The 72,089-nt window shown below is 46.6% G+C and overlaps 1 protein-coding gene across 1 annotated transcript; it reads right to left on the bottom strand.

The window, feature by feature from the left end:
• Positions 1-11,612: 11,612 nt before the first annotated feature.
• LOC147737824 (uncharacterized) lies at positions 11,613-68,252 on the bottom strand. Its single transcript, XM_086924981.1, has 3 exons — positions 66,929-68,252; positions 42,616-42,920; positions 11,613-11,912 (listed from the first exon to the last, which is right to left on the bottom strand). Exons 1-3 carry the CDS (start codon positions 68,250-68,252, stop codon positions 11,613-11,615), a joined length of 1,929 nt encoding a protein of 642 aa, XP_086781107.1.
• Positions 68,253-72,089: the final 3,837 nt, after the last annotated feature.

Below are 72,089 nucleotides of genomic sequence, written 5' to 3'. Positions count from 1 at the left end.
CTACGTGCTCACTGCAGCAGGACTGGGCGCTCTAGGGCAGCAATTAGGTTGCTTGGAATTTATCTACCCTTAGCAAAGCCACGTGACATAGGCAGTAGATCAGAAGTAGCTTTCACTATCGAAAAGGTGAAGTCCCTGGTGTAACACAAACGCAGACATGCGGTTAGGCTCTACCAGGACATGTAGTAAACTATTCATTTATGTATATGTAGGATTAGATTGCATTGCAGGTTAATTCTTATTTCACTATTTTCCGCACACAACATACAACATAGGTTCCTCACATGCATACCCTGATGAAGGGAGAACCCCCAAAATGAATTGGGCAGACTAAATTTGAATTTACTTGAGGAACAGTGGATTTTGAAAGTGATTCTATGAGAATAAATATGCCTTAACTGGAATACAGGTGGATTTGCTTCCAAGGGAAGGAGACATTGATGCCCTTTTACGGGTACAAGCTGTGGAGCAGGAGACACAGACCTGATCTAGTCTGGGCTATATAAACAACTGTAGCCACACACATCTACCGTCTGGCACGCGATGAGTGGATTACATAAACAATACAATAATGAATGAAAAATACACGGCATGCATAGACAAGGTTTGCTATGTAAACTCTGGACTCCTGTAAACCTAAACAAACACCAGTAATCTGACACTAGGGACATCACCTGACGCTCCTAAGATTCTCCTTTTGTTTGGTATCTTGTTTTTGGAAGGTGGGTTTTTAGAATAAGCTATTTTTAGGTGTGTCTTCTTTTATTCCAGGATGGGGATTAGTTTTAGCATGGTCAGCTTCATACTCTGCATACCAAGGCAGTACATAGAATACAGCCTGCATACCACAATCCATGGCTGTATCCCATAAAACATCCTTACCTTTTAACAAAAAAAAAAGGACCCAAGACCTTCTGGACTTTATTCAGTTAACCAGACGCATCTCCCAGTCGATTGACATTAGTTATAGGACTCAGTGTTAAGGAACAGAAATGCCTCACAGTAGCCAACAATCTAGCACCTAAAAAAAGAGCGCAATAAAGGTGTCTGGTCTCTGTCGTAAGGATTGGTAGTTAAATGCCACTCTAGATTTTTACATAGTGACTTTTCCGGGCTCAGCCCTGTAGGATACCAAAGGGCGCGAGTCCTGTGTTGATTATTAGAATGCGTTCTAAAAGAAGGTATGTTATCAAAGGCAGAATTTAAAGCCTTACACTAGTCCGCTAAGGTGTGCTTTATGTCTTGTTCCTTTGAGGTTACAGAGAAATCCAATTTTTCAGCGATAGGAGTAATGCGCTGCCATTGACAAGAGAGTCTTTTGCTCAGGTCTTGTTTCTCAGGCACCCAGCTTTAGGTATTTGAAAGAAGATTAATGAGTGGTCAGTCCACGTCAAAGGCATGGGGTTCACAAGTCAGTGCAGTAGAGGTGGTGAAGAGTAATGAGTGGTCAGTCCACGTCAAAGGCACGGGCTTCACAAGTCAGTGCAGTAGAGGTGGTGAAGAGTAATGAGTGGTCAGTCCACGTCAAAGGCATGGGCTTCACAAGTCAGTGCAGTAGAGGTGGTGAAGAGTAATGAGAGGTCAGTCCACATCAAAGACATGGGCTTCACAAGTCAGTGCAGTAGAGGTGGTGAAGATTAATGAGTGGTCAGTCCACGTCAAAGGCATGGGCTTCACAAGTCAGTGCAGTAGAGGTGGAGAAGATTAATGAGTGGTCAGTCGACGTCAAAGGCATGGGCTTCACAAGTCAGTGCAGTAGAGGTGGTGAAGAGTAATGAGTGGTCAGTCCACGTCAAAGGCATGGGCTTCACAAGTCAGTGCAGTAGAGGTGGTGAAGAGTAATGAGTGGTCAGTCCACGTCAAAGGCATGGGCTTCACAAGTCAGTGCAGGAGACGTGGTGAAGATTAATGAGTGGTAAGTCCATGTCAAAGGCATGGGCTTCACAAGTCAGTGCAGTAGAGGTGGTGAAGAGTAAAGAGTGGTCAGTCCACTTCAAAGGCATGGGCTTCTCAAGTCAGAGCAGTAGAGGTGGTGAAGATTAATGAGTGGTCAGTCCACGTCAAAGGCATGGGCTTCACAAGTCCGTGCAGTAGAGGTGGTGAAGATTAATGAGTGGTCAGTCCACGTCAAAGGCATGGGCTTCACAAGTCAGTGCAGTAGAGGTGGTGAAGATTAATGAGTGGTCAGTCCACGTCAAAGGCATGGGCTTCACAAGTCAGTGCAGTAGAGGTGGTGAAGAGTAATGAGTGGTCAGTCCACGTCAAAGGCATGGGTTTCACAAGTCAGTGCAGTAGAGGTGGTGAAGATTAATGAGTGGTCAGTCCACGTCAAAGGCATGGGCTTCACAAGTCAGTGCAGTAGAGGTGGTGAAGAGTAATGAGTGGTCAGTCCACGTCAAAGGCATGGGCTTCACAAGTCAGTGCAGTAGAGGTGGTGAAGAGTAATGAGTGGTCAGTTCAGGTCAAAGGCATGGGCTTCACAAGTCCGTGCAGTAGAGGTGGTGAAGATTAATGAGTGGTCAGTCCACGTCAAGGCATGGGCTTCACAAGTCCGTGCAGTAGAGGTGGTGAAGATTAATGAGTGGTCAGTCCACGTCAAAGGCATGGGCTTCACAAGTCAGTGCAGTAGAGGTGGTGAAGATTAAGTCCAAGATTGTGGACCGCCGAGTGAGTAGGGCCTGTAATCTTTTGTTGCAGTCCTCAAGTCTTTAAGTCTGATAACAGTTTTGCTACTTCCATATCTAAAAAATCTTCTACACGATAATTAAAATCCCCAAGCAGGAGAAATGTTTGTGATGACTACACATAAGTCGCTAAATAAAATAGTCAGGTTCCAAACAACTAGTCTGCTAATTTGCCCCTACAGCTCTGGATGTGGGGCTTGAAAGACTTACTCTGCTCAATCGGGGAAGTCCTGCTGCAGACCGGGATATCAAAAAGATACAGCACAGTCTATAAAAAAAACATAAAGATGGTATATACAATAAAAACAGAAGCAGCCAAGTTTTTGTCTTTAAAAGTATTAAGAAGTACTAATGCTCTGTTTTCATTTGTCTGCAAGGTCCGCTGTGTATTCCTTATATATTTCTCTGAGAGAAAGCACGAGTGACTGAGCGAAAGGGCTATAGATTTGTTACCACAATTCCTGGAGGGAGACGGGGAAGTCATGTTTGGTGGCTGCCAAAACCATTTTCTACCTTTCTAGGTTCAGGGATGCTTATAGTTTTGTTGCTTGCTGTGGCGTTATTTTTCTGCTTTACTGAGTGTGTTATACTCATTTTTTTCCTGCACTTGTACTTTGAGGAGCTGTTCCTGCCCGGGTGGCCATTTTGTTCGGCCACACTCTCCCTCTGGGAAGCGCTCTAGTCGCTGCAAGCGTCCTGCCTAACCCCTACTCAATGGCCCCAGATCGGACGCGTGCAGCTCGCTTAATCTTCCCAACGGCCCCCAGCGCCGGGATGCCTCCGGGTAGCTGTGCGGTTTACAAATACTGGATTTACTAGTTATTATTTATTTTACGCAATGTTTCTTACTGAAACATGGCTGCACATGAGCTCTGGCCCTGATGTAGCTGCAGCTTTACCTACTGGACCCTATTTTCTCCAGTTTATCCAACATTCAAAGCCCACCGGCTCTTCCCTTATGTTGGTCTGATCACTTTGCGTTCGGCTTGCGTTGCGAGATCTCAGTGGACTCACCTGTAGCCGCACCTAGCATCAGGAAACCAACTATGAACTGGGGAAAACTGGACATTGAAGCTCTCAATAAGATTCTGTCTTCCAACGCTCCTATCACAAAACAAATGTCTGTCACTCTTTCGGGTGTCATCCAAAAGTGGCTTTTACATGCCATTGAATGAATGAATGAATGAATGAAATTGCAAAAACAACAAGTGATGGACCGAATGTGGATCAATGTCACACATTCCCCCAGTCAAAAGATCTGGGCCCAAATCCATCGTTTTTTTGCACTCCACACCACCCTGGGTTAGACAATGGCGATATGCAAATCGGCTCTGACCCTGTTGCCCCATGGGAACAGTCCAGTCCGAACTACAAAAGCCATGTCCTTCCCAGAACGGAATCAAGCATATGTGGAGTGCAAAAAAACGATGGATTTGGGCCCAGATCTTTTGACTGGGGGAATGTGTGACATTGACCCACATTCGGTCCATCACTTGTTGTTTTTGCAATTGCCGCCCTAAGTGCGCTGGGGATGCCCAGACTTGGGTCCCAGGCACTCCACACCACTTGGAGTCAAGCTAGCCGGGCTGATGAGAGGTGTTACCTCGAAACCGGTCCGGTCCTCGGATGCTTGATTCCGTTCTGGGAAGGACATGGCTTTTGTAGTTCGGACTGGACTGTTCCCATGGGGCAACAGGGTCAGAGCTGATTTGCATATCGCCATTGTCTAACCCAGGGTGGTGTGGAGTGGAAAAAAACGATGGATTTGGGCCCAGATCTTTTGACTGGGGGAATGTGTGACATTGATCCACATTCGGTCCATCACTTGTTGTTTTTGCAATTGCCGCCCTAAGTGCGCTGGGGATGCCCAGACGTGGGTCCCAGGCACTCCACACCATTGGAGTCAAGCTAGCCGGGCTGATGAGAGGTGTTACCTCGAAACCGGTCCGGTCCTCGGATGCTTGATTCCGTTCTGGGAAGGACATGGCTTTTGTAGTTCGGACTGGACTGTTCCCATGGGGCAACAGGGTCAGAGCTGATTTGCATATTTGGCCTTGTAGATGTCGATTACTGGGGAAAGTGATCTCCTGGGTGAGGCCCGGAACTCCCTCATGAGCGCTCCTCCTACTCTCCTATGGTTGAGGACCATTTTATCGATGTGATTTGCCCAAGACATCCTGTCAGTGATCCGAATGCCGAGGTAATCGAATTCGGCCACTTTCTCTAGGGGAATCGAGTTTAGGGTAGGTGGGCGGCCCAGTTTCCTAGGAGGGTTTAGGACTAGGTATTTTGTTTTGTCCACATTTATTATTAAACCTTTAGCAGCACAAAAGTCCTGGAAACGCGTTAGCAATTTCTGTAGGCCTTGGGGGGTCTTCGAGATCAGAAGCGTGTCGTCCGCAAAAAGCAAGGTGGGAATACGGACTCCTCCAAGACAGGGGGCGTCAGCTGGTTCTTGTTGTAGATGTTTTACCACCCCATTCACATATAGAGAAAATAGGGTGGGCGCCAAGACGCAACCCTGTCTTACGCCCCTGGACACAGGTATCTTTTCAGTGAGCTCTCCGTTCTTACCCCATCGGACCTGTGCAAAGGTATGGGCATGGAGGCTAATGAGGAGGGACAAGATGTAGGGGGGAAGACCCAACTCATAAAGCACCCTCCAAAGCTCTTCCCGGGGGACTAGGTCAAAGGCAGTCTTCAGGTCTATAAAGGCCAAATAAAGACTACCCTTGCCCAGTTCCACCACCTTCCACCCCAGTAGTGACAACCTAAACACCTGCTCTATTGTCCCCATTCCCGCCCGAAAACCTGCCTGAAAGTCTGATAGGATTTTATTCTCCTCCACCCAGTGGAGAATCCTACCAAGGATAGCTTTACCAGCTATCTTTTGGGAGGAGTCTATCAGACTTATGGGGCGGTAGTTCCCCGGGGTTTCCCTACACCCTTTTTTGTAGATCGGGACCACCGCCGCCCCTTTCCAGGATTCTGGCACTGCCCCTCCTCTCATGATATCGTTTAGGAGAGCGGCAATGACCCTTCCCCACTCCGCTGAGTATGCCCTCATAAGGTCCCCCGGAAGGCCGTCTGGGCCCGCCGCCTTGCGGGGCGCTACCCACCCTATAACCCCTTCAATCTCTGCGGGAGTGAAGAGATCATAGGCGTGAGGTTCAGTTACTAGCGTAGGGACCATCCCAACATTCAGTACCCCATCTGGGGGGAGATATAAAGTCCCGAAATGTTTTACCCAGTTTTGAGGCGGGATATTGCAGGGTCTCATAGATGCGTCGGGTTTATTCCGTGTGCCTATGAGGTTCCAAAAGGCTCTTGAGTCCCTACTTTTACTAGCCTGGAGCAGGTCTTCCCAGAATTTGTCTTCCCACTCCCTCCTAGCAACTTGGAGGGACTTATTATAGGCCTTCCTTGCTTCCTGTATCACACTTCGGGATTTGTGCTTAACTGCCTCAACAACTTTGCCTTAAGAACCCTACATGTTTGGGTATACCAACCAGCAACTGGTTTTTTAAATTCCTTGTTACCCGACTTGTTAGGGTGTGAGGTAAACACGTTGGTTAAGGCTTCTACCAAGGAGACAAATAGTCCACTGACACTACCCACCCCTTCTAGAGATGTTCCCAGGGTTGTTACCGCATGATTTAAGAGGGTTTGAATTTCCCCTACCTTTGCCTCGGAGAGTACCAATTTCGCCCATTTTATACGTCTACCACAAGGGGAGACTTCAGACTCATCGGGGCGTGCGGCTACCGGGTTAGTGTTGTCCTTCCTTGAAGGGCGCCACCACTGGTCCATACTTAAAGAGAAAGTTGTGGTCACTTTCGGTCGTGGGGACCACCTGCATGTCCCTTACATAAGACCATAGGTTTACATCTATTAGGAAATAATCTAACCTAGAGGTATGTCCTGGTCTATTGAACGTGTGGGCACCCCCCCTATCCGAAGGTGTCCTCCCGTTAGCTGCCCTTAAGTTAAATTCGAGGGTTAGGGAATATATCTGGAGCGCCACTTCTGTCCACCTTCTGATCGGTGGGATTTCCAGTACCGGGATCCCCAACTTGGTGTCCTCCTCGTCCTGGTCGAGGGAGACGTCCGAGCCCAAGGGCTCGAACATACAGTTCAAGTCGCCCGCAACCAAAGTACGCTTCTTATATGGGGTGTTATTTAACAAGGACTCGAGGAGAGATATTACAGGAGACTTTCTCCCGCCCTTGGTTCCCCGGGCATAAACATTATAGACATTTAGGACAATTCTTCCCCTTTGATCTATTAGGGTGATATTTTGTATGTCCGGGCAATCTGTGGGAGTCTCCACTACTCTGCAGTCTAAAGAGGCTGCGACCCAAATGAGGAGGCCACCCGAAGGGCGTCCCCTCCCTGTTTCCGAGACTTGCGCAGGGGAGGAATAGGAGGAAAATCCCACCCTATGAACCGGCGCCAAGCTCCATGTCTCTTGGAAGAGGCACAAGGAGTGCTCATCTACACAAGCAGCGAAATCCGGTAGAGCCAATTTTCTTGCAATCCCTGCGACATTCCAGCTGAAAACCTTAATAGCTAGGTCCGTCACAGCTGGAGTGTCGCTGGGCGCCAGAGTGCCCGTATCTTTGGTCCTCCTCGAGGGTATCTGGGGGGAGCAGGGATCTTGGGGGATGTCTATAGGGGCTACTATCCCACTTTCAGGATTTGCTTGGGTGGGTGGCTTTCCTACTGGTTCAGCTCTACTCCCGAGTTCCAGTCAGCAAGGCCCTAGTGCCCACAATTGGTTCTCCCTTGTAATCCCCGTAACCCCGGCCCAGTTTTGACTGAAAACAGGGGTACTTAGGCTACCTCTAGTTGGGCTAGCAATTTGCCTGGGGTAGAAATAAGAAAGATCAACCACTTTAACCCCCGGAGCCCCCATATTTTTAATAGGAGTACAGATCGAGGGCACTACTCTAGGGTCTTGAAAATTTATAATTATACAATCCCCCTCCTGAGTTTTTTTCCCCTGCCCTACCCACCCCACTCTACGGACACTTAGAATGATCCCATCCACACCCAGCGGGATTGGCTTATTTGCCTTCAGCCAGTGGATACACTTATTCTTAAGTGACTGGTGGTTTTCCAACTGTCCTTCCTTTAAAGGGGGCACGTTAACCATGACAGCAACAAAAGGCTGGCAGTCTGGTGGAAGGTTTACAGGAGGAATCCTTCGTGCTGGATTACTAAGGACCGGTAAGGTGGTAGATGGGGCAGTAGGTTGGGATACAGATCTAGGGGCTTTCCCTATCGCTAACCCGTTAGGTTTAATGCGTGTGCCTAGATTTTGGGAGTCTTCCGTTTTGCCACTAACTATCTGTGGCTGCTTTTGTGTGAGAGACTTAGGCTTATTTTTATCAGGCTCTAATTGTGTTGGTAGCACCTTATGTTTTGGCCCTGCTTTGGGACGGGGAGGAGATTTTGGAGCAGGGACTAATGGACTATTAGTAACAACTTTATTTAGACATATTGGGGGTTTAGGGTCTCTCTGGGATGGTGGTTCTTTCCCCTTTGTGCCCAGGTCCTTGTTTTCACTCACTCTAGTTATTTGTTTAATTGTGGTTTTGAGTGAGTGAAACCCATCAAGGGTTGATTGCTCTAGCTTGTCTATCCTCTCACCTAGACCCTTGACCTGTGTTAGCAGCGGTTTCAAGAGACTATATACCTTCTCGAAGATATTTTCAACTGTTACTGAATCAGTTGGCTTAGAGTCCTTGATGATGTTGGCTTCTGAGTGTAGCCCCTTGGGAGAAATCAGCACATCCCCTACTATGTCAGCTTCATTCACTATAGACCTACCCCTTGTGTTTCTCATGCCAGGACCAGAGGGCTTTCTTACTCTTTGGTAAAGGGCGGCCTGTCTCACTAGCCTACCCTTTTTACGTTTTCTAGGCTTTTTACTTAAGGGCCTATTCTCCTGCCTAGATTCGGGAGTTTGGGTGTTAGGGGAAACCCTATCTGGCTCCCCTTCAGATATAACTAAGGAGGGGGTGAGCGGTTTTGAAGGCAGAGGATCACTAGTAACTACATTTGGGAGGTTAGGTGATAGTGGTGAGAACAGGTTAGTAAGGCCACCATCTACTGCAGTGACTATAGGGAGGAGTGCGGCCAGATTTTCCAGCCTATCTATATTTTGTTCTATATCAACCAATTGGGGGGGGTCTGCGGAAACACCAGGGACATTGGGTGGGGTAACAGAGTTGACCCGGACACTCGCCGGTGTAAGCGACTGGGCTGCAGCCCCTAAGGATGAGCGTCTTGAGGGGAGGTAGACCTCGGAAAGACGCCGTTCAGACATAGCAATCTCCTTTTCAATCACCGCCGCCACCCTGGTGATAAAGCGGTCCATAGTTCCTATTACAGGGCTCGCGGCATTGGACCCCCTTTCGCCTTCGCTCCTAAGAAGCTTTCCAGAACGGGTAGACATGATTGTGGGGAGCAGCACGGGTGCTCACACCGGGCATATGTACTCACTGCTTATGAAAAGGATAGGGACGTGGCCCAGCCCAGCCTTGACAGCCCCTGACTGCCACAGACTGCCCGCCCTTTGCCCGGGCTTTGCTCGGCGTCCCGCTCGCGTCCCGCTGAGCGTCAGGCAGTTTGTTAAGTAGTGGGCGTTGTAGGCGGAGGCGTGTCTGAAGGTGGGCGCGTCCGCTCTCAGGCCTGGGGAAGCAGGGACTCCTGGTCTTCTGAGTCCCTGCTTAGCGCCGGCGAGTTGGACCTTCCAGGTGCCTCCCAGGGACAGCGCGCAGCCTTCACCTCTCCCTCTTCCAGCCGCGAAGCGGCAAAAGCAGAACCCAGCAAGAGGTTAGTTTGTAGAACGCGGGTCCAACAGCAACCACCAACCACTTTCAGGTGAGTCCCAGCGTCTATTGCAAACACGCGCCTTTTACTCCTGGACAGGCGGGGGCGTGTCTGAAGGTGGGCGCGCCCGCTCTCAGGCCTGGGGAAGCAGGGACTCCTGGTCTTCTGAGTCCCTGCTTAGCGCCGGCGAGTTGGACCTTCCAGGCGCCTCCCAGGGACAGCGCGCAGCCTTCACCTCTCCCTCTTCCAGCCGCGAAGCGGCACCCGCGGAGCGGGTGCGGCGAGAAGCAGCGGCAAAAGCAGAACCCAGCAAGAGGTCAGTTTGTAGAACGCGGGTCCAACAGCAACCACCAACCACTTTCAGGTGAGTCCCAGCGTCTATTGCAAACACGCGCCTTTTACTCCTGGACAGGCGGGGGCGTGTCTGAAGGTGGGGGCGTCCGCTCTCAGGCCTGGGGAAGCAGGGACTCCTGGTCTTCTGAGTCCGTGCTTAGCGCCGGCGAGTTGGACCTTCCAGGCGCCTCCCAGGGACAGCGCGCAGCCTTCACCTCTCCCTCTCCCAGCCGCGAAGCGGCACCCGCGGAGCGGGTGCGGCGAGAAGCAGCGGCAAAAGCAGAACCCAGCAAGAGGTCAGTTTGTAGAACGCGGGTCCAACAGCAACCACCAACCACTTTCAGGTGAGTCCAAGTTAAAATCCTAGAGCAAGTAGAATTATCTAAAAAGAACATCGAATAATTTTTACAGGACATTTTATCCAATAAAGTGCATCAAGTGCCTCATAGACCGAATCCAGTTAGTTTACATCAAATTACTCATTTCTGCATATAGTTTTTGGTTAAAACCAACCTCGCGCCTTTCTCCTTTTCATACAGGCCCACAAAAAGGTGGCTACCACAGACAAAGGGATCAGGCAGTGATTTAAAGAAGTAACGTGCCACCTGGCATTGTTTAAAATTGTGGCGCTTTAAAATCGAAAGGATAAAGTCTTCTCTTCCTGTCTTATAAAACACACAAAACAAGACTAGGTGCAGGTCAGATTGGGGGAATGGTTGTCGCAGGGGCACAGCATCAAATCTGAGTGTTTGACTCTCCTCTCCGTATAACCTAACATCAAGGGGAGGAGAGTCCGACAAAATCTCAATAGTTCCTATCTAGATCTAGATAGGAATATCCTCCCTCTGGCCCGGGGGAATCAAATTATATGCAAGGACCGTCTTTTTCTGTAATTCCTTTCCCTGCGAAGATAATGAGTCCTCCGCATAAAAATTTCAATTAATTTCTGTTTTGAAATCTTCCTGCATGCCGTTTATCCTTAAATAATTCTGTTTCCACATAACCCAGCCATCTGATATTATTGTAATGGTCCATTTTAAACAATCTTTAAATATGTTTTGTATTAAATTGGTGCTAGTCTAATGGTATGTAACATTAAGGTAACCCCAATTCTATATGTAAGATATCATTTGAATAAGTGGATGGTACGGAAACTAGGGACTTAAAAATGATCTTCAAGTTTTTGGAGACAGTCAGTAGGCGCCATACCCCAGACTCCTGCCCCTTATGTGTCTATTGACTTCATCTTGGCCTGAGAAATGTTTTTAATTGGGTCAAGGGGCTAGTGTCTAACTTTTGGAGAAGTCCTTAATAGCTTTCAGACTCCTTTCCATTCCTAGTGCTCTTGCTGATACCAGGTTCTTCCAAGTTTGATTTTTATCAGATAAGACACCCAGGTATGAGAAGGACTCTACCACTTCTGTTTTCTGGCAATCCATATGGAAGTGTGGGGATTTATCAGCTTTGCCAGACCCTGCTATAATGACAAAAGATTTTGTTTCATTTACTTTAAGGTCCAGCGAAGCCATGAATGATGCATATGTTGTTATGAGCCATTGGAGAGCTTCCCCCGTTCTTGCAATTAACACTGCATCCTTGGCGTAAGCTAACATTGGTAGGGGGTTGGTGTCAAACACGGGCATGTTCGGGGATGAGCCCGAGAGGGCTGCCTCAACCCTGTTCGTATAGCTGGAAAAAAAGAAACGGGGCGAGGACACATCCTAGCTTAACTCCCCTAGCGATCTTAAAGGGGTGGGTTCATTCCCCATTTTTGCCATACGGGACACATGCAGTGGCATTTAGAAAAAGTTGGCGGATAAAGTTAATTATAAGTGAATCAATCCCCGTCTTCTCCATTAAATACCAAAGTTTCTGATGGCTCACGCAGTCAAATGCAGCTGACAAGTCTATAAAAGCCATGTAGATTTTCCCGTCTTTCGATCTGGTATATTTGTCTATACATAGTGACAGGTTTAGACATTGGTCTATAGTGGCTTTTTCCCTCTGGAAGGCATACTGCACCTGCATTAAGATGTTTCTTGGGTCCACTCTTCCAGCCTGAATAAAAGGAACCAACCCATAAGTTTGGCAGTTATGTCCAATAAGGAGATAGGCCTATAGTTCTTTGGGCTTCCCCAGTCCCCTTTTTTGTATATCAGAATAATTACACAATGCTTCCAGGAAGGTAGAGTCCCATCTATAACTACGCTGTTAAAAACATGTGTTAGCAGCGGAGCCCACAAATCTTGGTTTTCCTGAAAAAGATCTATCGGCACCCCATCAGGTCCTGGGGCTTTCCCAGCAACACAGGCTGCCAAGCCTCTCCTGACTTCTAAGAGTGAAAAAGAAACCTGCAATTTAGAATCTGTGTCATTAGAGGGCATCACAGGAGCAGTGTTTGAGGTGAAAATAAATTCTCAGTGTGCCACCCATGCTTCTTCACCTACATATGAGTCCAGTGTCGGATCCTTAGTATTTTTGAAATAGGGAGTGTTTATCACTTTCTAAAAATCTCTGCTATTGCATGTCCTAGCCGCCTGATCGAGGCCTTCCCAGGCCTCCTCCCTCATCTCTTTTCCTTAGAACCGACTTATAGTCACTGCATAGCGATCTCTCTCAAGATTGGTATGTTTGCCAAAACCAAAACCAGTGGAGAGGCCGCTGGTGGAAATTGGAGGACCTGCTGGGGGTAATGATTTAGTCCCACCATAGGGCTATCTGATCTTGCTAACAACCAAGGATCAGCCCTCTCCCCCGTCACGGAACCACCAAAGAATTTGAAATACTTGTCACGGATAATGGTGAGGTTGTTTCTTCCGCTATCGTCTTAGAGTGTACATTAACTTGCGGTAGCAACATACTTGACCGTGTGGGAGGTCCAGGTACAGTACAAAGATTGGAAGGTGAGGCAACGCCAAAATTAGTGTGTGGGAAGAGTTGGTTGAGTTCCATGGCTGGTCGCACAGGCCCAGGGCATGGACGCTCTGTGGGACACACAGTTATTTCACCCTGACCCTCGATACGAGATAGCCACTCTTCAATCTGTGTCAATTTTTGTAGAATAGGGTCCAGGAAGGTAGCCATCATTTTTTCTACACTTTTCCACAAGGCGTCACCAGTTAACCATGGCAAAGGAGTTGTGGACAAAGTGGTCAAAGTCAAAGGTTGAGGTGTACTAATTCCTGTGTTTACCATGTTAGTGGCCCCCTGTGAGACCTCGCACCATTGGTGTGGGTCTCCCTTCCATTTTTGCTGTTGCCTCATGTATTTTTTCTGGTGTTTTGGGCACTGTGCCACTGCTATCCAGTGCCACCGTGCAAGTGCTCCCTATTGTAAATTGATGTACTAATCAGTGGTTCCATGTTTGGCTATTTGGTTTACTTGTCAGACCCTAGTCTAGTGCACTGAGTGTGCCAGGGCGAGTAATCCAAATGCTGCTGGTGGGCCTGCATCACTGGTTGTGCCACCCACAGAAGCAGCCTTGTAAAATGTGTCTAAGGTCTGCCATTGCAGAGCCTGCGTGCAGTCTGGTACTGTCATGCTGACTGGGCAAGTGCACCCGCTTGCCAGTCCCTAAACCTTCCCTTTTCTTCATATTAGTCCCCCCTATGGAAAGCCCAAGGGCAGGGTGCATTGTAAGTATAGGGTAGGACAGGCCCTGGTGTGTGTGGCATGTCCAAATAGTGAATTACAGCCATTTTCGTTTTTCACTATTACAAGGCTACATGTACTCCATAGGCCAGAATGGGCTGTTAGAATTGTTACATTTTATAATCCTAACAGGCTCAGAGAACATGGTGGAAGTTCGAGTTTAGTATGCCTGAACTAAGAATAATAAAATGCATCTTTTAGTAAAGTTTATTTTAATATTCTGTGTTTGCAAATACCACTTTTAGAAAGTAGGTATTTGCTTGTCTAACCATTCAAACCTGCCTCTGCTAGTTTGTGTATTCCTATGTCTGGTTCCTGTGAGTGACAGGGCTGGGGAATTCCAGGAGACTGGCTGAGTCACCCAGTGGTGAATAGAGAGATCTGCATCTTGATGGGAGGGAGGAGTGCACCTGAACTCTGAATAGGGCTGTACCTGCCTTCCACAATGCTGGCTCCACCCCATGGGAAGAGGCTGATGTCTCTGCCCTGCACACTGAAAGAAGAGAAGGAAGACTGTGAACAGAGTACTCCAGAACTGTCATTGCCTTCCACAATGCTGGCTCCACCTCCTGTGGGGCGTCTGATGTGCTTTCCCTGCACTGTGAAAGGAAACGAGAAATCTGGTAAACAGAGTGCTTCCGAACTGCTTTGGACTGGGCAAAGGCCCCTCTCCCCTCAGAGAACAAAGGATTTCTGGGTATAAATATTGGGACCCTGCTCCCGTTAAATTAGATCACTTTGGACTACAAGGAGAAACCTTTACTGAGGAGAGGAACCTGAAGAAACTGAGGAGAGACTATTCCCAAGCTGAAGTGCTACTTGGGGGAATGGCCTGCAGTGGTTGCCTTACTGCCAAAGGAAGGAGAAAGGAACTTTGTACTTTGCTTTCAACTTGTGAAGGATCTCCAAGGGCTTGGAAAAGAGCTTGCCCCCTGCTGAAGTCTCAGTGATCAACAAAAATCAAAATTAGGGAGTGAAGAGGTGGTGCTTATCAGCACCAAGGTGGATGCACCCTCCTCTAGTAAATGGTTCAGATAATCAAAAAGGTCCAACCTCAAGTAGTTAACTGGGAGTCCAGATATTGTTGGCATACACAGTGTTTGTTAAAATACCCCTCACACACCAAAAGGACCCTTGGTGTCATGCTTCATCATAGGGGTCTTCCCGTTCCGCTGCGGGACGGGATCAGACCCCGTCCTGACGAAGAGGCGTTCTGCCTCGAAACGTGTTGACGCCACTAGACGATTAAGCTCATTGTCAGGCCTATCAGTCTCCGCTACACCTTTTTAGGTTTCGCCCTGGCCGTAGCACCTGCGAAGCAGGTGCTCCGCCCAGGGCGAAATCTTATGTCCTACAGTATAGGGCTTAGTCCCGCCTCTGTCTTCCATTGGCTAGCTCCATAAATGGAGGCTAGACATTGGAAGACATCGTTGTCAGTCACTTTTTCCCGGTCAGAACGCGAATCGGGGGCGTTTGACTCTTTTTTAAGTCTCGCCCCTTGTTGCCGTGTGTCCCGGGCCGCGCTGTGATTGGCTGCCGGCCCGGGACACCCCCGTGACATCATTCCCCGGGACGCGCTGTGATTGGCTGCCGGCCCGGGACAAAAAAAAAAATCAGGCTCGAGCTTCCAGGTTTAAATGTTTTTATTCATTACTGCGAAAATAACATCTTCCCAGTGAAACTTAGACAAGCTTGTCATGGCCTACAGTGACAGTCCTGCCATGCACAAAGTGGGTGCTTTTCTGGTCTAATGATTTTCGTCTCAGTGTGGAACCAGAGGCCCAAGTTATAATCCCGGTTCTCTCACTTGATTAACAGTGTTATCCTCTGAAGAGCACATAATCTTCCCGAGTCTTACTTCCGACCCATGCTGAAATGAGTTTTTGAAAGTGGCAAATACACCATGTAAACAGTTTAACTTATACTTATAAAGGAGCTGCCTAATAGATGCGTACTAATCCGTCTAGGAGCCTACTGTTTATTTAATGGAAGAAAACAAGTGTGACTTCACGGTTAAGAGTTAAAGATAGAGAATGGAACGCTGAGCCCTGGTTGGACCACGCTGCTTACAGGAAAGGGGCGTTACTCCTATCCAATTTAAACACGCCCTGCAGCTCCCCTACCCCTCGCATTAACTTCTACTCGCCGAAAACAAAACAAAAACGTATTTCCTGCGTGGTCTGGGCAGGGCACGGCGGGTTTCCTCAAAAAGGCCAGAAAAGGAGGAGCCAAGGAAAGCCTCCCCTCCCTTCCATGCACGATAGTTTAGGAGAGATTAGTTAGATTCCTGTCCACTGAGCACTCCGTGATGGCTTCTCCCAAAGCACCCGCCTTGCACTCGTTTTCAGTAAGGCGCCCCCAGTGAAGCCAAGACATTGACATGGGAGGGTGGGGGTATTTTATACAAAACACGCCCTAAAAGGACAACTTCCTCTGCAGCAGTTTCTTCTACATGTACTAGTTCATTTTACTCACTATTCTCAAAAGACAGAGTGCAACTCTCGGATTTGAGGAAAGGGGAATGTATTATAATTTATGGGAATGTTCTACCCACGGTAGGCTTCAACATTTTGACAGACGGGTTTCTAATTCAGCCTTACGGTTGAGCACCGGCTGCCCATGTTTACAAGTGTCGGAGGGGGCGGGGGGGTTGAGACGTGGAATGCTGTCTCCCACAACTTCTGCCAAATAGCTTCACCCTTCGGGCAGCTGGGAGCCGGACTCGCTGCCAGCCGCGTGAGGCAGTCGTTGCGTGTTGTTACCACGCTCTCTGTGGAGGTTCGAACATTCGCGTGTTGTTGATGGCTCAAAGGACATGCGGGGCCAGACAGGTGGCTCGTCAGCGGGCTGGAGGGCAAGAAACCAATCATCCCCTGCCACATGGCTTCTGGCAAAAATACCAACATTGGGGGCAAGAGGCGTGCTTTAACGTCGCGTAAGAAAAACATCGTGGCAGTAAACAGGGTGCAAATAACGGCGCAGCAAATTACCAGTGTGGTTCGATAATTTAAAATGAAAAGTAGTTAAGTCTTATGAATAATTACAAGTTGAAAAATGTACCTTGACACGAGGTTAGTTAACGTAATACCAACGTTCTAACGCAAATGCTACTTAAATGCCTCCATCAACAATGCACATAATAATAGGTATGGTTGTGAAATGCATACCCAAAATAAGACATCAGTGTTAAGTGTAGCAATAAAGCAAACTCTTAACACATTACCTTCCTGAATAGTACTAAATATTGTAAACACGCGAACCTAACCCGGGTGAAAACCTGCTACTCTCAATTGTAACAAGAAACATGAAATTACCCTTAGAAAGTTGAAGACAATAACCGTAAAATGGCCTACAACGTTCAATTTGAAAGATGAAAGTCGTCAAAAAGTACAATATAAAAACAGAGTGAACAGCATAAGTGAGAAAAATCAGAGCTAGCAAAGGATCCCTCCTCCTGCTGCTCTTGATGGACTATCCACAGAGCCCGCTTCTAGTGAAGGCCCCTTATTTATGATATTTCCCAACCCCTACCAACAAAGCAGAACAGACTTCCATGAAGTGAATGTTTTGTGAAGGGGATTAAGAATTCAAACCATTATACTTGATTCAAAGTTCTGATAGGAGGACTGATATTTGATGCTCTGTTCAATATGAAATGATACTGTTTAGGTTTCGCCTGGCGAACAGCTGCGCAAGCAGCGTTTCGCGCAGGCGAAAACTTTTGTTTACAAGTATGTGGCTTATTCCCGCCTCTGTCTTCCACTGGCTAGCTCCATAAATGGAGGCTAGTCGTTGGAAGAGAGAGGCGTCCGTCATTCTGCGAGGCGACTCGTGGGAGTTCCAGAGATTTTTTTCTCATCCAGCCCCTTTTAGGACATCAGTGCGGCGGTGGGCGGGGTTTATTTTTTGGGTCGTCCATATTTCTTTTGGTCATTCCACGGCCGACCGCCACCAGAGGAAGTCCAGGTCCAGGTGAGTGCTTTTGATTGTGGCCGTTCCCGCCGCCCCCCTCCCGCTGTCCGTGTGCCCGTTCCTGCACCCCCCTCCCGCTGTCCCTGCCTTTCCCGCCACCCCTCCCGCTGTCCGTGCCTTTCCCGCCCCCCTCCCGCTGTCCGTGCCTTTCCCGCTTGTCTTTTACTCGTCTCGTGTATCCCGTCTTATGTCGTCTCCCCTTTGTGTGTCTCGTTGCTGTGCTTGTGCGTGTATCCTGTCTCGTCTATCCCATCTCATGTTGCCTGATCACGGGACCGAAGCTCCCCCCGCCCGGTTCTAGACCCAGCAGACAGCGCCAAGAGTCAGCCAGAACACCCTAACTTCATGCCTCAAGAAGTGCCCACCCAGCCCAACCTCAATGGCCGCCCTGCCCCAGGCCAAAGTGCAGCACAAAAGAGAAACTGCTGCGCGCCCTAAAAGGATGCACTACTCCCCCCCCGCCCGCCCCCTCCCGCTGTCCGTGAGCCCACCCCCCCTCCTGCTGTCCGTGAACCCGTCCCCCCTCCCGCTGTCCTCTGTCAATATGTACGGTATGAGCGTTTCTGTATATTAATAATGACCATTCCTATGGCAGGCAATGCATATGGTTTGTAACTTGACTTTTTGATAAGCATGAAAAGTTATAGTTTCTAGAAAAGATTTGAATTTCTACTTTCCTGTTAAAGGCATCGAGTGAATAATTGACTGAACTATTTTACCAGAACTTGAAATTTCGACCTGTTAAACATGGATCTCTGGGACAAATCTGTGAACCACTCACTATCTTGGCGTACAAAGGTGTGATAATGTGGTGTACACGATCCACTGTTCTGCTGCAGGGAAGTTTGTTCTCTGCTATTTTATGCTGTTTCAAACCTGTGCAAGGGTCTGCGACACGTTATGTAATACCAAAATGCCTCGGGGGGGAAGAGGGGGCACAGTTAATGGGTGAACCCGCTTAGTGCACCCCTTGGGTATTTAGTGTAATGCATCCCCAAATTGGTTCAGTGTTTTAATATGTATAGCCTTGTCGTCTACAGTGGCTTAATGCTCTTCCCTTGAAAAAGACTGCAGTCAGCGGTGACTCGGTGTTCCTCCTTCGGCTCAACCTGTGGTCATGTTGATTCACTGTTTTTAACTTGATTAGCATTTTAGGCTGGGATGGTTCACTGTCATAACTTGAAAACCCCAATGGTCAAGCATGACTCACTGTTCTTCGCTCAGTAAGCAGTATGGTCGAATGGCTCCTTGTTTACTAGAAGGTGATGTGATGGCCGAGGTCCTTGTCTGCCATTCTGTTACGTGCCACAGGGAATGTCTCTAGGTCCCCCCGCTTGGTGCAGTGCTGGCCTCTGTAACACTGTTAACCTGGAGAACTGAGCATACTCAGCAGAAAAGTTGGGCAGGTGTGGAGATGCGGGTGAGGCTGGTGAGATCTTGGGAAGGGAAATATGAGATTGGCCGCAAACAGGGAAGTGATTGGCAAGTTTGGAAAATGATGTGGAAAGGGCAAGTTTAACAAACCTCCATAACAACTGTCTACATCCTCTAATCCTACTTCATTATTACAGAGCAACTTTTTTTTACAGGCGACATAGAAAGAGGGAACGTGTACCGCTTTTGAAAAAAGAAATTTGTCTTGCTGCTGCAAAACTATTTTAAGCACAAAGTTTTGTCATGTCCTTATTTCGGTTAAAAAAATGTAAGCATGGACTAAAAAGAAGTAGGCCACCTTGTCATTTCTAACAACTTCCAGAAATAGCAGTAATCAAAACTTGCTCATGACTGGATGCCTTTCTTGTCTTTTTCAATTCCTACATCTGAATTAGTGGCTTTCATCCCTGCGATTGTCTTTGTTCCACACCTACAGAATTTTGGTTTCATCCTCCTTTTTGATTGGTTGAGTGTCCTCCTACTGCCCGCATTGAGATCTATTTTTCTACTTATGTCTTTCTCTGACATTTGAGCTTTTTGCACGCCACAGGAGTGCAAGTCCTTCTCCCTCGCTCTATACTCTTTGCTCTACTCTCTTCATCTCAGTCACTTTTACTAACAGACGATTTCTCGTATTGCGCATCGGAGTGCAAGTCTACATCTAACTTGGCCAAAATCAAATCCAGCTACAGGAACAGAATACTAACTGAGCCTCCTGTACCTGTGAAAGACATCAGAACACAAGTTAGGCGACCACCTTAGTGGATTCTCGGGAGCCTAGAAACCTGTGGTGTGGCTTTAAGGAAGAATATGTATATGAATTACCTATTGCCGGTCGCCAGTAGGTAGCTATAGTTGGGACCTATTTTCCATAGGAAATCCGCAACATTCTATTCCCAATGTCTTTTGCGCTGATTGATGAATCTTCGTGAAATTTTCAAAACTTGTGGGGTACTCCGGTCTGCTCCTATCCAGAAGCTAATGGCAATGTAAATGACAATGCCATTTATTTATTTGTTTTCAAAACCAACACATAAATACAAATTTTGTCATTTACAATGCCAATAGCTCTAACTTTTCCAAAGGCGAAACCATTGCATTGTAAATGCTTGTTTAACTATACCAGCTTGTGACTAATAAATAGTTGTTTGCTTTCACAAAGCCAGGTATCATTTTAGATTCACTTTTCCAAACACCCCTGACCCTACCTACACTCACTCCAACTCACATAGCACCCACATTATTCAAGGTGCTCCAGCGTAGTCGCTAGTCGTAGCACGCCCGTCCCGCAGCAGAACGGGAAAACCCCTATGATGAAGCATGACACCAAGGGTCCTTTTGGTGTGTGAGGGGTATTTTAACAAACACTGTGTATGCCAACAATATCTGGACTCACAGTTAACTACTTGAGGTTGGACCTTTTGATTATCTGAAGTCTATGAGACAACAGACTTCATCCCCAGTTCCCCAGAGTTCTTTGGAAAGTGCCTGCTGCTGTTTTGGGCCTTCTGAGGAACTGCGTGTCGCAAGGGGCTGGAAGCGCGACTCAACGAGAAGAAGCGTGTCACCGATGCTGTACCTGCCGTCGCAACTCAGGAGAAAGGAGGGTGTCGCCGCTAGAACTGTCGCACTGCACTGCATTGGAGAGAAGCGTGCCGCAACGAAGCGGAAGCGTGTTGCTTCTGCTGCCGTCGCAACTCCGGAGAAAGCAGGGTGTCACCGCTGCAACTGTCGTGAAAGCGCAACGCAACTTAAGGTACATTGACGCAAAGTGTCGCATCTAAGAACTTAACTGAACTAAGCTTAAATCTACTATCTTAAAGTAATCATAGTGTGTATTTTTGTTGTTTATGGTAACTCTATATAAAGTCTACTAATTTTATTTATAAAACCTGTGCGGTGTCATTTGTAGTGATGTCACTGAGTTACTGTATGTGGTCACAACTGCTTAACTTACAACGCCTCTGAAGTAAAGCCTTGCTGCTCGCGCCACGCAACCTAGAGGGAGAGCAGGGGTTATTTTAGGTGTGTTATCCCCCTTAACCTGACTAGAGGAGAGGGTCCCTATTTGTCACAAGTACTTACCTGTGCCAACTAGAGACCCTCAAATCTAACACCCCCCTTGATTTTGTTACTCGAATGGTACTGGCAGACTTTGACTTCTGAATACCACCACCCCTTCACCTCTTAACTGGCGATTCATTATTAAGATCAGGGTGGGTACAAAGGTCGAGCTCCCTAATAGGTGTATCGTTGAGGGCAAGTATAATGGGAAGAATTTCCAAGAGGCTTGGTACCGGGTTCTCAGATGTAGTACTTGCAAGGGCTGAGTGGTAATATTATCGACACTTGTGTCACCTAAGGAGGACTGCATCTGGTAGACAAGAGGCTCCAGTGATAAACGCCGCTCAGTTAATTCAATTTCGTGCATGAGTACACTCGTTGCCCTGGTTCAGAATGCATCAAGCGTGTCTGCAGTTCCTCCACCCAGCCTCTTCTTAGCTCCGACGGGTGTGGACGGGCCTGCCCTTGGCCTGGGCTTCGACCGGGCGCGTACCGCACCGTGGGAACACCTAACGCTTAAATGCGCGACCCCGGCAGCACGGGGGTCGGGAGTTTTAGACCTCCTATGCAGGATTGAGGGAATTGCATCCTCTCCCTCCTCCAGTGACTCAGGCGATGGCGGCTACAACAGCCACGGGAACACGTTGTGCTTAAATGTGAGAGTACAGCAGCAGGGGGGTTGGGAATTGTAGTCCTCCACCTGCGGACTGCAGGAATTGCATCCTCTCCCTCCTCCAGTGACTCAGGCAATGGCGGCAACAACAGCCGTGGGAACACGTTGTGCTTAAATGTGTGAGTCCAGCAGCAGGGGGGTTGGGAGTTGTAGTCCTCCACCTGCGGGACTGCAGGAATTGCATCCTCTCCCTCCTTCAGTGACTCAGGTGATGGCGGCTAGACTCTGAGACACACATGTAAGTCAAATACTAATCTTCCTGCGGAGAGGTTGGAGTTTTGTTGTCTAGTGGCAGTTTTGACTGACCAGCATGGCTAGTAGCACTGAGGGTTAATTATCCTGCTCCAAAGAATGCGTACCAGGCTTTTATCACAAACATGACTGTATTTTATGAAGATTATAGCAATGAGTTACTGGTTTTGTCATAGAGATCCTTTAGGTACTTGTGCAACGTCTGGTGCACTGCAACACCTTGCACTGATCGGGGGAGTGAAGGCTCAGGTGCTGTGTGTTCAGAAATAACATGAGTTTAATCCACCTGCTGCCAAATTCCTTGTGTGTCCAAGAGTTCTCAGGCAACATTAACAATTTAAAGATGCCTCCTGTGAGTAATATTTCTGCTGGAGCGAGATCAGCGTTTTGTCTAGAGGCAGTTTTCCCTCATCATGAAGTAGCAGAGAAGGGTAATGTGACTGTCAGTCAGTCAAACCACTTTATTCAGTTAATTAATACCATACAAGTAAAATTCTAATAACCCAGTACACAATAAAAACATTTAAAATCCAAATTACAACATGTGAGCAAAACAAAATTATCAATGTTACAAAATCAATTTCATACGCATAGAAAACCCCCAATAGTCAATAGCACATAGATAGACAAAAGGACTACCACATTAGGGGTATTTCCAAGAAAGGCAGCAAAAAAGGAAAACAATGATTGTATGTATATAGTTGATACTTATGTTGCGTTTATCATATGGTACCTTTTTTGTCTGAGACGAACGGCTGCTACTAAGAAGCTTGCAATATTAAAAATCTCCCATGGATCAATCAACATTTGGAGTTAAATTAAAGCGGGTTTAACCTGTACAGAACATTTTTTCTCTTAAAATAGGAACTTAGAACTTCCTGCGAATCACAGTATAATGGTTGCAAAACATTATAAAATACATAGTATCCTGTGGTGAGAAATTGTCACAGGTACACGGACTCAAATCTTCTTGCCTACTCCATCCTTGGGAATTACTTAAAAAGAAGTGAATTAGGTTAAAACGGAACCTAGTTAAAAGCAAACGGTGGAAGGGTTTAGTAACAATTCTCAGGTAAGGTTCAGTCCGAGGGGAGGTTTTTGACAAAAAATAAGCCTTTACTGATGTTTTCAGTAGCTCCCGCTCCTCACGCTCCACTGACACTCCACCGACAGGAAATTCAAGAATTGGGTTTTAATCCAAGTCAGGTCCTCTTTTTTTATTGTATCCGGTGAATAAAAAAAGATCTGGGCGCCCCAATTTTAATAGTCTGTGCTTAACGTAATAAAGCCACAGGATACTACTAGCTTTCTCCAGAGTGATGCAGTCCCTAATAATCTGATAGTTCAATGTTAAGATTAAGCCAGGTCTTGAACCGAAAGACCACTGGGGCCAACCTCATCAGATCTGACACATACCTAACCCCTAGCAGAATGGACATAGAATGGTGACCATATGTGTTTGTTAAAGCACAGAGAGCGGGGAACGTTGTATATGCCTCGGAGAGGTTACTAAGAAATTAATTGGCGTTCTATTAGTGGCATGTGAATTAAAAGAAAGTAATGAAGTGAGATTTCCTGGACATTTGCTTGTTCGTCCTGAACTGGGTTCTAAATTCAGGGCACCTGGACTTGGCTCTACAAGTTTCCTTACCCTTGTTCTGAGGAGGCCAAGAATGATATAAAGGCCGAAACGTATCCGTGTCAGCAGTCTTTGACAAGAGGAGTCTGATTATAATTGATATATCTTTCTGACGAGTGAATTCACATTTCTGAATTAAGGTCTCTTGAGGGGTAATTACCTTGTGTGCATATAAGACAACCTCAAAGTGTATTTCCTTTATTTAATAGATGAACACTGTTTTTTCTATCAAATGGGTAGAAGGAATTTTATGAATTGTGTTTTGGGATGTCTATTTATTTGTAGTTTGCATATATGTTTGTATGTCCAAAAAGATGATATCAAAATGAAAAAGATAATATCGAAATATTGATGACTAAAAAATTATTACAACAATAACTAAAAACGATAACTAAAAGTTTGTACAAAATGTGTCTGGTATATTATTTTTTTAAATAAGAAATATGAACTAACAACAGGACTATGTACTGTTAATAGGGCAATATAAAGTTCCCTATGTTTAAGTAGATATACATATATCTTTTCCTCCTTGCCAGACGTTTTTTCTTTACCTTTTTGTAGTACTTTGCCCAGGTAGAGGAGGGTCATTTGGGTAAACCACTACATATTTTCTGACTAATGTAATAAAGCCATGGGATACTACTAGCTTTCTCCAGAGTGACGCAGTCCCTAATAATCTGACGGACAATGTCCAGGGCCGACCAAACAGTCAGTATGAACAGCAGTGGGCAAGCCAATCCCCCTGCCCTGGAGCAGGACTGCCCACTCTCTCTTTTTTCTCTATTAGGCTGCTGCAGTTGCCTACAATGGAGAAAATAGCCCGGGTGGGGCGTGCTCCAATGCGCCTCACCACTTGTGATTGGTGGAGCCTGGAGGAGAGGAACGCTGCCTTTGCTGTTGACGAGAGCTGCAGGCATAGAAAACGCAGGACGGCGGGAGCGGGAGCCGGGACCCATCCAGAAGCGGGACAATATGTTTTATGTAATATTTTGTTTTTATTAAATGAACCCCTCCCCCCCCTCCGCCACGACCCCATTTCCACAGCCCCCCCACCCGCCCGTCATGCCGGCCGCATCTGGCAGTAAATCTAGAAGGCCTTACATCATAATTAAGTTGTTTAATGTGCCTAAACAACAATGGCCTTGAGGAAACGCTCCACGCGGTAAAGACGGAAAAGAAAGACAAGAGCAGAAATCATTTGCTACTCTTTTCCTTTTGGTTGCTCCACCCTCTACCCCCGCCCTTCACATTTATGCATAGCTATTATTTATCCTTCACATCCTCCCTTGACTAAACCATAAAGCAAAAACACTTACCTGAGTCTTTTCCTTCTGTCCTAGGGACGACCGCGGCCGAGGCTCACCTAAGGGACTGAAGTGGAAGACCCTGTGGGAAAGAAGAATATAACAGAGACAATCAATCATTGTGACTTCCTGTAATACTAATAAAAAGTGCATACCAAGAAATCATTCAATGCAGTGTGCTCCTTCTTGACCGACTCTTCTACAACGGGGAGCTACATACTCTCCCTACAGGGAATGGGAGATAGACACACAGAGACCAACAGACACACAGGAAAGCAAAGTAGGGAAATGTTATATACAGTTTTTATATGCTTGCATGTGTACATTGTTTTAGAAAGATGATGGAACTATTGATTTGAATGCACTTTCTTTTCTTAAGTCACAAATGTATGAGACCGTTCAGAGTCTGGAAAGCACTGCACAGCCCCTGCCCTGAATGTTGCCTCTCAGTGTCCTGAAGATGCCCCCGTGCTCGTGAGTCACCCTGGGGTCAGAGGCCTCCCTCACCTCTGCTGGAGCCCCGGGGGCCGGCTGCCTGTGAGGAGTGGAGCCCGGTGTGTTATTCCCCCCAGGAGTGACGCGCGCGCTCACTCCTCGAAACAAAACAACGCGTCTCGGCTGCGCATGTGCGGAGCGAAGACACTACTTCCTGGCGCCGAGTTAGGTCCTTGCACGGGGTACGGACTGTGAACTGCCATGGACAGAGGGCGCTCGGTCTCACTGCGCCTGCGCAGAGGAGAGACACCCCCCCCCCCATAGAGGAGCCGAGTACGGACTGTGGACTGCTCCGGTCAGAGGGCGCTCGGTCCCACTGCGCCTGCGCAGGCGAAAGATAGAGATCTCACTGCGCCTGCGCAGAGGAAAGACACCCCCCCCCCCTAGAGGAGCCGAACCGATTTGCTTTCCGCTTACATTTCAGTTGTATCTCATTCACTGTGTCCTTCATTCTTGTGCTTCTTTGTGTCTTGTGCTTCTTTGTGTCTCTGCTCGGACCCGTCCCACCTGTGCTGGCACTGAGCTGTAGTCCTTCACTGCCTCCGTGCTGCCGGGGCTGTGCTGAGAACTAAATAAATACCTCTTTCTTGCACCGACTTCTGGAGTTCGATTGTCTTAACAGCGGTGTCTGTCCTGGGCGCATGCGCAGTTCATCCATCGGCCGTCTGTAACCAGAGCTCTGCTGCGGGGGGGGGGGGGGGGGCAGTGTTTGTCCTGGGCGCATGCGCAGTTCATCCATTGGCCGTCTGAAACCAGAGCTCTGCTGCGGGAGGCAGTGTCTGTTATCATGTCCTGGGCAGTTAACCCAAGGCCTCTGTAACCCGCGGTGTCTATCTCCAGCGCATGCGCAATTGTTAATTCAAGGCCTGCTGAACTCGCGCTCCGCATGCGCAGTTAACCTAACCCAAGGCCTCTTTAACCCGCGCTGTGGGAAGCTGTGTCTATCCCCAGCGCATGCGCAGTTGTCCATCTAGGTCCCTCTTTAACCCGCGCTCATAGTTCAGTCCCTGGGTACACAAAGGCCTTGGAAAGCTCAGGCCTTGGAGAGCCCAGCATCCCCAGCAGGGAGCCCAGCGCCCACAGCAGGGAGGCCAGCACCCGCAGCAGGGAGCACAATACCCGCAGCAGAGAGCACAGCACCCACAGCAGGGAGCACAGCAACCCCAGCAGGGAGCCCAGCGCCCACAGCAGGGAGCCCAGCACCCGCAACAGGGAGCCCAGCGCCCACAGCAGGGAGCCCAGCACCCGCAGCAGTGAGCACAGCGCCTACAGCAGGGAGCACAATACCCGCAGCAGAGAGCACAGCACCCGCAGCAGGGAGCACAGCACCCACTTTAAACCCCAGGTGAGGGCACGAGGTAGAACGAGTGTCTGGTGCTGGGGGGTCTCAAGCCTGCAGTCCGGGATTCCTTTGATGTTGTCCGCATCGATCGATGATTATTTTGTATCAACAATGTTCATTGACCCTCATTGGTATAGTTGGGCCGCAGCAAACATTGAAATTTTTTCAGGGTTGGATTGGGATTCAAAATCGGCCCTGGCACGACTAAAGAAAAGTGGCCCACATTTGCCTTTTGCCTTTGCAAAACACTGCTACGGCGTTGTTTTATTTTTTAAAAAGTGGGGGGGGGGGGGCTGTGGGGAAACACACCTGAATGCAAGTGAGCCCACTTTTGCTCTGGCCCCCTGCCCCCGCTCAATAGGCATAACTTAATGGGCCGGCCCCAGTGAGAGAAAGGGAGTGACACCTCTGTCCTTTGATAAAAGGGAAGTAGTAATTGAGGCCCATCTGCCTCCAGAAAGGCCACTCAGGCACCCACTGGGCCGCTGGCGGGATCCGAAGAACACAGAAACCGTCAAAAAAGCCCAAGTGCCCGCTTTACCAATCTGATGCTGCATTTTTTTCGCCTGAAAAGTCTGTGTGATAAGAAGATCGACTTGAATTCCGTTTTTGGCTTTCACCAGAGTAAAGGGGGGAAGCCACATCAATTAAAAGTGAAAGAACACACTCCCAGTCACCACTGACTGCGCTTCATTGTACCTGGGCCTGGGCCTGCACAGCATCATCTGATGAGTCTGAAACTCCCCCAAATATGTCTCAACCTCACTAGGGACTCAGTAACCAGGTAGCGGTCAGCCAATGCCCATCAGGTAAACAAGCATTGGCATAGCCAGTAGGTCTCGCGTTTGGGACCTTATAAGTGTTTAGTTATCCAGCACAATATCCTTGGTGCAACAACATCAACTGTTGCATGGCTAAACACTTATAAGGTTCCAAAGGCAAGGCCTATTGGCTAAGCTAATGCTTGTTTTCATTGGTTCCTGTTTGAGCCTTTTAGAGATGCATGCTTCTGTTTCGTCCTCGTGTCTAACTACGTCCGCCTTTGGTTGATCTAGGTCACTGGCACTCACAAACATTTTCCCCGGGGCCGCAAAGTTTGGTCTATGGTGTCACCGAGGGCCGCCCTGATGCCAGCGGGGGTGTTAAGTCTGGGATGGGGAAACAAAGCATGTATATCTAGTGGCTGTCTTTAAGATTGAAGGTGTTCCTAAAGATGAAGGCCTAGTTACCTCTTTTTCCTAACTGCAATTAACCTTTAAATAAGTGTTTGCTGTATATGTACGTTTCTTTTTCATGTTAGTTCTGAGTCGAGTAAACAGCAGCCCAGTGCTTCTGCTGCCTAGGGGTCCGCAAGTAAAGACCTGAAGGGCCTTATGCGGCCCCCGGGCCGTACTTTGAGTATCACTGATCTAGATCATCCCTGCGACCGCCCCAGCTACATATGTATATCCATGTTCTCCAAAAGGGGGTCGGGGTTGAGCCGGGGCCGCTGTATCGCCTTTACTCTCGGTGGTCCCATGGGAGTAAAAGCTGCTCATTCTGCTAATCCTTCCCTAACTTTCCAGAAGTGTCAGATCAGACAGGCTCGCTGAGTCATTATTGGTTACTGAGCGAGTTACATTTTTGCAACATTTCTTCAGCGAGTCTGTTTATTCCCAATGTATGGTGACAAGAGGCTCAGATCAGATCCTTCCTGTTTCCCTTGCTAAGCCTTAGCACGTTCATTGGGGGGAGTGGGAGTGGTAGAGCTGGGGCTGCCCTTCAAGATGCTCACACCCTGCACAGCTCAAGAAGCTGCCATGGCTTTACAAGAGAAACAAGAAGAATCAGAGAAACTGACACAGGTCAGACACAGGGTACCAGAGAATACTAACTGAGAACTTGCTTGTTTGCACAGTCTTTTTAGGCCAGATTATTTTGAATGATTGAATGTATCGCTTTTTAAATTACTCTGAACGCTTCTAAGACAATCGCATTTTAAATTTAAAGCTTTTTGAAATAAAATTTTTTTTTAAACTGAAATTGAATTGAATGCTTACTGTGGGGAAGCCTAACTTACTTACGTCGAACAGTAGAACAGAAGCTGGGCGGGGCAGGACCAGTGAGCACAGCTGAGAGGACTCGCCCTTGTGGGGAGCAAGGGACAGGTCAGCGCTCTAGTAGTTAAGCAAAAGCCTACTTATGGTGCCCGCAGCACCGACGCGCAGTGTCACGCTGCGGGAGTGCCTTAGGCAAGCCCATCTGCTTCCGGACATGGTCAAGGGCAAGGAACCATGCGGATTCGTCCCAGAAAACGGTAAGCTCATCACATATGATAGAGCAGTATTACTCTCATTGAGATATTCGGGTAGAGCCCATTGTGAGATGACTCTAGCGCCAACAAGCTTGATAGGGAAGAAGATGTCATGCCCATCTGCCGGACTAAGTTTAGCTCAGGCAAGATTGAAGGGCCACTGCAACTAGATAGGCTCACAAGGAATGAGCAATGGGAAATGGGACTTATTAACAGTAGATCCTTTACCAGCACACACCACAGAAATCATAATGCTAATAGAGAATGAAGAACTTGCATTCTCTTCGTTACTGAAACGTGGTTGAAAGACTGGTCCGCCCCTGACATCATCCAAGGACTAACCCCAGATTTCCTTATCCAAAGACAAGATAGGATGGGAAAAACGGGAGGCGGGGTAGCAATCATTTACAAAAATGACTATGAATGCATGATATCGTCCATTACCACCACCAACAGTGAAACTGTACAATTCAGCCTAAAACATCGGCTACTAACTCGTTTTCAGGCATATTGCTCTATAGACCCCCAGGACCCCCCACTACATTCCTACAGGAATTTCCCAGCTTAATAGCAGACATGGTGGCCAGCAAGAGCTCCATTACATTATTGGGGGACTTTAACTTCCATCTGGATGAACCAGATAATACCAAAGCAGTTAGATTAATTCATGACATGGAGGCCATGCAACTGAAACAACTGATAAACACAAGCACCCATGTAAAGGGTACCATACAGGATGCCATTTTTAGGTCTCGTTTACTCCGCCTTGCAGGAGCACGGAGGGGAGTGCCACAAGCATGAGTGTATGCTTCCAAAAAGAGCTGACTGCGAGCGCACGCACGCTGACATTCTAACGTGCCGCAAGTGCACGCAGGAACTACTTGCATCTTCAAATGGCACTTGCTTTAACAAATCTCATCAAAGATTGCTCCTACCACTGATGCACGTACATCTATTGGGAGAATATTTGAATGCGCTTTACTTAAACAAAACCTGTTCATTCAACGATGGCTCCGTGGATGCGCAAGCATCAGCCAGAGCTCGCTTTGAGTGCACTTTTGAATAGTTAACAACATGCCACTTAAGGACAGCCACCACAGATACGCATGCAAACATGAATATCTAGGACACCAAGCACCTGTAAAGAAACTAGTTTTTGCAAGCTTGTTTTATACTCAGACTTTTGAAGATGACTGTCGGGAGTTCAGGTATTGTTGCAAGATTTGCTCCTGCTTCCGAGTAAACAACCAGAGAGGTCTCGTCCGTGGCAGAGATGCATTTTCAGAGTCTCAGAGTCCTCCAATTCAATCTGTTTATTAGTTTAAAATGAGCAATAAACAGTTAGTGTAGACTCGTACTAGGCTTCGCCAGCAACATGAGTCAGAATAGAATAATATCATATCTCCTCAGAATTACAAACATGCATAGATGGTGCCTTTAGCATGCCAATGCACAACATTGATGATATTTTTACACCCACTATTAGAGTGCATGATTCGCTGTATATTTCCACTGCTGCTCTGATCCTTGACAATTTTTTTTTTTTAATAATTAGAAAGGAAACACCAGAGCAACACTACAAAGACAGTAGGAAACGATCTTGCACAGGCAACGTTTATTTGATTAAATATATTTACCCTATTTTAAAATACAGTTTATAGCACTATACCAAAGGAAACACCAGTGCAACACTAAACAAGCATTGGCATAGCCAATAGGTCTCTCTTTTGGAACCTTATAAGTATTTAGTTATGCAGCATGAAGGACTGGGCTAAATTTAAGGCCCAGCGGTGCCAGGGGACAACACCTGAAACCTTTGTGGGTTACCTGTTCTGGCGTACAAATCACAGAGACACGGGACACTTCCTTCGGCGTCAAAGATCAGCGTTTATTTACTGCAGGGACACAGAAATCGCTAGAAGTACAACAGAGTGTATGTTCAGAGAGTCTGCTTCGAATTGCAAAAAGTGGATCGCTCCTTTTATACACCTTTTCGCCATTGCACAACATACAGACAAAAGGTTACAACTAAGTTCCCACAGTAAACTTCAAAAGGATCGCATTCATGCTTTCAGAAGCCCGGAACATAATTACAGTAGCATGTCGGTTCCCAACTGTAAAAGCACGCTACTCCACCATTAGGCACATTCCATTCTGGTTGTAAACGAACGAAGAGAAGGAACAGAAACAGGTGCTAGGAAGACAGACAACAGATTGGAAAGAGTGCGGGGGGCAATATCGGAAGCATGATCACAGGATCAAAGGATTCGAGCCTAACGCATGCAAGGCTGAAACAATAGACCGGCACGGCAAGATGAGCCTCGAGCGGAGCCATCTGCTTCTGCCGTGTCATCCCCCTAGTCATAAAGACACACTCAAAGGAATATGCATCTTCCGCAAGAGCTTGGGAGTCCCAGGGTCATCAGGCGGACATCGTTCGTTCGCCGGCTACGTGAGGGCAAGAAACAAAATGGATGCCGTATCTAAAATGGAACCCGAGGGTTCAGATGAAGAAGTCCGTAAATAAGACAAACTCTTCAGAGTAGTGTAGTGAAAACACGTACACCTACTAAACTCGTCATTTGCGGTTCGTAGATACCAAACTCATCCATATTCGATCAAACCCAAAACGTCATTACGATTCTCACGGAGCCTCAGACGCTCTTTTTGCCCTCATGTAGGCAAGCACTAGTCGACATCAGAATCAATATCGATATTCATTAGATCGTTCAGATGTTGCTGGAACATTATCTTATCCATCAATGTCTCTCTGGTAACAGATGGCCTTCTTATACACGTCGTAGCACAGAGGCTACATAAGGCAGGACCACACTGTACACAAAGACAACACGTGAACAGAAACGTCACAACAACCCCTACAATCATCAGAATCTTCCAACCCCAAGTCGACATCAGGCCCCAAAACCATCCTAGAAGCGTCCAATCACCTTCGTCCACGTGTATGGACTCGGAGATTTTATGCAACTTCGAGATGGCTTGATAAACAGTCTGAGCGTTATCAGGTATGAAAATACAGCAGCTCGAATGGATCACCTTGCACACACCACCTCTATCTGCGAGAACAACGTCTAGAACCATTCGGTTCTGTAATGTCATAAGTCTATCCGCTTGAAGCTCTGCTGTCAGGTTACCAAGAGCACTCGCAGTTATATTAGCAGTCGATTCCACCACACGAGTCAACTGTCTCAGGTTCCTACTGTTGACCATAGGTCCCCAAAACGGTAGGAAACCCTTGAAGAAGTCTCCTGCTTCTTGACCGGCAGTGTCCTCTTTGCTAATAACGCCTCTCACAACTCTAGTCTTGTGATAATCTGAGGCGACTGTAAAAGTCAGTGGTAAAAGATTCGCGATATAACAGGTGCCCGAGAAGTCACGAGGCAACCACGTATAAGCGCGATCATAACAGACAAAATAGGTACCCTTGGCAGTCAGAAATACAGGGGAAGAGAGCATCGGTAAAACGTACGTCTCAGTACAAGCACTCTTCCCAAGCTGAGCTCTCGGATTTCGACCAAGACCTTGCAGACAAAAATGACCTAGGTGGGGTACCATCCAGATCGGAGACAAGCTTTTAAGCTGTCTATCATCCACTGACATACTATACTCAGCCTCACTCAGATCCTTGTATGCTCGCACCTCTTCCTCTGGAATAAACGATGCATCGAAAATATCTCTATCTAGATCAGCAATCGCTATCGCCAAAGACTTGTGGTACGGGCCGGGACCAAGGTCTGTGGAGCGTGGCTCTCGACGGGGGTAGGAATCTAGTGCACTACGGAACATAGTTTGAAATGCTCGAGCTGACCCCTGGGAGCTATAGGGAAGAACCAAATACGGAATACCCTTATCCATGGTATGTGGCATTAACCCACACACCCAACAGTTGGTAGTGTTCATCACCAACTGATGCTGATGCAGAAGTTGGACAAAGGAATTATTCATGAATTCCGCACGTCTAACCTGTTCATGTTGGGGCAGAAGATGAAAGGAATGTGGAGAAATAGTGGGAACAGAATTCAGATTATGAGAAGGAGGGGTAGGTGAAATGGAAGGCAATAACGACTGAATCCCAAAATACACTCCACCCACCAGTAGCATAGAAACAGTTAGGAGCAACATGAGAACCTGAAGTAAAAAACATTTTGTTCGCAAAATCTTGTGCAATTTGGATCTTTGCGCCGACATCCTCTCGAATTCCGACAGCTTAGAGAACTCCATCCTCTAAAGACCGTCCGCAAACGTTCTTGACGCACCTCGTTCTGAGTAGCGATTATCAATTCCCAGGAGTTCCCAGAAACCGACAAAAGTAACCGACCTAGTGTCAGAAACCTGCTAATCAGAAGTAGGTACCCACACGGCCTTACGGTCAACCCAGATGGTAGGTTTAATTAATTAAACATTCAATTTTAATATAGGTCTCCTAGCTGCACAAAAAGAGGAACATACGTCATATGTAAACCAAAATATCCACAAAGTTCATAGCAACAGTGAGGGGGGTAATGTACATTCAAAAATAGAAGGGAAATTTTATTTGTCCTTAACACGCGATCGAAGGAAATATCGACGTTTTCCAGGTCGAGTTTGCTCTTCAAACAACGGTTCAGATGGCAAAACAGTGTTCGATTGTTCAGGTGATAGTTCAGAACTTGAATTCTCCAATGCTGAAGACAAAGGTACAGTTTCAGATGATTCAACAGGTATATCTAACCGAGCTGAATTGTTCTCTACAAGTTGAGCATCACTAAATGGCACATAGTGTAAAATGGTATCGGTCTCAGTTGGGGCAACTCCTTTCTTTATCCAATTGTCTGCTGGCAAAGGAAGTGGAACTTTCTTTGTATGGGTGGCATGCACCCAGTGCTTTCTGCCGTCCAGCCGAACTGCAGTCCTTGTTGCCAACAAAACTTGGTAGGGTCTCACAAACCTTGGCTCGAGATTACGTTTTCTTCCAAAGTTGCGGGTTACCACCCAATCACCAGGTTGGAGCCGATGACCAGGTCCTTCTGTTTGTGCCGGTAGAGCCTCGAAAACCTGTTGATGAATCAAACTCAATTTAGCAGTCAGATCATAAAGATAGTCGATCAACATTGGATACTCAAGACTGTCAAACTCCTTTGGCCTCGGAACTCCCCAAATGTTCGCAGGACGGCCGAACACAATCTCATATGGGCTAAGCCCTACTCGAGAGTGCACAGTCGCCCTGGTCGATAGAAGAGCTAAAGGCAATGTGTCAGGCCATGATAAACCAGTCGTTGTTTGAATTTTAGCAAGTTTCAGTTTCAGAGTACCATTGTACCCTTCCACTAAACCCGCCGACTGGGGATGGTTAGCACTATGAAATTTTTGGCGAATTCCCAGGCCCTTACACACACTCTTCATCACACTTCCCACAAACTCACTTCCATTATCCGACCATACGATCCGTGGCATGCCATATCTGGGGAAATATTCCTTGAGCAGAACTTTTGCTGTGGACAGGGCAGTATTATCCTTAAGAGGGTAGGCTTCAATCCATCTGGAGAATGCGCAAACCACAACCAACACATACTTTAGATTATTGCATCTCTCCATATGGATGAAGTCCAATTGGATAACATCAAAGGGGCATGCAGGAGGAGCAAAATGACCAGTTGGAGTGGGGGTGCCCTTGCCAGGATTATACATCAAACATACCATACAGTTCTTAACCACTCTCTCAGCACACTTAGCAATCCCATCATTCTTCCATACAGGAAACAACAACTTACATATTCCTTTCGCGCTAATGTGTGACATGCCGTGGGCCATAGTGACAACGGCAAGCACATATGCATCCGGTAACATCCATCTCTGATATTCTGACAAATCAACCCAACATCCATTTGTGTCTAACTTCCCCGTGCTTTCTTTCCACTTAGTCTTTTCAGTTTCAGTGGCCTCATTCTGAATCGTTTTCACACTCTCAACTGTGTCCTCACACATACCAGTCTCCGCCGGCCATCTTACTGAACTCGTAACATACATTCGGCTCATCAAATTCTTGGCCGTTTCCTTAGCAATCTCAGCCCCAAACGCGTTACCACGACCCACATCATCTGTAACCTTTCGATGCGCGCTGCATTTAATGATTGCCACCTGCTTAGGCAATGTAAGTGCATCCAAAAGATCATTCACAAGCTGTCCGTGTTGGATCTTCGTGCCATGCGACGTCATAAATCCTCTTTCTCTCCACAGTCGACCAAAGCTATGCGCTACGCCAAATGCATACTGGCTATCAGTAAACACATTCACTTGCTTTCCTTTAGACAAAACACACGCTCTCGTCAACGCAATCAACTCTGCCGCTTGTGCTGAATTCTGACTCAGTCTTGCAGTTTCCACAACCGTGCTCAATGTCACTACAGCATACGCGGTCGTCACATCACCATTCGGCAGCTTGAAGCATGAACCATCAACATACAAAGTACCATCGGGATCTACCAATGGAGTGTTTTTCAGGTCAATACGACCCTTCGTCTCTTCTTCAGTTCTTAAGTAACAATCATGTGGCGCTACATCACCCGATTCCATATTGATCGGCAACAATGTTGCTGGGTTCAACACATTACAACGTTTTATCTGTATATGACTTGCCAAAAGTGTAATCTCATAACCGGACGACCTTGCACTCGTCAGATGTTGAGTCTTTGTCCGATTCAAAAGAGTGTCAACTGCATGCGGAACCATCACTGTAAGCATATTATCCATGACCAGACCTGCGGACTGTCGAATGGACACCGCAGCTGCCGCTGTTGCTCTTAGACAACTCGGCAACGCTCTAGCTACTGGGTCTAAGGTTGAAGAAAAATATGCACATGGACGCTGCTTGCCGCCAAATTGTTGCGTCAAGACACTTAACGCACAGCCTTCTCTCTCGTGAACGTATAGTGTAAACGGCTTACTGTAATCAGGAGTACCTAACACAGGAGCCGAACACAACGCATCACGCAATTCAGAAAAACTTTTCTGACAATCTTCAGTCCATGGCAAAGGAGTCGGGACATCCTTGCACGTAAGAGCTAACAATGACTTCGCTAACAGTGAAAAGTTTGGAATCCATTGCCTGCAGTATGACGTGATACCTAGAAAGGCACGTACATCTCTCTGAGTTGTTGGCACAGTCATTCGAGCAATCGCTGCTATTCTTTCTGGGGTCAACCTTCTTCCCTCCTTTGACAATAAGTGACCTGAATAGGTTACTTCTTGACAACAATACTGTAGCTTAGAAGGTGACACCTTGTGATGTAAGTTACATAAATGCTGTAACAACAATACTGTAGCAGTTTTGCAAATTTGCTCAGTGTCAGCAGCCACTAACAGATCATCAACATATTGAATCAAGGCCGCACCCGTGGGTAACACAAACGAATCAAGTTGACTCTTAAAGGCCTGAATGTAAATCGACGGACTCTCACAATAGCCCTGTGGTGCGCGTTTAAACCGGAAACTGCGACCACCTAATGAGAAACCGAATAGATCTCTGCTTTCCTCAGCGATCGGAATGCTAAAGAAAGCATTCTTTAGATCGATTACCGAAAACCAGGAGGCAGAGGCTGGAATCAGGGTCAGCAAAGCTGTAATATCGGGCACCACTGGAAACTGTGGGATCACAATTTTATTCACTTCTCTCAAATCAATTACAAAACGGTACACAGGAGGCTTGGATGGATCAGTTAGTTTCAAAATGGGTAGCACAGGACTATTACACACATTTCCCCGAGTTTCTTCAATGACATCCTTTTCGATCAAATCATAAATGATCGCTAAGAGCGCTCGCTCACCATCAAGAGAGATACGATACTGGGGAATACGTGGCAACCTCACATTTGATTTCAATTGAATTACATAAGGTGGTATGTCTAATAGGCCCACATCGTTGGGACCTACTGCCCATAAAAACTCAGGAAGGGAACTCAATTCCGGCGGGAACTTATCGGTTAACAAGTACATAGGAGAGATCACTCTCTTACCTAATGTAAGCTCCACTCCCGTAGGAGAGCAATACAAAGTCGCATATAACCGCTTTAACAAATCCAGACCCAATAAATTCTCACCACAACCAGTAGTTAAAATCAAGGGAGCCTCTAACTCACGTGGCCCGATCGTAAGGGACAAAGGGCTAGAAACTGGATTGCTAACCGGGGCGCCAGATAATCCAACGGAAATATTCGTTAAGCCAGACAAAGGTGCGCCAGGGAGTTTCGAATGCATGATGGAACTTTTTGTTGCACCAGTGTCCAACAGAAAAGGCTCAACTACGCCCGATGTGGCAACTGCGACGTAAGGCCCACTCTGATCAACCGGAACTGATACTACTCCCTCTCTTTGTCTATGGCTGGCCTAGTAATTATCGTCTGCACCAATCTCATGCTCAACATAATAGTCATCCACATGATACTGCGCAGATCTACCAGACGATGTATTTCGCTGATCGAAACAATTGTTCGCATCCGATGAAGGAGCAGAACGCTCATTCTGATTGCGAGAGGTGTCACGACCTCTACCTCGAGATGCCTGCTGAGGACCACTACAACCTCAACGGGCCGAAACACTATTATTACGGTCACGTAAAGCAGGACAATTAAACTTTAAATGGCCCTCAACCCTACAATATGCACACTGATTATACCCAAGCATAGATCTGGGTGCAGAGGAGTCAGAGCGCGACTGCACCCTAGAAGACTGCGCATGTGGTCGATATTGCTGTTGCGAATCATTTTGATTCGAGCGCGGGGGATACGCTTTCTGTAACAAAACCTTAGTTTTAAGCTCCTTCGTTTTCCTGTCTGCATGATCATTCTCTTCTTTTTCCCTACTCTCATAATATTGAGCCGTTGCTAATATTTGAGCCGTGGTTGAGACAGCCCAAGCACTTTTGGAATTTTTCAATTTGTTACATAACTCAGGTAACAGATTTAACACAAACTTATCGACAAACAACCGCTGACCTCCCTCAGTGCTCATATCCTGCCCACTATGATCGATAAATGCCTCCTCAAACCTAGTAAAGAAATCGGAGACACTCTCGTCTTTCTTTTGTTTGCAAGCAGACAATTTATCCCAGTTCACCCTCATCGCTGGCATAAGCGTTTTCATGAGCGTAATAATTTGTTGGGGCAGAGCCGTAATTAACTGTTCAGGCTTAGCCCCACCAACTTTCCGTCCATCAGCCGCTACAAGTGCAGCCCAATCACCACCTAACTCGGCCGCATGATTCTCTTGGCGAATTTTCGCCCAAACTGGTTGCGGTACGACATTACCAAACAGCATGTCAATATCAGCAAGGTTCATAATAGAAGCATCCACGAGTTGGGATAACTCCTTGTAATAACCTGCGGGATTCTTCCGCGGGTCAGGCAAAGATTGCTTCACCTGCAAGACTTCTGATCGCTTCCATGGGAGGTGTATCCAAACCCTCTGAAAGTGTGGCAAAATCGCAGGATTGACAGTAGCATCACCTGGAATCCACACTGGGGGAACTTCTCGCATAGGATACTGACCAGGTTTCGCCTTTGGGTCATCTGAGTCGTTATCAAACGACACTCGAGAAGGCACTGTGGACCTAAAGGCTAACAAACGCTCTAATGCATGCCGTACATCTCCACCTACGATCATACCGTTCGAAAACTGACTCTGAAGTTCAGTCAAATCGGGCGGTGAAATATCTAACTCATCATCATCCCACTCTTCTCTCAGTGATTTGCACATCTCCTCAAACACAAATCTCTGTGTGGGCTCGTTGAATTGAGAGAATGTATCAAACTATGCGCGAAGTGTACCTAGCAGGGTGTCTAATCCACCTACGCGTCATAGTTACTAGCGTCGCACTCTCCCTTCCACCAGCGATTTGACTTCGTCTCTGGGGAGTTTCAGAGACATCGGATTCAAGTAACGATCCGAGAAGCGGAGAATAGAGAGTAGCAACAGAGGTAGAAACACGATTACGAACAGAAGGAGAAGAAGAAAGAAGAACAGGGGCAACAAGATTAGGAGTAAACGTAGGAGCAGTAGGAAGAGGAGGAGGTACAGGAACAGGGCCGACTTGAGGAACAAGGGGATTCGGAGGAACAGGACCAACTACGGGCTGACCAGCAGCCGCCGGAACAACAGGCGGGAGAACAGGAGGAACTATAGGAGCTATAATACCCTGTACATAAGGGGGTGGTGATTTTTTAATAAATAAGATAACAGAGGATCCTCTTTCAATTCGTCTCCCTTCTTTTCTGCACTTGACGGTAAAACCGGATAACATTTATCCACCGCCATACAATGCAGTCTAGTAGAAACTTCCTTATCCTTCTCTGCTTTATCTCGCTGATACTGTTCTGCACCTTGCATCATCGTAATGATACCCTCTCTCTTATTTTTCTTAGTCAGCTTGATTTCTTTCTGTCTGGCCTCTTTGCGCCATAACCGAAAGGAATCAAACATTGCTGGCCTCGCTTTCTTTTTAAACAATTTTGCTTCGAGATTATCTAGAATCTCAGTTTCAAAACTACCATGGGGTGGCCAACTAAGGACACCATCTTTCTTCGTAAAACGGATCCAGAATTCATTATATACAATGGGGCCCACTCCATGTCGACTATAGAGCTCATAAATTGGAGTTCCAACTGGAGGTATCGGACACGAGTCCTCCAACCGGGAATCCTTGTTGCAACATTTAAGGAAACCAAGCAAAATACTACGGCCAGGCATCCTGCACACTAACCGAGTTTCAAACTTCAAGGGTTATCGAATTACGATATCCTCGCAAAAATACGAGGCCCTCGGTTTTTGGCAATTCCAATCGTCAAAGAAAAACCCAACAACTAAGAATCAACAACTAAGAACCACAAATGCAATGGAACCATGCAACCAACCAAGTTTCAACAACAACAACCAAGTTTCGGAGTACAAAGCAAAACCTAAGGACTGGGAGCGACCCACAAATACTTAACTGAAAGAACAATGGCGTCACCAGGAAGGCCCGTCTATCGTCTCGCCGTACAAAGGACTACGCCAGGCGCCAAAACAGGTCGACAGTCAGGGCATCAGTCCGTCGCAGCCATCTGGAAGCGGGAATCTTCGCGGGAAAAATCTTCGGACCACTTATTTCGACAACAGGATCGATGAAGCGGGGTGCACCTTTCCTTGGAGAGTTCACACGAAGTTCCTCACGATCGTCAGGCTTTGGACCGGTACCGCATGATGTCGCCTCACGTTGGGCGCCAACTGAAGGACTGGGCTAAATTTAAGGCCCAGCGGTGCCAGGGGAAAACACCTGAAACCTTCGTGGGTTACCTGTTCTGGCGTACAAATCACAGAGACACGGGACACTTCCTTCGGCGTCAAAGATCAGTGTTTATTTACTGCAGGGACACAGAAATCGCTAGAAGTACAACAGAGTGTATGTTCAGAGAGTCTGCTTCGATTTGCAAAAAGTGGATCGCTCCTTTTATACACCTTTTCGCCATTGCACAACATACAGACAAAAGGTTACAACTCAGTTCCCACAGTAAACTTCAAAAGGATCGCATTCATGTTTTCAGAAGCCCGGAACATAATTACAGTAGCATGTCGGTTCCCAACTGTAAAAGCACGCTACCCCACCATTAGGCACATTCCATTCTGGTTGTAAACGAACGAAGAGAAGGGACAGAAACAGGTGCTAGGAAGACAGACAACAGATTGGAAAGAGTGCGGGGGGCAATATCGGAAGCATGATCACAGGATCAAAGGATTCGAGCCTAACGCATGCAAGGCTGAAACAATAGACCGGCACGGCAAGATGAGCCTCGAGCGGAGCCATCTGCTTCTGCCGTGTCATCCCCCTAGTCATAAAGACACACTCAAAGGAATATGCATCTTCCGCAAGAGCTTGGGAGTCCCAGGGTCATCAGGCGGACATCGTTCGTTCGCCGGCTACGTGAGGGCAAGAAACAAAATGGATGCTGTATCTAAAATGGAACCCGAGGGTTCAGATGAAGAAGTCCGTAAATAAGACAAACTCTTCAGAGTAGTGTAGTGAAAACACGTACACCTACTAAACTCGTCATTTGCGGTTCGTAGATACCAAACTCATCCATATTCGATCAAACCCAAAACGTCATTACAATTCTCACGGAACCTCAAGCACAATATCCTTGGTGCAACAGCATCAACTTGTGCATAGCTAAACACTTATAAGGTCCCAAAGGCAAGACCGATTGGCTATGCCAATGCTTGTTTCAAATGACCCTGAGCTAAAAGTAGGGACCCCTATACCAATGCCATGGTCAGATCATTATTTCATCCCGTTTACACTGGAAAATCCAGAGGCTCGACACACCAGTCACAAAGTAACCTGGATTAAGAATAAATGGCCAAAATCACTACCTGACAACGTAAGGATTGAATTAGGGGACCAAGCCTGACCGATGACGTAGAAGAAGCCAACAAGATTTGGGCTGACTGGCTCAACAAAGTTGCAGCCCAACACCCAAAGAAAACCAGACAAAGTAAACTTGATGTTAGGATTAAAGCCCCATGGGTCAATGAGCAATTCATTTTGACAAAAAAATCATGTAAAAGAATGGGAAGGTTGTGGAGAAAAAACTATGATCCCGCCTTCAAAAGTCAATATAAGGCAGCTATTAGACAATATCATAGGGAGATGATCTAAGCACAGACCAAATTCTTCGAAGAAAAAATTAATACGGCACACAACACACAAATGGGTTTCCGGCGCACACAACACACAAATGGGTTTCCGTCCCCAACATAGCACAGAGTCAGCTCTATTGGTGGTAACTGAGTGTAGCGTGGGGTTATGGATAGACTGGAGGCTTTTCTAGTAAGTGAAGGCTTTATTTTTATAAGGGTTTTTCTACTTCTAGAGGTTAGTCTCTCCCTCGCAAACTCTGCTCGGTCCGTGGTTGTGGCTCTACTTCTCAGGGTTGATCTTGTCCTCCCCTCCGGTCTGCTCGCCTGCAGGGGGTCCTCTGGGTCCCGGCGTTGCTCAGCCCCGAGAAGAAAACCAACAGAGGGAGGCCGTCAGTTTGATTATCAGGATACGTTTTACCCACGGGGAGACCGAGGGCTTGTGAGGACATGTCAGGGGCTAGTGGTGGACAGAGAATGAGACCAGAGCACTGGTTGTCTATAGTTCAGTTTTTTATTAAGTTTTACTCTTAAGTAGGGGTTTTGTAACGGTCCTTCCTTCTTGGGGTTGTTTCTGGTTGCAGGGAATGTCAGGGTTTGGTCCGATGTCCCGGTTCGTGTGGCCTCAGGGAAAAGAGAAAACAAAACGGGTTTTACTGATCTGCTCTCAGTTTGAAGCGTAGTGCTGGGGTGTGGTTTAGTGCAAGGGTCACCGCGGGGCCTCCCGCCTCCCCGACCTTGTTACCTCCCGCCTCCCCAAACACCCCACCAGAATGCCCCTTTTAACAGCACTTGCCTTGGGCTGTGGCCCGAATCTCGGACCGTGGCGTCTTCTCCCTTCAGCCCACCGGGTATGGAAGCAGTGTCGGGAACGTCGCTCAGTAGCACTCGCAGTGCACTCTCCCCTCTCCGAGTCTCCTCCGGGTGTTCCTCAGCCGCCTCCGCTCTCCACTCTTCGGATCTCCTCTGCCTCCGCTCTCACGCTCTCCGCTCTTCGGGTCTCCTCTGCCTCCGCTCTCACGCTCTCCGCTCTTCGGGTCTCCTCTACCTCCGGGTGCTCCGCAGCCTCCTCTCCGACCTCGCACACCGTCCGTTCCACGCCTCTTCCTTTTATCCTTCCGGGTTCCGCCGGCTGACGAGACTCCTCCCCCTTCCGCTGTTCAACTGCTAGACCGCGGCTGTTGACTTCCTGGTTCTGTGTTCTTGGCAACCAGGAAGCGGTGTTTCTTTCCTCCTCGTCTGCTTCGGAGTGCTCCAGCCGCTCCTCCTCCCCACAGGACACCAGTGCTATACATGAATAAACAGTGCTCGGGAGGTGGGGGAAAGTGAGGAACGAGTGTGGATGGGGAGGGGCGGGGGGGAAGGATGCGGGAAAGATAGGCAGGGATATTCACAACTTTATACACTAGGGCTTCCTCCCCTTCTCCCAACCCAGGCTGCCCAACGCCGACGTACCTGTGACAGCCAGACTCCTCCCTCGGGAGTGTAGCATGGCGGATCACCGGGTCGTTGGCCTCCTGGCGCACCTCCACGGACCTTTCTCCCGTCTTCTTCGCTCTCTCCGCTTTCTCCGACCGACTCCACGTCTCCTACGCTCTTACTCTCGACCTCCTCGCTCCACTCCGCTTCCTCCTGGGTGACGTCGCACGCCGAGTAGAGGGCTTCCGTGATCTTGACCACTCCGGACCCTCTGTCGTCACGTGTGGGCGTGGCCTCGATGTCATCATTGTAGGCCCAGTTAAAGACGCCCTCCTCCCTTTCTTCCGCGTCTGAAAGCAGCAGACAGCTGGACCAGTTCGTCTGGGGGGAAGGAGGTGAGGCAGAGTCAGCGACCTACCAGTCGATCGGGGATGCATCCTTTACCACCCCACTACATTCCACCCCCCTGGTTTCTCCCGATTGGGGAGAAAAGGCGTTCTGGACAGGAGGTCCGCGTTACCATTTTCGGTCCCTTTTCTGTGCCTAACAGTAAAGGCAAAGGGTTGTAGGAACAGGAACCACCGTAGCACGCAGGGGTTTTGTGACTTGTTCCTCTGCATCCATTGGAGGGGTGCATGGTCCGTATACAATGTGAAGTACTGACCCTCCAAATAGTATCTCAACTTGTCAATAGCCCAGCGGATCGCCAGACACTCTTTTTCCACAGTAGGGTATTTGCGCACTCTAGGGTGTAGTTTTCTACTTATGTAAAGTAGCGGGTGTTCCATCCCGTCCTCCCCCTCTTGTGATAAGACTGCCCGAGGCCTGTGTCAGAAGCGTCTGTGGCTAAGGAGAATGGCTTTTGGAAGTCGGGGGGTATCAACACTGGACTGGACGTAATGGCTTTTTTTAGGAGAATGAACGCCTGTCTTGCTTCTTCTGGGGGAGGTGAGACGAGGACATTTTTGGCACTTTTCTTGAGGAGGTCTGTTAGTGGGGTCGCTATGTCTGCGAAGTTCTCAATAAATCTCCTATAATAGCCTATGAGACAATAAGGCTCGACAGCGGCAGCGTGCTTCGCTCTGCAACGCAGGCGAGCCCTAAAAAGAGAAAAATGGGAAGGAAGGTCCTTCTAGCACTTGGTTCCAAAAATGTGGAACACACTACCCAGGGGCATGCGCATGATAACCAACGAATTAGCATTCAGGAAAAGACTCAAAACATTGCTCTTTCCCTAAAAACTCCCTATCTCAGGCAACTTGACTTAGTCCACAGTAGTTATGTTTCTCTTAGCGCTGGGAAGCCTAAGGCCCGGCTATGCACCTTACAAATACATAAACATCTTATCTGAGCCTCTTGTCACAATGCATTTAAGAATAAACCGACTCACGGAAGAAATGTTGCAAAAATTTAACCGACTCACTCAGTAACCAAGAATGACTCAGCAAGCCTGTCTGTTCTGACACTTCTGGAAAGTTATGGAAGGATTAGCAGAACAAGCTGCTTTTACCCTGCGCATAAAAAGCAAGTTGCATTGCTATATTGTTTAGACAAAGAAGGTTTAAAACAATATTGCACTTTGCCATGATTAGAGTGTGAAGCATGATAATTCAAAACAATATGCTGTTCGAGGTTACAATATGAATAATTGACACCCTTCATTTAATTCATTCTGTCCTGACAGTCTGGGGGAAGGAGGGTGTCCATGTTTTTTGCAGGGGGGGAGTGCTCAAGTTTTGTTAGACCACTGACCTGCACATAAACTTAATACACAAAAAGTTGTGAGCCAGCTCTTGTCACTGTGCCTCTCAGAGAGCTCCCGAACTTGGAAATTAATTATCTGCTAGCTGCAGCAACATGAGTTATCTACAGACCACTGTCAGGGAAAGCCACAAGCAGCAGCCAATTTAAAGAAACTCTTCTAATCCCATTCAAGAATGAGAGGACTGAAAGTAGTCAATCCAATCCCAATCCAAAAGACTTTATTCCGATGGCAACATATCCATAAAAGTAACACATGTACAGGATAAAAACCATTAGAAAACTATATAGATAGCAATGTCCAATCCATAATGTAGCAAAATCCACATTTCCTCTTGAGGCGGAAACCGGGAGCCCGTGTTTGCATATTTTTAATCATTGTGTGTCACAAATACTTTTTTTTTTAAATCACTGCACTTACTTGATCCCTGGCACCTTCAGGACTTCACCCTTGACCGCGCAGCGGATCTAGCGCTGCAGCGGAATCGCCTAATTGAAAAATATCTTGCCGCCATTGACGGCGTGCTGCGAGGCCACGCCCACTTCGAGGCTACGCCCCCCGCCCACTTTCACTCCCTGATGACATGTGTATCCACCGGACGCGCAGCGGACGGGCGCAGTGGGCGCGCCGTTTTTTTGCGCCAAAGGCGCGCCTAACGCAAGCCCGTCTACGCCCGACATCGCCTCTCGCCAGTCCCCCTGGTCGGACTTCTCAGGAACCTCTTCAATACGATAGAGAACATCTCCTCGCCTTGAACCATAGGCAGAACTGCGTTGGCACTACTGGTACTCTTGGCCACACGCGCCTCCAATGTAAGTCCTGCCATTTTACTACTATTAGCCCCCGCCGTACTCTAGAGAAACGTGACCCGCCTAAACCTACCCCCCTCACGATCCTCCAACTCAATGTCAGGTCTCTCACCAAACATCACCTTGAGGTTAACGCCCTCATACTCGATGAGAACTGACATTCTCTTCCTCTGCGAAACTTGGCTACGGGATGGCACGTCTGCCATACCCAACCTCACGCTTCCAGACGACTACCATATGTCAACTCTAAACCGCGATGCAAGAGGCGGAGGCATCGCTGTAATTTACAAAAAGCAATTTTCTTGCTCATTCACGAAGGAAGATCTTCCCGCTTGTGTGTGTGCCCGCTTTAAAATTACCACTAGCCCACACTTTGCTCTGTCTCGCCTTTACATCTACCGCCCACCTGGACCAGCCTCTAGATTCATTGAAGCTCTCCTCGAGGCAGCAAACTCATTAGTGACCAAATCTGCTAATTTCACCATACTGGATGACCTCAACCTTAATTTTGAGCTGTCTAGCGACTCTACTATTAAAAATCTTTTTGCAGATCTCTCTGCATTACAACTTATCTCCCTAATTCAGGCCCCAACTCACTCAGCCGGACATACTTTAGATCCGGTTTTTACCAACATCCTGGAGGTAAAAACTGAGAAGCCTATACCAATGGGATGGACGGACCACTATCTCATTAAATTGACTATATTAGTCAATGGTTGAGTACATAAAACTGAACCAACACGCCGCTTTAAAAGACCATGGCACAAACTATCCACCAGTGATCTTCATGTCACCCTTGGTGAATTCCATCGGGAGGCCAACCAGGATATTAATATGACCTATGGCGCGTTCAACGATTGGATTTCTGGAGGTCTAGATGCCCTCATCCCAGCTAAATGGACAAACGGGCGCACCGCACCCTCCAATCCATGGTACAATGATACCCTTGAATCCATGCGCAAGGACTGTAAACAAGCCGAACGTCTCTGGAGAAGGGAGTACAATAATGGGGACAAAATCAAGTATATATCCAAACAAAAACAGTACCACAAAGCTATCCGCACTGCATGCGCAGCTTTCTACGCAGACAAAATCAACTCGAGTCCTAACCCTGCCAAAATAGTTTTCAAACTAGTTCAAGAACTTCAGAGCAGCAGATCTCCCCCACCCCCCCAGCATCTCGTCTGCCCAACAATGTGAGGACCTCGCCATATACTTTATAGAGAAAGTTCAAAATATTTACAAATCATTTTCTCAGCTCTCCCCCAATCCTATCAACTTCACCAACATCACCCCTACTTGCAACCTCCTGACTCACATCCCTGACATCTCCCTTGGCGACCTTACTAAACTGTGCAGGAAAGTAAAATCAGGCTCCCCTGCTGATCCTATGAGCCCTACTCATTTCATGGACTCACTCAACTTCTTTTTGCCTTCCATAGCTGCCATACTCAATCTTTCCTTTTCCTCAGCTAGTGTCCCGACAGCCTGGAAACAAGCGTGGGTTTCACCCATTATCAAAAAACCCACTTTAGATTCATCTAAACCGGAAAATTTCCGACCCATATCCCTGCTCCCATGGTTGTTCAAACTTGCAGAAGCCCATGTAAATAGTGTCCTGTCCCAACATATGGACCAGAATAACATCCTGGACCCATCCCAGAATGGGTTCAGACCGGGCCACAGCACGGAGTCTGCCCTCCTGGCTACTTCCGAATATCTCCGGACGATCTTAGATTCCGGTCAAAGTGCTGCGCTGATTCTCCTTGATCTCAGCGCAGCCTTTGACACGGTATCTCACGACATCCTTCTCAATCGTCTGGAGATGGTTGGAGTTTCCGGCCCTGCTCTGACATGGTTCTGCTCCTTCTTAAAGGACAGATCCTTCCGGGTGTCAGCCCCCCCATTTTTATCCAAACCTCATCCTATTGCACAGGGAGTCCCTCAGGGATCGGCTTTGAGCCCCTCCCTCTTCAACCTTTACGTGCAGCCACTTGCAGTAGTGGCCAAAGAGTGGGGCCTGTCGCTGGTGTCGTACGCCGACGACACCCAGCTGGCCATTACTCTCACGGAAGGCCCTTCCATCCTGGCCTCTAGATTCAGGGATGGCCTGGCGGCAGTGGCCCAATGGATGACGGATAACTACTTACAGCTCAACGCGGGAAAAACTGAAGTGCTGCTCCTTGGTAAAAACACCAGCCACTGGAATGAGCACTGTTGGCCTTCATCCTTGACCCCCATTCCTCCCCCCAAGTCCCTAGTAAAAAATCTGGGAGTCTGGATGGATGCAACACTTAGCTTTCAGACGCACACCAAGAAAGTGGCTGCCACCTGTGTTGGTTTGCTGAGGAGTCTCAGCCCTATTCTTGGTTTTTTCGATGCTAAAGTCCGCCAACTTATCATCCAATCGACAATCCTCTCTCGCTTAGACTACGCCAATGTTCTCCTCCTAGGCGCCAACAAAGGAGAAATAGCATGATTGCAACGCGTGCAAAACGCTGCAGCAAGAGCATTAGTTGGCCTTCCCCGCAGATGCTCGGTTAGAGCCACTATTCGCAAACTGCACTGGCTACCCGTCAACTCCAGAATCCACTTCAAAGCCCTTATCATGACCTTCAAAATCCTCAAACTGGAAAGCCCTACCCTTCTACAATCTCTCCTCACTCCTTATGTTCCTCGACGCGATCTGCGATCCTCAAGCCAGCTCCTACTGACCGTTCCCCGTACTAAGTTATGCCGCATGGGCGGACGCTCCTTTAGGGTCTTGGGAGCCAAGCTTTGGAATGCTCTACCTCTTAATATCCGCTCCCTAGACAGCCTTCCCATGTTCCGAAAGGCTATTAAGATTCACCTCTTTCCCACTGTTTAGTCCACCTTTTTCCCTCACTTCCTAGCTCAGTTGTGGTTCTGTGGTTCTACTTAGCGCCGGGACGCCTCTTCGCTGGGGCAGCTGTTTGCGCTTTACCAAAACCTTAGAATAGAATAGTATAGAAAATACAGTAAACCTAGGTAAAGTGCATATTGTGAATAGTACTATACAAATGACTTCATAGATCGCACATAGATTTCCGTGCAGCCGTAGCTGCTGAGTGCTCTCAAAATGGTGCCAAATCGCAAGATCAATGCAACATTGTCCAATTTAAATTTGCAGTCAAGAGCGTCTGTTAAATTAATAGGTGACAATTTTTTAAAATACAGAATTAACAACCATTGTGCATATTTCATATAGTATTTACTAAAGACTAAAAAGTGTAAAATTGTTTGACCGCTGTGACCATCACATGGACATGTCAGGGAGTCAAGTTTTGCGTTATACCCATAGGGAAAAAAAGCAAATATCTTACTGTCCCAGCTCTTAAACGGAATAGGAGGCCTCTCTCCCATTGGGACATCGGTAGTGCGATATCACTTGGTAGACAATGCTCAGGGTACGCAATGGATATACATTTTGCAACAGTTTGTTTATTCAATTCCCTTTCTAGTCTTTCCGCACTATAAAGTGCGTACAATGCTGCCTTTAAAACGTTTTTGTCCATTGTTACAGCCGTGTTCGAGTTGGCAAACAGTCTACCAAGGTTAATGCTTTCCAGACTCTTCACTACCCCAGGAAGCCAAGGAATATCCATTCCTTTCTCACAGCGAAGACTATCATCTATTATGTCTCTTGTGAGAGAAGCCTCGGGAATCTTCAGTATGGCTAGCCAAAATAGTGCGGGGCGGGCCCTTATGATGTCTTCAATGTATCCTAATTTCAGTTTGCCGTGACATATGTACGAGGGGGGGAGATTGGAGCGCCCAAGAGTTTTCTACAAAATCTATTTTCCTTTGATTGGAGGCAAGAGCATTTGGCGACACCCCATGCCTCTGCCCCATAGGTAGCTATTGGTACACACTGGATCTTAAAAATCTTTAAAATGGCTGCAATTGTTCCCGATCTTTTAGGGTTGGGAGACTGAGGATTGAGTTAAAAGCCCTCAAGAACTTACTTTTACAATATGCCAAGTGTTCCCACCAGGTGCCGATCGCAGCGAAGACCATTCCCAGATAAGGGGAAGTAGCAGTGCAAGTTAATCTTTGGTCGCCCACAGAGATAAAATTTAAAGGATATTTCCTTGGCCCACAAGGCATAATAAAAGATTTCTTAAAATTTGTGCATAAATCTAGGCCGGACAAAAAATCTGTGAAACCTCAAACTAAAGTGCATAGTGCATTTGGTGTGCGACCAATTAAAACCGCATCATCTGCATATAAAAGCACTGGGAGAGGTTTGCCTTGAATTCTGGGAACATCATTAGTTAGTGTGATCAGTGATTTATATAATATATTATATATATATATATATATATATATATATATATATATATATATATATATATTACCTACTGGCGGTCGCCAGTAGGTATATATAGTTAGGATTTTTTCTCTATGGGATTTTTGAAAATTCTATGTCTAATAACTTTGGCGTTTGTGGACGGAATTGGCTGAAATTTTCAGGAAAATGGAACATTTTGTTTCTGAGCAGCCCCTGACAATTTGGGGGGGTTTCATCAAGGGGGGGCCGAGAAAAAAGGGGGGTCCCAAAACGCGTTTTTCCCATGTTAATTTCCATAGGGCGGTTGGCCTCACTTTTAGCTCGAACGGCTGAATGGATTTGCACGAAACTTGGCAAAATTGTAGGGACTGTTAGCCCGATGTGCCTTTGCTAGGTCTCAATATATGTGCTCCAGTGGATTTTGAGTAATTTAGGTTCAAAAAAAGATATATATCTGGGCGGAGCCTAACCACACATCTGATCTGATTGGCTGTCAGCACTTCATCCAAGAAGTGTTGGCAGCCATCTTGGGACCAATATACATGATAGCACCTCATTAAAAAGCATTGTAGTTTATAGAGGGCTTTAGGACTTTAGTTACATTATAAATCATTTGTTGATGGTACCATACTCGTTTTAGGAATTGTGGTGGGTTCTAAGGTGATTTTACCACGTGAAAAAACCTTCTACTGTGATATCATGAATATTGTTTGAAAGAAAACTAATATCTCGTGATTTTCCCACAGTGGTTTGGAAGGGGATCTATAAGCTAAACTGAAAGCATATTTTCTGTAAATTCACATTATCTTTCTCAGTCATGTGAAAATGAAGTCTGACATTCTCAGTAAAATAAGTACATCCAACAAGGACAGAGACTGTCAGTTGATTCCTTTGTGTTCTACTGCAGCCTCCTAGAGTGTTCTAAAGAACAACTAGAGCGCTAACAGTCCTACTTATTACAAACGTATGGCAAACCTGAAGCCATCTTGATTGGAATAAAGTGGTAACTCTTAAAACATTTAATTTAAAAAGAAACAACATGAGGGGGTATATTTTGCCATAGAAAGTATGATTAGTGATGCAGAATGAAAAATTAGGGCACATTTTGAGTGACTTCTCAAATCCTTTTCTATTTCATTAAAACATTCTGACATGCAGTCTCCCAAAATGGCCACCAGAGACAAAAGAGCCCAAATGTAGCCCAAATATCACCCAGATGTAGCCCAAGTATAGCCCAATGACAGAATGTCCCAGAGTGTTCTAAAGAACAACTAGAGCACTAACAGTCCTACTTATTACAAAGGTATGGCACACCTGAAGCCATCTTGATTGGAATAAAGTGGTAACTCTTAAAACATTTAATTTAAAAAGAAACAACATGAGGGGGTATATTTTGCCATAGAAAGTATGATTAGTGCTGCAGAATGAAGAATTAGGGCACATTTTGAGTGACTTCTCAAATCCTTTTCTATTTCATTAAAACATTCTGACATGCAGTCTCCCAAAATGGCCACCAGAGACAAAAGAGCCCAAATGTAGCCCAAATATCACCCAGATGTAGCCCAAGTATAGCCCAATGACAGAATGTCCCAGAGTGTTCTAAAGAACAACTAGAGCGCTAACAGTCCTACTTATTACAAAGGTATGGCACACCTGAAGCCATCTTGATTGGAATAAAGTGGTAACTCTTAAAACATTTAATTTAAAAAGAAACAACATGAGGGGGTATATTTTGCCATAGAAAGTATGATTAGTGCTGCAGAATGAAAAATTAGGGCACATTTTGAGTGACTTCTCAAATCCTTTTCTATTTCATTAAAACATTCTGACATGCAGTCTCCCAAAATGGCCACCAGAGACAAAAGAGCCCAAATGTAGCCCAAATATCACCCAGATGTAGCCCAAGTATAGCCCAATGACAGAATGTCCCAGAGTGTTCTAAAGAACAACTAGAGCGCTAACAGTCCTACTTATTACAAAGGTATAGCACACCTGGAGCCATCGTGATGGGAATAAAGTGGTAACTCTTAAAACATTTAATTTAAAAAGGAACAAAATGAGGGGTATATTATGCAATAGAAGTTATTATTAGTGCTGCAGAAAGAAAAATTAGGGCACATTTTGAGTGACTTTTCAAATCCTCTTCTATTTCATTAAAAAATTCTGACATGCAGTCTCCCAAAATGGCCACCAGAGACAAAAGAGCCCAAATGTAGCCCAAATATCACCCAGATGTAGCCCAAGTATAGCCCAATGACAGAATGTCCCAGAGTGTTCTAAAGAACAACTAGAGCGCTAACAGTCCTACTTATTACAAAGGTATGGCACACCTGAAGCCATCTTGATTGGAATAAAGTGGTAACTCTTAAAACATGTAATTTAAAAAGGAACAAAATGAGGGGGTATATTTTGCCATATGAATTATGATTAGTGCTGCAGAAAGAAAAATTAGGGCACATTTTGAGTGACTTCTCAAACCCTCTTTAATTTCATTAAAAAATTCTGACATACAGTCTCCCAAGATGGCCACCAGCGACAAAAGAGCCTAAATGTAGCCCAAATATCACCCAGATGTACCCCAAGTATAGCCCAATGACAGAATGTCCCAGAGTGTTCTAAAGAACAACTAGAGCGCTAACAGTCTTACTTATGACAAAAGTATGGCACACGAGAAGCCATCTTGATTGGAATGAAGTGGTAAGTCTGAAAACACTCAATTTAAAAAGGAACAACATGAGGGGGTTAATTTTGCCATAGAAAGTATGATTAGTGCTTCAGAAAGAAAAATTAGGGATCATTTTGAGTGACTTCTCAAATCCTCTTCTATTTCATTAAAAAAATTCTGACATGCAGACTGAAACATGCACTTTGAATACCAGCAGCAGACGTCCCTGGTGAGCAGTAGCTTTACTACAGTGATCTAATGTGCTAACATTCAGAATTTATGGCAAATGTGTGACACATCTGAATGCCTTCTTGATGGAACCAAAGTAAACAAGCATTGAAAATGCAATGGATCTCGCCCTCGTTTAAGTTAAAGCCATTCTGTTTGTAATGAGGTGGCTTTTTAGCTTTGCTTTTATTATTGTTTTTTCAACTTTCATGTAAATAACATGCATCTATATGCATATAAGTATATGTATGCATGCATTTATGTTTGTATTTATATAGATATACAGATGATATATGTTTATATATGTATGTATTTATATATATTCACTGAAAAAACCATAGGCTATAGACCATATATAGTTAGGAATTAGCATTTACAAAACCTTGAAAATTCACTGAAAAAACCATAGGTTATAGACCATATATAGTTAGGAATTAGCATTTACAAAACCTTGAAAATTCACTGAAAAAACCATAGGTTATAGACCATATATAGTTAGGAATTCGCATTTACAAAACCTTATTTTACTCACACAAAACCATTGAAATTCCATATATAGTTAGTTGCACTAACTATATATCGCGCACCTGCAATCCACTGCTGATGATGTCACATATTACATAATTCATGACATGGTCAGTGACATCACTAATGACATCACTGATGACATCTCAAATGACATCACTGATGACATCACTGATGACAACATCCAGTGACTGTATGTTTCTGTAAAGTTAAAATATGTCTTACATATTGAAGAATGAGTGGATGTATAAGTGTCTGGATGAAGGATTTAGTAGGTGCATGACTGACTGTATGAGTGAGTGATTAAATGTGTCTCACTGAGTGCATGGGTTAGTGACTAAACTGTCTTAATTTGTGCATTATTATGTCTGTTGTTCTGTAAACTGTTGCATGTGTTGATAAGTAGCTATATGAGTAACTATATGGGTTATTGATTGGTTGCCCAAGTAATTGTATGGGAGACTGAGTGTGTGTGTGGGTGGCTGGGAGGTGTATGACTCTGCGCATAGATGTGTGAGCAGTTGATTCACTAGATGTATGGTTTCAAAAGTGCATGTGGAAACAGCTGTATGGGCGGTTGACTGTGTGCATGAGTGTATTGGTGAGTGAATGGATATCTCAGTGCTACATGTCAAAGTAAGTACATATGTAAAACACAATACATGTGAGAGTTGACATATATAAATAACTGTGCATAAGAGCCAGTGAATGTGTGAGTGGCTGTATGGATCATTGTGAACTTGTATCAGGGATTGTATAAGAGAGTAAATATGTGTTAGTATATGTTTGAATAAGTAAAGTTTGTATAACTGTATAGTTGTGGAAATGGAGGTGTGATTGATTCTTTGCATGACTGACTACGTGTGTGAGTAACTCCATGGATGAGTGACAGTCTGTGAGTGTCTGTTTACACTGATTGTATCTAAGGTTATATTAGAGTCTGAAGAGGTTCATCGTATTTTCACATGAATGATATCATCAGTGATGTGATCAGTAATGTCAAATGAGATGTCATCAGTGATGTCATTTGAGATGGCATCAGTCATGTCATGAATGATGTAATATGTGACATCATCAGCAGTGGATTGCGGGTGCGCGATATATAGTTAGTGCAACTAACTATATATGGAATTTCGATGGTTTTGTGTGAGTAAAATAAGGTTTTGTAAATGCGAATTCCTAACTATATATGGTCTATAACCTATGGTTTTTTCAGTGAATATATATATATATATATATATATATATATATATTACCTACTGGCTATCGCCAGTAGGTATATATAGTTAGGATTTTTTCCCTATGGGATTTTTGAAAATTCTATGTCTAATAACTTTGGCGTTTGTGGACGGAATCGGCTGAAATTTTCAGGAAAATGGCACATTTTGTTTCTGAGCAGCCCTTGAAAATGTGGGGGGGTTTCATCAAGGGGGGGCCGAGAAAAAAGGGGGGTCCCAAAACGCGTTTTTCCCATGTTAATTTCCATAGGGCGGTTGGACTCACTTTTAGCTCGAACGGCTGAATGGATTTGCACAAAACTTGGCAAAATTGTAGGGACTGTTAGCCCGATGTGCCTTTGCTAGGTCTCAATATATGTGCTCCAGTAGTTTTTGAGAAATTAACGTTCAAAACAAGATATATATCTGTAACAGCGCTCCAGGCTGCGCTCCGGTTCGCTTACTTTTCGCGAAACGGAACTTTGCGTGCAGAAAGCTGATTGGCTCTCCGGTGTCTGTCAACATTCTAAACAGTCCGGAGCGGCCGCCATCTTATCTCTCGGTAGGATCGAGAGAGAAGAAGAGGTGAAAAACGAAGGGGGAATTTAATGAAAGGGGGCAAGGTATACCCCTCTTGACCCCCTAGGAATGTTGTTGGGGTTATTAAAGGGTCCCGTGGGGAAAATAAAAAAAAAATGATTTTTCACGGTAGAAGCGCTTCACGGGCCGCGAACTGGGCCGCAAACTGGTAGCGAAACGGGAATTCGCCATTTTGTGCTTCGTTTTAATTAAATTACTAGGTATAAGGGGGTGCGGGAGACGTATCCTAATCCCCTATGTTTCCTGAGGGTGGCTGAGGAGGCTCATATATGTTGATACATCTCTTCCAGCGGCTGTGCGTGAGCTTTTTTTTTTTTTTTCTGCGTGACAGTCCGGAGCGGCCGCCATCTTATCTCTCGGTAGGATCGAGAGAGAAGAAGAGGTGAAAAACGAAGGGGGAATTTAATGAAAGGAGGCAAGGTATACCCCTCTTGACCCCCTAGGAATGTTGTTGGGGTTATTAAAGGGTCCCGTGGGGAAAATAAAAAAAAATGATTTTTCACGGTAGAAGCGCTTAACGGGCCGCGAACTGGGCCGCAAACTGGTAGCGAAACGGGAATTCGCCATTTTGTGCTTCATTTTAATTAAATTACTAGGTATAAGGGGGTGCGGGAGACGTATCCTAATCCCCCTATAGTTCCTGAGGGTGGCTGAGGAGGCTCATATATGTTGATACATCTCTTCCAGCGGCTGTGCGTGAGCTTTTTTTTTTTTTGCTGCGTGACGTCTGTTAACGTTCGATTCGATGGAAATCAGGAAGTGTTGACCGCCAATTTGTCACTGCGATAAAATATTTTGTTATAAATGAATCCTTATTGATAAACATTGTCTGCGCCATCTTGCCTTTTTTCCAATGGCACAATTTTGTCGTGCACGGCAGCCATTTTAGATGCCAGGCTGGTCCCAGGCTATCACCTACCCCTGCGGATGTAGTTTATGGCCCCAGCTGTAGAGAATCCAGACATGCCAACCCTCCCGATTCAGGCGTGAGACTACTGATTTCAGTGCTAGTCTCCCGCCTCCCGATTTCTGCAAGCAAAAACCCGGGGGCATATTACCAACAACTAGCGATAATTTTTGTCTCTAACTTGTTTAGAGACAAAAATTATCGCCGCACATCGGCGATTTTTATCGCAGATAAACCTTGCTATTATCGCAGAAAAGTCAGCGATATTCATGTATTATCGAGCAAATGCTCTTAGCCATGTTATCCACCTCCCATTGGATAACATGGCTAAGAACTGCTCAGGTCAGGTGTTAGCTTTTGGAGATATTCGCTCTTAGCGCGAATATCTCCAAAAGTTGGTAATAGGAGATAGCGATGTTAGGGACTGTTTCCAGTCGCTAACATCTTGGCACGCCCACTTTGCATGTCATTAGTGATAAGTATCACTGACATGCAAAGCGGGGCCCAAGATGGTCGCTATCTCCTTTTAGCTGCACTAACTGGTGTTAGCGACAGCTTGGTAATAGGGAGATAATTTTATCTCCGCTTTCTTGGCTTTTAAAGCCAAAAAAGCGGAGATAAACCCCCTTGATAATATGCCCCATGATTCCTCGGGGGTTTCAGCTGACAGGGCTTGGTATTGTGTTACGTGGTAATTCTTCCAGGAAACGTCAGAGGGTCGACGCAGGGGTTCTAGAAGGGGTGATAAACCATTTAAGCCTCATAAACAAGCGCATGGTCTTTTAAAGATCTGTGAAGTACTCGGGGCGGCGGTGTGTGTGTGTCCTCTTTCAGGAGCGGGCGGGGGGGGGGGCACTGCCAGCAACTTCCAGGCCAGGCAGTGTTCAACACTTGCATCACCCTTTCTCTGCCTGCTATTGCGCTCCATGCTTCGGAAAGGTAAGAAAAAGAACGTGCATTTGAGTTTGAAATGTCCGATCCTGTAGCAGTACACTTGCAAAGCCCACACATGACAATAACCCGATTCAAGGCCCCATTCACCCGTTTTAAAAAAAATATATAACACTCCAACAAAGTAAGATTATAAAACTTTATTAACTTTTAAATATAACGAACGGAACAAAAACTGTAAAAACATTTAAACATTTTTCACCAAAAAAGCAACAATGGTCAGAAGCTGTCTTTTGTGCGAATAGTCCCAAGGCAGCACAACGTGCTGAGTTCTGGACGGCACCCAGGTGATGTCGCCTGGGTGCCGCATTGGTTTTGGTATCCTACAATGCTGCTCCGAAAATTGGCGTGGGGCGTCCCGGGTGGTGCGGGGGGAGGCCTCGTCAGTAGCGGTCTGTTGTGCGAATAGTCCCAAGGCAGCAGAACGCGCTGCGATGTTGATGGCACCCAGGTGATGTCCAGTAAACTGCCGCACTGGTTTTGGTACAATGCTGCTCCGAAAATTGGCGTGGGGCGGCCCGGGGGGGGGGGGGGCGTGGGGGAGGCGGCGTGAACGGGCCTCCCCAGGTGGCGGCCATCCAGCTGAGTTGCGCCCGCTCTTGCGGCTACAGCGTCTCGCTCACCATGTTGTTGAGTTGCTCCCACTCTTGCAGTGCAGCGATAGGCGGCTGCCACATGACTCTTAAAATGGCGGACGGCTCTTCGGTTTTGGGCCTGGTCCACTAAAATGGCCCTGGGACACCTTGGAACTCGGACGCTTGCCTGCTAGGGCTTGGGCTCCATTCTCAAAAAGCGTCCCCTCAGCCGTGAAGATTCTACAAAAGTCTTGGGGGCCCTCGACTCCTGCAGGCTTCCGGTGGGGAGCGGCTGCCATGATTGCTCGCGGAATGACCACGACGGAGCCACGAGATGGTGGTGCTCTCATGCTGACGCCAGCTTCAGTCTGAATCATCCAGAAACAAGGTGGGGCTTTCATCGTTTGGGAAAAAAATGTTCTTAACCAATGAAAAGTGTTATTTTTAGGTCATATGACCAAGCCTTCCATCTTTAGGAAACCAAAAGTAAAATGAACCAATGAAAAGTTTTATAAACAAGTCACATGACCTGTTATGCGGCATAGGGCTACAAAAAGCGTAGAAAATCCGTTGGCACGTGAGGCGGCGTCAGTAGCGGACCGATGTGCGAATAGGCCGAAGGCAGCACAACGCGCCGAGATCCGGATGGCACCGAGGTGGTGTCCAGCAAATTGCCGCACTGGTGTGGCCATCCTACAATGCTGCGCCGAAAGACGGCGTGTCCAGCTGAGTTCCGGTCACTCTTGCGGTACAGTGACTCGAACGCGCCGAGATCCGGGTGGCACCGAGGTTGTGTCCAGCAAGTTGCCGCACTGGTGTGGCCATCCTACAATGCTGCGCCGAAAGACGGCGTGACCAGCTGAGTTCCGGACACTCTTGCGGTACAGTGACTCGAACGCTCCGAGATCCAGATGGCACCGAGGTGGTGTCCAGCAAGTTGCCGCACTGGTGTGGCCATCCTACAATGCTGCGCCGAAAGTCAGTGTGGGGTGCCCCGTTGGCTTATGAGGTGATGTCAGTAGTGGACCGATGTGTGAATAGGTCGGAACCAGCACAAGGCGCCCTGCACTGTTGAGTTTTTTTCAATGCCTGTTTTTTGTTGTTTCCCCTCCATCAAAAACAAAAAAAAATATAAAACTGTGCAAAAATACAAAAAAATGTTTAGAAAAGCAGTGCTTGTAAGACTGTCTGAAGCTCTTTTGCACCTGCTGCAGCTTCACTATTGCCCTGGTGTGGCCAAAGATCGCCCATGACATAGGCGGCCGGCTCCCGAGGTCCGGCGGAACTTTTTTCCTTTTCCTTTCTGCTTCTTGTCCCACAATCCGTTTCACCTGAAGACACAACCAGGTTCCTGAATGTGTGCAGGGGGACGCTATTGATTGAATGAAAATGGCGGCTTGACACAAAGCTGACTCAAGCGTTGCTGTTGATGCTATACAGACAAAAATTGGTTTTCAGTTTGTACATTCTTCAGGATTTTTTTTTCCATCCAAGGCTGATTGAGAGTTTGTAGAAAAATGGCTTCAGATTTTCCACATATTATTCTTCAACATTCTTCCTAAATGTAACAATGTGAGACTCACTAGGAGAACGGCTGTTTATCTTTCCTTTCAAAATGCTGCCAACAATATTTTCTGAATGGAAGACACCATCTTGTAGCATAAAGGGCCGAAAGGGGTTCTGGTCTGGCCGATTGTTGGTGGAGACATTTTGACTATATCTTGGACCTGCCCGGCGTCGCCCAAAATGGCGCCGGTATAAATGGGACTCGTAACTCCTTGCCCGCAAATGTATATCTAGAAAATTTTATTGTAAGTGGCCCTGTCTTATTTTAATTACAAAATGTACGTCCACCGATTCCGCAACTGTTAGACACCTTAGTTCTTGCAACCTAATGGCCCGCTCGTTACGTTCCTCTACAGTGTAAATGTCTCCTCATCATATACGATTTCAGTTTGCTCCGTGGCCGGCCCACGTGGTTATAGGCCTGTATTTGTATACTGACATTTTCACAATAAAGGTTTTTAAAACAAAACACGGTAGTAGTATTTACATTGGTAAAGTTTTTACTTTTAGTCACTGTTTTCGAATCAGTAAAAGGCAAGTGAAATAAAGCAGTCCAATTACATGACGGATAAAAGGTATAATATGTAGGCACGCAGTAAAGATAAATGGTCAAGGGCAGTTGTGTTTTCCACTCCTGCAACATAAAGTGATCGATAAGAATCTGATAATCAGGCGTATCGGCGACTAAGACAGCAGGCCGAGTCTCTTTTACTCAACGGCTCCGTCATGGAACGAAGAAACGCCCTTTTTCTCGAAAAAGGAATATATTTTACTTGCAGGACAGTTGTAAATTTTCCGGGAAAGTACATTAGCCTGGAATATTATAACATATGTTTAAAAAAAAATAATGTTCAAAAACAATAAAAAGCGTAATTTTTAGGTCATATGACCAAGCTTTTCATCATTAAAATAACAAAAGTAAAATGAACCAATGAAAAGTTTTATTAACAAGTCACATGACCTGTTATGCTTACGTTACGCGCTGCGCGCCGCGCCTCGGATCACTTCCGGGTGCGCTAACGCGGCGTGTCATATAACGCATTACGCGACAACGTAGGTCAAGAATATAGTCAAAATGTCTCCACCAACCAGCGTTCGGAACACAACCCCTTTCAGCAGTCCAAAAAGTTCTGTTAAATGACAACAGAGGGGACAGGCAACAAGAACCATCAGTCAAAGAGGGGAGGGCAAGTTCTTCTCTTCCGGGTCATGTTGGGGCGCTACCGGAACTGATCGAATTGGTAGTCTACAGTGTTTCTGGATGTTTCAGACTAAAGCTGGCGTCAGCATGAGAGCACTACCATCTCGTAGCTCCGTTGTGGCCATTCCACGAGCAGACATGGCAGCCGCTCCCCACCAGAAGCCTGCGGGAGTCGGGGGCCCCCAAGACTTTTGTAGAATCTTCACGGCTGAGGGGACGCTTTCGAGAATGGGACCCAAGCCCTATCAGGGAAGCGTCCGAGTTCAAAGGTGTCCCAGGGCCATTTTAGTGGACCAGGCCCAAAACCGAAGAGCCGGGCGCCATTTTGAGAGTCATGTGGCAGCCGCCTATCGCTGCACCGCAAGAGCGGGAGCAACTCAACTACATGGTGAGCGAGACGCTGTAGTCGCAAGAGCGGGCGGTAAACAGCTGAATGGCGGAAGAGGCACAGTGTAGCAAAAGCGGGCGGAATGGCAACTGAAACGGTAAAGGGGCGCCCCACTACAGCGTGTCTTCAGGTCAAACGGATTGTGGGACAAGGTCCAGAATTGAAGAGTCATCAAAAGGCAAAAAGTTCCGCCGGACCCCGGGAGCCGGCCGCCTATGTCGGGGGCGATCTCAGGCTACACCAGTGCTATAAGACTTGGGGAGGGGGTCGGAGCCAAGCGTCTTCTCCGAGTCCGTGCCATCACACCGCCCCTCGGGGGCCTCCGTCAAGCGGTTTAGGGAGGTACCATATAACATTGTTTTCAAATGCAGTCAGGTCCACAAACGACCCTCACTTACTTTGAGAATAGTGAAGCTGCAGTAGGTGGAAATAAGCTTCAGACAGTCTTACAAGCACTGCTTTTGTAAACATTTTTAGATTTTTTTGTATTTTTGCACAGTTTTATATATTTTTTTGGTTTTTGATGGAGGGGAAACAACAAAGCACAGGCATTGAAAAAGGCTCAAACTCAGAACTCTGAACTATGGCACCCAACATCCAGGACTTGCCATCCGGATCTTGGCGCCTTGTGCTGCTTCCGACCTATTCACACATCGGTCCCCTACTGACATCATCTTATAAACCAACGTTATGTAAATAGTTATTTAATAAAATGTTTTACCCTGTTTCTTTGCTGGTGTGTTGTCTATATTTTTAATATTTGCATAGGGTTTGTCGTTATTTTGGGCGGGATGGGTGACGGAGCCGAGCTGTCTTGCAGCCCTCATGGTGTGGAGCTCAGTTCATCTCACTATTTTCGTATTTCTCATGAAGGGTTGTTTATAATATTTCTATTTTAGCGAGGTCAAAAAAAGATCCAATTAGTGGCCTACTGATTTTGCTCGATTACTTTTATTTTTTTACACGATTTTTCACGATCTGCAAAGACTAAACAGAGTATTGCGACTTTGTGCTTGTTTGTAAATAGAGAATGAACCAAAGAGAATCAATTGTAAAACAGTAAATGCTTGGATAATAATCAATCAAATGGAGAGACAAGCAGGCAGGACGGATTACAACGGGGGTAAAGGCCTGCGTTAACTACTCTTCACTATCTGCAAAGAGAGAGTACTACTAAGAGAAAAGAGGGGAGGGGGGCAGCGTTCAAAGCACATCAGCGTGCATAAACACGAAAAAGTTTTTATCTATCACGTACTTGACATTTTAAAGCTTTTCATATTTGCTATTAAAAAACCATTGAAATTCACTGAAAAAACCATAGGTTATAGTCGATATATAGTTAGGAATTTGCATTTACAAAACCTTGAAAATTCAATGAAAAAACCATTGGTTTTAGGCCATATATAGTTAGGGATTTGCATTTACAAAACCTTATTTTACTCGCATAAAACCATTGAAATTCCATATATAGTTAGATGCGCTAACTATATATCGCGCACCCGCAATCCACTGCTGATGATGTCACATATTACATCATTCATGACATGGTCAGTGACATCACTGATGACATCACTGATGACATCTCAAATGACATCACTGATGACATCACTGATGACATCTCAAATGACATCACTGGTGACATCACTCATGATATTCATGTGATAATACAATGAACCTCTTCAGACTGTAATATAACCTTAGATACAATCAGTGTAAACAGACACTCACAGACTGTCACTCATCCATGGAGTTACTCACACAACTAGTCAGTCATGCAAACAATCAATCACACCTCCATTTCCTCAACTATACAGTTATACAAACTTTACTTATTCAAACATATACTAACACATATTTTCTCTCTCATACAATCCCTGATACAAGTTCACAATGATCCATACAGCCACTCACACATTCACTGGCTCTTATGCACAGTTATTTATATATGTCAACTCTCACATGTACTGTGTTTTACATATGTACTTACTTTGACATGTAACACTGAGATATCCATTCACTCACCAATACACTCATGCACACAGTCAACCACCCATACAGCTGTTTCCACATGCAGTTTTGAACCCATACATCTAGTGAATCAGCTGTTCACACATCTATGCACAGAGTCACACACCTCCCAGCCACTCACACACATACTCAGTCTCCCATACAAATACTTGGGCAACCAATCAATAACCCATATAGTTACTCATATAGCTACTTAGCAACACATGCAACAGTTTACAGAACAACAGACATAATGATGCACAAATTAAGACAGTTTAGTCACTTACCCATGCACTCAGTGAGACACATTTAATCACTCACTCATACAGTCAGTCATGCACCTACTAAATCCTTCATCCAGACACTTATACATCCACTCATTCTTCAATATGTAAGACCTATTTTAACTTTACAGAAACATACAGTCACTGGATGTTGTCATCAGTGATGTCATCAGTGATGTCATTTGAGATGTCATCAGTGATGTCATCAGTGATGTCACTGACCATGTCATGAATGATGTAATATGTGACATCATCAGCAGTGGATTGCGGGTGCGCGATATATAGTTAGCGCATCTAACTATATATGGAATTTCAATGGTTTTATGCGAGTAAAATAAGGTTTTGTAAATGCAAATCCCTAACTATATATGGCCTAAAACCAATGGTTTTTTCATTGAATGCGAAATTTCCTAGCTATCGTAACGGAAAGTTTCAATTCTATTAAGGACTAGGAGGCGAGGATTATGCAGTCCTTTCTTCTCTTTATTATAATCAGCACTTCAAAGAAAAACCAATCAAAACATTTTTCTTGAACCACAACTCCCATGAGCACATGGGAAAACAGTGTCCATAGCAACCAGCAACCAATGATGGCTCCGTCCGCCGTATAACTAGCCATGACGTCCTCTTCTATTCCTCGTCTTCTCTGTGAGGCAGACCGTTTCGTAACACACCTTATTCTTTCTGGTCGTGACCTAAAGTAAATAAGGAAAACGTTATCCAGTCCTTCTGACCAGAAGCGAGGCACATCAATACATAGCATGTAGAAACTACGAAGCATGGTTCATGCATAAACAGTATAGTTGGCAAATCAGTTAACTGACATGGTCAAAACAGTGAGCTTCACAATGCATAGTATAACACGGTTGCAATACACTTCAAAAAGTAGTACTTACTGAAATACGATGGTACATGGGGGGGACGAGGCCGCCCCGGCTCGGGTGGGATAATCCTCGCCTCCTAGTCCTTAATAGAATTGAAACTTTCCGTTACGATAGCTAGGAAATTTCGCATTCTATGTCAGGACGGAGGCGAGGATTATGCAGTTTCAAAGCTTATCCACAACAAGCTCTGCTGCGCCATAGATAGGCTTGAAGTAAAACTTTTTGAAGGTAGATTCCGAGGACCAGTCTGCTGCCGCCATAATGTCCTCCAACCTACCACCTACCTGAATGGCTTTAGAAGCCATGGCACCTCTAACCGAGTGAGCTCCGAACGTGGTCACATCTATGCCCGCCTCGGCCATAAGCCAACGGACCCATCGGGCAATAGACGGGGATGAAACCGCTTTAAAAGGTTTCCTCAGAGCAATGAGGAGTTGACGCTCTCCCGGTGGGCGACAATCCTCGGTCATGTCTTCATACGCCTTGAGGCAACGCACCACACACAATTTAGGGTGATCTGAGAAAGATGGGTACGATACTGACCTGATGCTAGTCTTTGTACGCCTAGCCACTGTGAACGTTACCCCTTCCGGAGTAAATACTCGTGCCGAGACGTCTAGCGCCCGCACGTCAGAGACTCGTTTACACGAAATCAGACACAGCAACATAGCCAGCTTCGCTGACAGCTCTTTCCTAGACAGGTAGCTATTATCCCGCCAAGAGGTAAGGAACCTGAGAATGATATTGACATCCCAGAGATTGGAGTACCTGGGCTCGGGAGGAACCGAAAGCCTGGCGCCTTTCATAAGTTTGCAAACCCAAGGGTGTTCTCCCGCCGGGCGTCCATCGACGTGAACATGCCCTGCCGAAATGGCGGACCGGAAAGAATTAATGGACCGATACGCCAAACCCGAGTCGGACAGTTCAGCCAGGAAATTCAGAACGAGGGTAATGTCGGCCCCCACCGGATCGGCGTGTCTTCCCAGACACCAACGACGCCACCGCTGCCAAGCCGATCGGTACCTTTTGATCGTACCAGGGGCCCAGGCCTTACTGATGAGCTCTGCTGCTCCCGCCGAAAGGCGGTCGTCCTGCCACCGACCCCGGAAATCCTCCATGCCATGAGGACCAGGGTCCCTTGAAGTACTAGCGGGTGCCCTTCTCCCAGAGGCCCCGAAAGTAGCGACGGAAACGAGGGCAGTAGAATTGGACAGTCCCAAGACAGCTCCAGCAGTGAGGGAAACCATGCCTGAGCCCGCCAAAAGGGGGTCACTAGAACCAGGGATGCTCGCTGGCGGCGAACTTGAGCCGCTACTCGAGGAATCATGAGAAACGGAGGGAAGGCGTACGCCTGTTCCGTCGCCCAGTCCTGTAAAAAGGCATCGACCGCGACCGCCTCCGGGTCCGGCCTCCAGCTCACGAACCTGTGAAGTTGACGGTTGAGCCTGGAGGCAAACAGGTCCAGCGTGAATGGACCCCACGCTCCCTGCAGGGCCTGAAAGACCGCTGTGTGCAGCCTCCAATCGCTGAAGTCCAGGAAGTTTCTGGAGTGCCAGTCCGCTATCGAGTTCTGCGTGCCTGGGAGATATTCCGCCGAGACAGAAATCTGTTTCTCCAGGCAATAGTGCCAGAAGTCCTTCGCCATGTTCGCTAAGGCCTTGGACCGAGGTCCACCCAGGCGATTGATATACTGAACCGCTGACATGTTGTCCATGCGTAGTAGAATACAGCACGATACTTTGTTCTGCGTCAGGGACTTGATCGCAAAGGAGCCCGCCAGAAGCTCCAGGCAGTTGATGTGGAGACGGAGTTCGTCTTCCGACCAACGGCCTCCCATTGTGATCTCTCCGCAACGGGCTCCCCAGCCCTCCCTGCTGGCGTCCGATTCTATGATCAGGTCCGGGCTGGATCCGAAGATCGCTCTCCCGTTCCACGCACTCATGTGTTCTATCCACCATCGCAGTTCCGTCCTCGTTTCCTCCGTGAGGGAGATGAGTTCGGAATAAGTCAGGCCTTTGCGGAGGTGTTGTGCCTTCAGGCGTTGAAGAGCCCTGTAGTGTAGTGGGCCCGGAAAGATCGCTTGGATCGAGGAGGAGAGCAGGCCCACAACACGGGCCAGATGTCGAAGGGAGATCCTGTCCTTCCTCAGGGTCTGTGAAAGCTCCTTGCGGATCTTGTTCACCTTCCGCTGCGGGAGACTGAGATTCGCCGCCTCGGAATCTATGAGGAAGCCCAGGAAAGAGATTTGTCTCTTCGGGAGGAGATCCGATTTCGGGGCATTCACCACAAACCCCAGGTCCTGGAGCAGGGCAATAGTCATGGTCAAGTGTGACCGCAGACGATCCGACGATTGATCCATGATCAGGATGTCGTCGAGGTATATGATCATCCGAACCCCCCTCTCGCGTAGTGTTTCCACCACCGGCCGAAGGAGCTTCGTAAAGCACCATGGGGCCGACGAGAGGCCGAACGGAAGGGCTTGGAATTCGAAAACGTTCTCGTTCCACATGAACTGAAGGAAGCGCCTGTGAGGGGGAAAGATCGGTACCGTGAGATACGCGTCTTTCAGGTCCAGACGGACCATCCAATCCCCTTGAAGGAGAATGTCTCGGAGAAGATGGATGCCCTCCATCTTGAAATGGCGGTAGACCAACCACTCGTTGAATTCTCGCAAGTTGATAACTGGGCGAAAGCCTTTGTCCTTTTTCTGGACCAGGAAAATATTGCTGAGGAAGCCCGAAGGGTGCAGGCGCGTTCTGCGAATCGCGCCTTTTTTGAGGAGATCTGCAATTTCTGTGTCGACAAGAAGTCTGTCCTCTGAGGAAAAAACCAAGGGGCGAGGGCGAACTCTCTGTAGGGGAGTGCCGTAAAACTCTATCCTGAACCCCTTGACTGTCTGAAGTACCCACGGGTCCGAGGAGATCTTGCTCCAATTGTGGAGATGATCTCGAAGCCTCCCTCCCAGAACGACTGGGGAAAAAAGGGTAACACTCACCGGAGGGGCCTCCTGGTGCGTTTGCACCACCGTGGTAACCTCTGCCGCGCCCTCGGCCGGCACCTCTGCTAGGGTAGAAGTTCCCCTGGCGTCCATCCGTCCAGCCATTATTACGGCGCTGCTGGGCCTTGTTGTTAGGGCCTTGCTGGGGCTGACGGCCGGAGGAGCGACCCCGTCCTCGTCCGGCCCCAGCAAAAACCCGTCCTGGAAAAATCTTCTTTATGGACGTTTGTGCTCTGTCGAGTGCAGAGAAAGTTGTTACGAACTTGTTGAGTTCCCTAATAAACGGCTCACCAAAAAGCCTGCCTTGTGCAACAGGGCCTGCCTCTGACGTGGCTAGATCCCCTAGCTTCGGATCTATTTTAATGAGGAGGGATCTCCTCCGTTCTGCCGCCAACGCACAGTTTGCGTTCCCCAGGAAGCATAGGGCCCGCTGAGCCCAACCTGCCACGACCTCCGTGGACATCGGAGACCCCGACTCCTTGGCCCTCTCGGCCAACTGGATGATCTGGGTGACGGGGCCCACGGCGTCCAGGAGCTTGTCCTGGCAGCTGCGCCAGGAGCGATCGATACCCTTCCTGGGGTCTTTCATAAATTTGGCGAAGAACGCGTACAGCTTCTCGTCAATATCAGGAGTGGCTGCCACTCTGCCCTCCAGTTTAGGTCGAGGGCATTCACCCCGCATGCGGGTCCTAATCTCCTTTTCCAGGGGCTGGCGCACTTTACTGGCTACGTACGCCGCCACCTTGGGATCCGGGGTCCATTCCGACGAGCGCGGATGATAGATCCTCGCCGGGTCGAACATGTCCGGGACTTTGTCATCCCCTGCCAGGGACCCAGAGGAGTGCGACGCAGGACGCCAAGGGCGACCTGAGCCCTCATCCTCATCGTCCGAGGAGGACTCGTCCTCGGTTACACCCTCTCCCTCCAAGGGGAAACCATCATCCAGGTCTGAATTCGGGGCGACCTCGTCGCCATCATCTCCGGGGAAGAATCCCTCCCGGCAGGGTAGATTTTTAAGCGTCCGCGCACTTTTATGGAAGGATTCCCTCAGGCGGTCGAACTCCTCCAAGTGCCCCGCGTGACGCTTCGCCGACTTTTTTCCTCCCCCCTGCACGCCTTTAGTTCCGCGGGTCGCAGGCACTGCGCCACTGAACACCCCGGGGATACTCTGAGTGAGGGCCTCCACACTCTCCCGCAAAGGAGCCAGCACCGAATCCAGCGCCTGTGACAACGCGCGGCCAACCGCCGGCGGCAGTGGTTGGGAACAGCCAGGTTCCTCCGTCCCCTGAGTGAGGGGAGCCGACTGATCAGCAGTCTGCATCGTGTGAGGGTGAGAGCACTAACACCTTTATTCAATTACAGAAGGTAGCCCCCTCGCCGGTGCTCAGACAGTACCGCTGTCAACTAAAGGTGCGGTGACTGACAGCCACCACTAGAGGGCGACGCACACGAGGGCGCGCAAGTACACCGTCCCGGTGTCAGGCGAGGGTTGGTGAGTCAGGTGAAAAACCTGCCTCAGCGCACCGATCCGAGGGGCAAGCGCCGCAATCGCAGCCTTAACCCGAACAGCGGCGCCCAACGGATCTAAGGGGAAGCGAAGACGCTCTCCACAGAGCCCGCGAAGAGGGAAACGGCAGAGACGGCGCAAGCAGCGCCTGACGCACGTCGAACTGCCGAGGGGCTAAACAAATCAAGCGCACCGCAAAGCAAGCGCTATTGCACAAGCAAAACAATTTAATCTACACAAGACACCAAACGTCAGGAAGATAAAAGGTTTGACTTATCTGACGAGCAGAGAAGAAAGAGGAATAGAAGAGGACGTCATGGCTAGTTATACGGCGGACGGAGCCATCATTGGTTGCTGGTTGCTATGGACACTGTTTTCCCATGTGCTCATGGGAGTTGTGGTTCAAGAAAAATGTTTTGATTGGTTTTTCTTTGAAGTGCTGATTATAATAAAGAGAAGAAAGGACTGCATAATCCTCGCCTCCGTCCTGACATAGAATTTTCAAGGTTTTGTAAATGCAAATTCCTAACTATATATCGACTATAACCTATGGTTTTTTCAGTGAATATATATATTACCTACTGGCGGTCGCCAGTAGGTATATATAGTTAGGATTTTTTCTCTATGGGATTTTTGAAAATTCTATGTCTAATAACTTTGGCGTTTGTGGACGGAATTGGCTGAAATTTTCAGGAAAATGGAACATTTTGTTTCTGAGCAGCCCCTGACAATTTGGGGGGGTTTCATCAAGGGGGGGCCGAGAAAAAAGGGGGGTCCCAAAACGCGTTTTTCCCATGTTAATTTCCATAGGGCGGTTGGCCTCACTTTTAGCTCGAACGGCTGAATGGATTTGCACGAAACTTGGCAAAATTGTAGGGACTGTTAGCCCGATGTGCCTTTGCTAGGTCTCAATATATGTGCTCCAGTGGATTTTGAGTAATTTAGGTTCAAAAAAAGATATATATCTGGGCGGAGCCTAACCACACATCTGATCTGATTGGCTGTCAGCGCTTCATCCAAGAAGTGTTGGCAGCCATCTTGGGACCAATATACATGATAGCACCTCATTAAAAAGCATTGTAGTTAATAGAGGGTTTTAGGACTTTAGTTACATTATAAATCATTTGTTGATGGTACCATACTCGTTTTAGGAATTGTGGTGGGTTCTAAGGTGATTTTACCACATGAAAAAACCTTCTGCTGTGATATCATGAATATTGTTTGAAAGAAAACTAATATCTCGTGATTTTCCCACAGTAGTTTGGAAGGGGATCTATAAGCTAAACTGAAAGCATATTTTCTGTAAATTCACATTATCTTTCTCAGTCATGTGAAAATGAAGTCTGACATTCTCAGTAAAACATGTACATCCAACAAGGACAGAGACTGTCAGTTGATTCCTTTGTGTTCTACTGCAGCCTCCTAGAGTGTTCTAAAGAACAACTAGAGCGCTAACAGTCCTACTTATTACAAACGTATGGCAAACCTGAAGCCATCTTGATTGGAATAAAGTGGTAACTCTTAAAACATTTAATTTAAAAAGAAACAACATGAGGGGGTATATTTTGCCATAGAAAGTATGATTAGTGATGCAGAATGAAAAATTAGGGCACATTTTGAGTGACTTCTCAAATCCTTTTCTATTTCATTAAAACATTCTGACATGCAGTCTCCCAAAATGGCCACCAGAGACAAAAGAGCCCAAATGTAGCCCAAATATCACCCAGATGTAGCCCAAGTATAGCCCAATGACAGAATGTCCCAGAGTGTTCTAAAGAACAACTAGAGCACTAACAGTCCTACTTATTACAAAGGTATGGCACACCTGAAGCCATCTTGATTGGAATAAAGTGGTAACTCTTAAAACATTTAATTTAAAAAGAAACAACATGAGGGGGTATATTTTGCCATAGAAAGTATGATTAGTGCTGCAGAATGAAAAATTAGGGCACATTTTGAGTGACTTCTCAAATCCTTTTCTATTTCATTAAAACATTCTGACATGCAGTCTCCCAAAATGGCCACCAGAGACAAAAGAGCCCAAATGTAGCCCAAATATCACCCAGATGTAGCCCAAGTATAGCCCAATGACAGAATGTCCCAGAGTGTTCTAAAGAACAACTAGAGCGCTAACAGTCCTACTTATTACAAAGGTATGGCACACCTGAAGCCATCTTGATTGGAATAAAGTGGTAACTCTTAAAACATTTAATTTAAAAAGAAACAACATGAGGGGGTATATTTTGCCATAGAAAGTATGATTAGTGCTGCAGAATGAAAAATTAGGGCACATTTTGAGTGACTTCTCAAATCCTTTTCTATTTCATTAAAACATTCTGACATGCAGTCTCCCAAAATGGCCACCAGAGACAAAAGAGCCCAAATGTAGCCCAAATATCACCCAGATGTAGCCCAAGTATAGCCCAATGACAGAATGTCCCAGAGTGTTCTAAAGAACAACTAGAGCGCTAACAGTCCTACTTATTACAAAGGTATAGCACACCTGGAGCCATCGTGATGGGAATAAAGTGGTAACTCTTAAAACATTTAATTTAAAAAGGAACAAAATGAGGGGTATATTATGCAATAGAAGTTATTATTAGTGCTGCAGAAAGAAAAATTAGGGCACATTTTGAGTGACTTTTCAAATCCTCTTCTATTTCATTAAAAAATTCTGACATGCAGTCTCCCAAAATGGCCACCAGAGACAAAAGAGCCCAAATGTAGCCCAAATATCACCCAGATGTAGCCCAAGTATAGCCCAATGACAGAATGTCCCAGAGTGTTCTAAAGAACAACTAGAGCGCTAACAGTCCTACTTATTACAAAGGTATGGCACACCTGAAGCCATCTTGATTGGAATAAAGTGGTAACTCTTAAAACATGTAATTTAAAAAGGAAAAAAATGAGGGGGTATATTTTGCCATATGAATTATGATTAGTGCTGCAGAAAGAAAAATTAGGGCACATTTTGAGTGACTTCTCAAACCCTCTTTAATTTCATTAAAAAATTCTGACATACAGTCTCCCAAGATGGCCACCAGCGACAAAAGAGCCTAAATGTAGCCCAAATATCACCCAGATGTACCCCAAGTATAGCCCAATGACAGAATGTCCCAGAGTGTTCTAAAGAACAACTAGAGCGCTAACAGTCTTACTTATGACAAAAGTATGGCACACGAGAAGCCATCTTGATTGGAATGAAGTGGTAAGTCTGAAAACACTCAATTTAAAAAGGAACAACATGAGGGGGTTAATTTTGCCATAGAAAGTATGATTAGTGCTTCAGAAAGAAAAATTAGGGATCATTTTGAGTGACTTCTCAAATCCTCTTCTATTTCATTTAAAAAATTCTGACATGCAGACTGAAACATGCACTTTGAATACCAGCAGCAGACGTCCCTGGTGAGCAGTAGCTTTACTACAGTGATCTAATGTGCTAACATTCAGAATTTATGGCAAATGTGTGACACATCTGAATGCCTTCTTGATGGAACCAAAGTAAACAAGCATTGAAAATGCAATGGATCTCGCCCTCGTTTAAGTTAAAGCCATTCTGTTCGTAATGAGGTGGCTTTTTAGCTTTGCTTTTATTATTGTTTTTTCAACCTTCATGTAAATAACATGCATCTGTATGCATATAAGTATATG

Source organism: Lissotriton vulgaris, chromosome 1_1 (assembly GCF_964263255.1).
Source record: "Lissotriton vulgaris chromosome 1_1, aLisVul1.2, whole genome shotgun sequence".
Lineage (NCBI taxonomy): Eukaryota > Metazoa > Chordata > Amphibia > Caudata > Salamandridae > Lissotriton > Lissotriton vulgaris.
Note: the sequence above shows the minus strand (reverse complement) of the source record. Positions and strands in the feature narration are given on the sequence as shown.

What these genes read in the sequence shown, in the direction of transcription:
- LOC147737824 (XM_086924981.1), bottom strand. Translation starts at nt 68,252, where the DNA reads ATGCAGACTGCTGATCAGTCGGCTCCCCTCACTCAGGGGACGGAGGAA. An exon ending in CGCACCAGGAGGCCCCTCCG is followed by an intron (nt 42,921 to 66,928) that starts GTGAGTGTTACC and finishes ATTCATGTATAG; the next exon opens with CACTGGTGTCCTGTGGGGAG. An exon ending in AGACCCGAAGAGCGGAGAGC is followed by an intron (nt 11,913 to 42,615) that starts GTGAGAGCGGAG and finishes CCTTTTATTCAG; the next exon opens with GCTGGAAGAGTGGACCCAAG.